The sequence below is a fragment of the Diospyros lotus genome, chromosome 5 (assembly GCF_014633365.1).
Source record: "Diospyros lotus cultivar Yz01 chromosome 5, ASM1463336v1, whole genome shotgun sequence".
Taxonomy (NCBI): Eukaryota; Viridiplantae; Streptophyta; class Magnoliopsida; order Ericales; family Ebenaceae; genus Diospyros; species Diospyros lotus.
The window spans coordinates 23279238-23351326 of NC_068342.1; the positions used below are offsets into that span (position 1 = coordinate 23279238).

Sequence of the window (72089 nt, forward strand, 5' to 3'; positions counted from 1 at the left end):
TGAATCCTTTGACTATTTCCAAATTGAATATATCCCCAAAGAACAAAACGCACGAGTAGATCTGCTCTCAAAACTCGCCAGCACCAAGAAACCGAGAAACAACCAGTCGATCATACAAGAGGCCCTAAACTTATCCACCGTCAATCTTCCCTACATATAAATAGTAGAAGCGGCATCAGAATTCTGGGGAACCCCTATCATTCGATTATTACAAAACAGGACGCTCCCTGTTAACGCCGAAGTAGCCAAGAGGCTCAAAAGAACGGCTTGCTACTTTTCCCTACTAAAGAACCAACTGTACCGAAGAGGTTACTCTATGCCACTTCTCAAATGTGTCGACCCGACCAGTCCACCTACATCATGACCGAGATACACGAAGGGGTATGCGGAGGCCACCTCAGCAGACGATCCCTGGCAAGAAAGGTATTGAGAGCCAGATACTATTGGTCGACGATGAGGAACGACTGTCTGGCCTATGTAAAACGCTGTGACAAGTGACAAAGGTTCGCAAACAGGCATCATTCCCCACCGGAAGATCTCCACAACCTCGATAGCCCTTGGCCAATTTACAAATAGAGGATAGACATCCTCGGACCCTTTCCGACTGTAGTAGGACAACTTAAGTTTATGGTAGTAGCAATCGATTACTTCACGAAATGGATCAAAGTCGAGCCCCTGGCTACAATCACTGCTGAAAGAATCCAAAAATTCATTTAGAAGAATATTGTTTGCCGATACGGCCTCCCTAGGGTGCTAAGCTCGGACAACGGCACTCAATTCACCAACGACAAGCTCCAGGACTTCTACCAAGAGCTCGGTATCCACCAGGTCTTTACCTCAGTCGAGCATCCCCAGACCAACGGCCAAGCTGAGGCCGCTAACAGGGTTATCTTGGTAAGGTAAAAAAAGTGACTCGACGCTGCCAAAGGAGCCTGGCCAAAAGAACTCCCCATGGTGCTATGGTCATACCACACCACCACTCATACTGATATAGAATAGTGTCGTGAACAGTAGCGGCGAACAGTGTGTCGGTGAACAGTAATGATGAATAGTGCATAGGGACATAACAGTAATTATAGCATAATTCTATTTTAAATTATGTCTATTTTAGTCTTTTTTCATGTTAGGGTTTGCTATTATGATTTCTTGTTGGTAGGGTAGTATTTAAAGTCTTTTTCTTTTCTCTTAGTCGCAGTTTTTTATAGAATTCTGGAAATTTCTTTAAACTTTCTGGTGGAATCCAGTTCCCTTTGATTTCTTAGAGATTTGGCTTGAAATCTTTTCTTCTTGCAGCGTCACAGACCTCGACCGAGAAAACACCTTTTCGACTCACTTACGGGTTAAAAGCTATGATCTTGGTTGAGATTGAGGAGCCTAGCCCCAGACGGTACTATTTTTAGAAAGACACCAACAAAGAAGAACAGCGAGTCGATGTCGACCTTGTCCAGGAAATCCGAAACCAAGCCCAAATTCTTGAACAGACCCCCAAGCAAAAGGTGACTCAAAAATACATCAAAAGAGTTTGTCCCAAACAATTCCAAGAAGGGGACTTGGTCCTAAGGAAGAATTGAAGGCCCAAGAAAACAACCCTCCCAAGGAAAACTTGGCGCCAACTAGGAGGGCCCTTATCGAGTTACCAACAACCTCGGCGTAGGAGCCTACCACTTGGTCGAACTCTCAAGAAAACCCTTGACAAGATCATGGAACGCCGCCAACCTATGGAAGTATTATAGCTAAGCGGTTATTTTCTTACATCATTCAGATAAATATACTTCCGTCTATTACTTGTTAAATCCTTATACGGGTCTAGACCCAAAGTTTTTCTTTTTATCACAGATCTCGAGTTACCTCGGTCTGCTGTCTTTGGCCTCGAGTCACCTCGGCCTATCTCTAATAAAGCTTTGTAACAAACAAGCCTCAGCGGACCTCGAGTTACCTGGCTCTGCTTTCATTGGCCTCGAGTTACCTCGGTCTATCTCCAAAAAAGCAATGTAACAAACAAGCCCCAGTGAACCTCGAGTTACCTCAGTCTGTTACCTTTGGCTCGAGTTAACTCGACCTATCTCCAACAAAGCTTTGTAACAAACAAACCCCGGTGGACCTTGAGTTACCTTGGTCACCTGCCTTTGGCCTCAAGTTACCTTGGCCTATCTCCAACAAAGCTTTGTAACAAACAAGCTCCGACGGACCTCGAGTTACCTCGGTTTGTTGCCTTTAGCCTCGAGTCACCTCGGCCTATCTCCAACAAAGCTTTGTAACAAATAAGTCCTGGCGGACCTCGAGCTACCTCGTCCTTTCTCCAACAAAGCTTTGTAACAAACAAGCCCTGGCGGACCTCGAGTTACCTTGGTCTACTGCCTTTGATCTCAAGTTACCTCGGCCTATCTCCAACAAAGCTTTGTAACAAACAAGTCTCGGCGGACCTTGAGTTACCTCGGTCTACTGCCTTTGGCCTCAAGTTATCTCTGCCTATCTCCAACAAAACTTTGTAACAAACAAGCCCCAACAGACCTCGAGCTACCTCAATCTTCTTTGCGAGTCACCTCAGTACTCCCCTTTTATTACTTAAAATAACACGAAGCCTATTCAAATTGATATGCCCTGCAAACTTGGAGAATCACAAGACTTAAAAGAGTCGCGAGACATGGACATAAAGTCCAAAAGCCCAATGGGTTGTAGGAGATCAAAGAAACAAGCTGAAGGAGCAAGAGGTCGAGCCGAGACCAGGTGGGGAGGACCCACTCGGTTCTGTCTATCCTAGGTCTACTTTTCATCCCATAGGAGGTTCATATCCATACTCATTTATGCCGACACCACATGCACATCCTTCGACATCTTTTGCTACACAGAATGTTGACCCCACTCCATCTGAGCCAATTAATACCGACTGAGCTAATCACCGAGTAGAGTTATCCTGCAATTAGAATTGTGAACAGTGAGTATCTTAATTATATTCTTTTTAATTAATTATTTGTGATTCTTTTACATATAAATGCAATTTCTTACATGATAAATATTGATTTTACAATTTTTTCCTCGAGGTTGGCCCACCAGGTGTACAGTCCAAGATTTGGAAGAGACGATACACTGAAGCTTGGCTTCATTTGGATGACGTGCTTGAATTAACACGACGGATGTGGCTAGATGAATTTAGGATAAGTTTAATTGCAATTCTTAATTATAGAAAGTTTCAATTTAAAATTGTATACATATTTATTCATTTTTAATTTCTTGTAGAAGGAGTTTAAGTGATAACTCGATGAGAGTGATCGTATATGGATCACTTGGAATAAATCTATTCGGAGAAGTTTTAGAAATAATTTGAATAAAATTAAAGGAGATACAGATAAGAGGAAATGGATGGATCCGATGGTGTGGCAAGCATTACAGGCCAAATGGGATGAAGATGAATACAAGAAAAGAGTAGAACAAAACAAAGAATCGCGCATCCGAGACTGGTGGGTCCATCCATACAAGTGGATCCATTCCTTTCATAGAGAGTCGAAGAAGGATGGTAATTAGTTTTTTTACTAATTAAATGTAAATTTTATAAATTTATATAATGGTTTATATTATTTTTTATTTATTTCATATATTTTTCATGCAGGTAAGGGAATTAGACCACGAGCCCAATGAATTTGAGATTTTTAGGAGAACCCACACTCGAAAGAATGATTAAGGACAAGAAGTGTGGGTTGATAATAGATCAAAGACTGTCGCGATAATTGCATTTTGTACAATTTAATAAATATTATAATTTAATGATTTTTTTTAATTAGTTAACAACGTCAATATTTTAATTTATATAGGAGGCATTCGAGAGATTAAGTGCAGAGGCATCTTCAGCATCAACCGGTGGTAGTGAGTTGTCCTCTTCACCTACAATCGATAAACGTCAGATTTTTTATCAAGCTATCTCTGGTAGGAACAAGAAGGGTCGTGTCTACAGTCTCGGCTCTCAAGGTAGGCAGTCCTTCCCGGTTGGATCTGATAGCAGTTCCAGTGGTTCATATTGTTTGTCGACGGAATTAGAAAAAATGAGATTAAGGGTCACCTAGCTGAACGAGGAGTTACATTCTGCTCAAACCAAGGTCATCCAAGTGGAAAATCAGCTGCAATTCACTGAGTCTCGGATGAATGCGGAGGTGACAGATGTGAGAAATGAGAATGTGCAGCTACGTCAGTGGCAACAACAGATGATGGCGTGGCAAAAGTAGATGAATAGACAAATGATGGCGTTACAACAACCTGGTCCGTCTTATCAGCAACCTGGATCGTTGATTCAACTAGGACCGAGTAATCAGTTTTTTGATGATGAGGAACAAAATGATGATGATTGTAATAATGATGATTGTAACTGAATATTTATGAATTAATCAGTTTGACTTAAAAATTCAGTTTTGTTATGAATTTTGATTTTTTTAAAAATAATATATTTTTAATTTATAATAATTAATTAAAATAAATTGTTAATTAACATTAATTTCATTTATATATAAATTTTCTTTTAAATAAATATAAAGATAAAAAAATTCGAATAATAATTAAATATGAATTTTTTATAAATATATTCTTATTTATTGTAAATTTTTAAAATTTTATTTTTAATTTATGTTAAAAATTATTTTTTTATTTTATCTATTAAAATTATTATAGAAAATAATTAATTTTTTTTAATGTTTTTAAATTTTTTATTTATATAAATTATTAATAATTTTAATTTATGTTTTAAATAATTTAATTTTTTTTTATTTTAAAAAAGTCGCTGATTAGCGATGGGCAACCACCCCGTCGTTGATCAACGACAGGCCCCATTCCCGTCGTTGAATCCGTCACAAAACTCTTCCGTCGCTAAATTTTAGCGACGCTAACTTTAGCGACGGGTCATTCCCCGTAGTTAAATCTGTCACTAAAAACTTTAGCGACGGATTTTAATGTTTTAACGATGGAAAATTCCATCGCTAAAACTCTGATTTTTTGTAGTGAATGAACACCCTAACGGACTTGTCCCGCCTAGGGCGATGTACCCTTTCGTGCCTACAGGCTACGCCTCACACCCTCGGATAGACGCCTCAAGTCTCAAAACCCATGGAACCCCACGCAATCCAATAAGGCCGCCAAAGCAAAAACCCAAAGTCTAAGCACCGAACCCCTACAATGAACGACAAGTCGACCCCATCCCATGGACCAAAATTACGGGTATGACAAACTAGTCAGGACACGAAAACCGCAAAGACTGATCAAGATACACACAAAGAGAAAGATAGGAACAGAGCATCATGATAGGGAACGCAATTTGTTATTAACCAAGAAACACTTAACAAGATTACAAGATGCACGCCAAAAACCTATGCTACCACACAAAATCACAGCTCGACTCGACTTTCCTCCGACAGGTCTATAAGGCGGTCGTCCTTAACTTCCTTGAGGAAGCCAAAGCCCGAAATATCTAGCTCTCGGAAAAAAGCTCGGACATCAGACATGGCCGCTTCATACCCTTCCTTTCTCGACTCCTCAGCTTCTGTCTTCACCCTTGCCATCTCGGACTGAGTAACAGCCACCTCGACCCTCGCTCTCATCCCCATCGTCGTCACCTCAAATTTGGTTAATGCCACCTCCGCCTCCAGTTTCTTTAGCTCCACGCCGGTAGCATCAAACTGAACTTGGAGAATGCCAACTGTGCGACCGGCCTCATTAACCTGCTTCTTTGCCTCGACGGTAGCTGCCTCCACGACCTTCTTAACTTCTCCATTTATTGACTCCCAAGACCGGCGCAACTCCTCTTCGTAATTCGCCTTCATCTCGGAAGGATGAGTTGCTACGCCCGCCTCGAGTAGGCGGCAAGTTGGAGCGCCTGATGCTCGACCTGATGAAATGTGGACGGCGAGCCGGCACCTGGTAATCCCCCCCAATTCGACACCAGATCTAGATAGGCATCGATGAAGAGATCACGTCGAAACTCTAAGTCTTGAAATGAAACCAAGTTGCCACCACTCCTAACAAGATTCGAACCACTAGGTGATCGAACCTCCCCATCAGGACCCTTCTGATGCTTCTTATGCTGGGCCAGCTCTTTAGAAATGCTAGGCTCCCAAGAGCTAATGCCCGGAGTCGTGGTAGCAGCAACCACAACAGCGGGTTGCGTGGTAAGAACAGCCAGTACTAACGTAGCTAAAGCCCTCCCAACTACCTTATCCGCAGGAACAGAACCCGATGCAACCTTACCTCTTTCCTTGTGAAGCAAGTCCATCTCTTCCCTGATATCTTTCTTGTGATATGCGGAAGCCATTTGCTCAACAAAGCACACAGGCGTAAGAGCAATCGAGTATGCCATCGCTCGCAAAGTCTACCAAAAACCCTCGTGCCTACCTCCTTCGTCCTGTCTTTGAGAAAGTGAGGAAACCCTCACCCAAAAGGGGATCCTTATAAGGATCGTTAAAGAGCGCCTACGACACGTCCCACAGATCTACTATCACAAAGCTGCCACCTATCACACATCGAAAAGAATCAGTAGTTATTAATTACCCAGATAACACCCCTATCTGTTCGGAACCGGGCAACCGTGAAGATATGATTCTGCCTTGATTGATCCGTAGAGCCGCAAACACGAACTCCTCCAAGTCGGTCCACACGATCGGCCGTTTCCACGAACGCCTTGAGTAATGCTAGTAACCCTAGGCGCCTCCAATGAGAGATCCGAATTTTTTTCTTCTTTTTCAGCTTCTTAAGTGGCCTATTTATAGAGTTAAAACCCTAATTATGCCTTTGGAAAAACCCTAAACGATTTAGGTCTGGCCCATAATCATATTGGGCCGTATCTCTCTTTTAATTTGTGGAACGGACTCGACCCAAGTGTGTGACCCCTTAGGTCCACCATTGGGCTAGATGTAGGGTCAATTCTATTGGGCTATATGAAGGCCCAACTCCTTAGAATAATTAAACTCTTTTAATTAAACTTATGGGCTTCATAATTAACTCATCTCATGGGCTTCTTAATTAAACTCTTTAATTAATAGTTTTAGAATTAATCATATTAATTCTAAAACCCTACATATCATGGTTAACATCTAGCAACATGCCATGAACGCCTAGCCAACGATGAAAAAACACGGACCTTTTCGATTGCAATTACCGTACAGTAAAATCCTTTCATCAACTATGTCCCGATTGAATTTAGGGTATGGTTTTATGACGAAACCCTAGTAATAAAATAACTATGTATCCATTCCAGATTTATGACTTGTTCGATGAAATCAAAACACCTTTTGATTTCCATCTCACCTTGGCCAAGGATTTCCTTAGTCATGAAATCATCGGAATACATAGGACATCTTCTCATCTTATCGATAAGTGATGAATCCTATTTTGACATTCACAAGCCTTCATATGTGATAAGGTTACGCCCAGTGATAATTTGTTAATGACTCCATTGGAATCCAAAAAAGAACCAAAGCGTAACCAGTCAAATATAAGACTACCATGATGTCTCAAGTCTAAGGACCAATCTGCACTACTGCAACACAGAAATTCCAATTCGACAATCAACAATTACCATTAGGAATTTTGTAGCGGGTCAGTTCAATGTACTTATTCTTATAATAAGCACCCACATATATGCACTAGTGTCCACACACCAATGTCTATGAAACAAGACATTCTCCTAATTGAGCATGCATCATATATGCTAGTCTATCCGAGTTATTAGTGTCCAATCCTAATAACTCTATGACTAGGAACATTTAAGATCAAGGCTTATAAGGAATATGTTTCATGATCGTCATCTCTATGCACGACCATATTTCATGAGCCTATTTGATCTATGGACTTTGTCAAGAGTGGAAATAATAAAGTCAACCATCAATGACAAATAAAACATAATGCCTTACAATAATAATTGATTGAAGATAAAGAGTCACAATGGAAAAATATGATCAATTACATGTAAATATAATTGGCTTGTGGGGCATAACTCTAACACTATCTCCTAGGTTGAATGCCTCGAATCCCGAAGCCACACACATTATGGGCCATTATTTAAGCAAAGCCGAAGTCAGCTCAGCTGACCGCCTCGGTCACATTTTAAATCCAACTCTCCAAAACTAGCACATGCAATAAAAATTACCAAGGTCCCTCTTTTTTCTAACTCAAAAGCTCGCCACTCAAGCATCCGACCTGAGGGGTTGTGGACCATCCGGGCCCAATCTCAACCCTCTCCTTGGCCCAATCTTGGTCTTCTATCTAGGCCTAAGCTCGGCCCAACGTTAGCCTGCCACGACATCATTGCAACCCACTATGGGTATTGGCATGGCCACCTCAGATCCCATCCACATTAATGAGAGTCTCGTCGCCACCATGCTACTAGCTAGGAACCTCCATAGGTGTCGGATAGTCAGTCCCATCACCTGTAAACGCACAACAGATGCACGTAGGAGGATGTCTCCTCCTCCTATATCAGCCAGCTCTTTTTAGAGCCAAGGTATGTCCTGACCTTTGACCTACTGATACGCTATCGTTTCCTTACTCTCATACTCACTCGAGCGTCGGAGTGCTTGCAGGTGCCAGCCACCCCCTGGAATGACCTAATCGCCTAAGCCCGAGCCCTACCGTTGCGATCCCGCCTTCGATTGTCCTTTTTTGGTCAGGAAGGAACATAAGGCTTAAGGGTTAGTACACCAAAAGTCAAGACATTAAGAGCATACGAACTCTGCTTTGAAATTCAAGCACTCTGCTTGGATCATTTCTAGAAGTCAGCTTGGTTATTTGTTAGAACTCCCAATTCCGTTGAATTCACTAGTCCATTGGAATCTCTTGGGCTGAATCACCTTTATCCCATGCAACGACTTGGATCCAACAACTAGGGAAGAACTGCAACAATTTTCCTGAATTTTCTATGTGACTCTATCCAATTAGAATTAATAGAATCGCCTTAAGTCCTCCTACCTCAATCACGTAACTTCCTTTAAACTCTCTTTCTTGAGTTACCTAGGTCCACTACAGTTGCCGACAATCGGCTATTATGAATACGCTTTCTCATTCGCAACTTCTTGAGATTCGATCGGATGTTGCTTCGCTCTTAGATTGCCGACAATTACAGCATTTATTGTAGAAATTTGCCTGCCTTTACTTTGCTACCGAAATCACCGATCTCTGTTTCATTGGATCAGTTAATAGGATTTGACAAAATCACAGCCCAGAATCATTGGCTCTGATACCAATTTTTCATGTACCTATGGTTTTCCTAAGGTTTTGATAGGAAATTGAGAGAAATTAGAGGAAGAATTAAACAGATAGGGAGGAAAAAGATGATTGTGTTTAACTCTGTACAATTAATTAAACAAGGGCACAAACAAATAAAGAAAAACAAATCAGACATGCAAGCACAGGGCATTTATACTTTCCAGTATACGAGTGTGTGTTGCAACACAAATTTATTTACTAGATGGGAGTCCAACTCAATTCACTGGGAGATCTTTATTAAACGAAAATAAAAGACGTGATATGAATTGGGTTGTTAGACCAATTCGTTTATTTATGTACGAGAAATGAAAGTATAGGAAATTAAAATGGTGAGTGTGTGTGGATCAACTCAGATCAATTAATATTGGAAAATTTACTAAACCGGTACTGAAAACAAAATGTCTTGGGTCAAGACAATTTTAGTGCTAATCCAAATATTTCCAAGACTCACCAAGGATGGTATTATCGGGTTAAATTAATTTTAAGATCGTTGCTTTTGATTACGTTTCGAAATGATGATGGTTCTAATTCTAGTAACCGACATACATGGCATATGAACTCTAACTTAAGCAACCACCATAAATCGAAATGTATATAATGTACATTTAAGCTTGGGGATGAAAATATTTTCGAGTTGGGCAACCCACATACATGGCATGAGGGTTCCGGGTTAGGCATATATCCCAATCCAAACTCAAGTAGTTGGCAAAAATCTAAAAATTAATTTTAGTGCCTCAACTAACAATGAAGTTTGGTTAACTCGAAAAATTTTGACAACGGGCACTGTTCTTGCCTTAGCCCGAGAATTATTAGCCACATATTTTTATTTTCGAATGCAAGAAATTAAAGTGCAGAAAAAATAAAATACAAAAAGGTAAATACTCCATATGTAAATGGAAGAATTTAAAATGCAAAAAATTAAATTGACTGAAAAGTAAATACAGAAATAAAATTACAGAATTTAAGGTGCAATTTATTTACCTGATGGAATTGAAATTGTGAGAATTAAAATACATAATGTAAATTTGTGGTATTGAAATGGATAGAAATTAAATGAACAGAATGGAAAATTGCATAACTGAAATGTAAATGCCAAAAATGAGATTAAAAAAATATAAAAATTTAACAGAAATAAAATAGAAAAACAGTGCTAGAAATTAAAGTACAGAAATTAACAGTGCTGTCTCCTTCCCCAGTGCACTGTGTTCGTATATATATACCATTCACGCCCCTTAGATCCCCAGCGCACTGAGTTTTTCTTCTTCCCCGGCCACTGTTTCCTTCCAGCGCTCACTGTGGCGGATTGGGGGCCTTTTTCTTCCCAACTCTGTTCGCGCATATATATCACGTCATTGAAATTCCAGCCCACTGCTCACTCCCCAAATTGCCCTCAATCTTGATGAAGAATTGCAAGAAGGACCGGTCCGCATTTCTCCGGCCACTGTATGCTCCTTCCACGCTGCTGGGCCTTTAATTTCTTCATGGCCTGCTCAATTTGGCTGGGTTTTAATTGGGCATGTGGCAGCTTCAGTTGGGCTTGCGGCTGGGGCTTTAAATCCAATAAGCGAGCCTTCAAATTGTGGGCTTCAATTGCAATCAGCGGCTGGCAGCATCTTCAATCAGTGGCTGGGCTTTCCAATTGCACTACTTCACGCTGCAACTTCAACTCCAATTGAATTGAATTAATATATTATCTATATAATAAAGCAAAAAAATTTTAAAAATGCCTCAGAAGAGAGACATTTCAATGGTTGAGATCATTTCTAATATATTTGATGGCTGAGATTAAAAATTTTCCCACCCACAACCACCTATAGCGCAACTATCTTCCTTCCAAACACACCCATAGTGTAACGCCTCGCTTTTTCAAATACACAACAACATGAAATACAAGAAGACATCACCTATGGGCGTTATGAAAATCCTTACCAACGGAAGCATTGGATCAAACCTGCAACTTTAACCAAAGCTAAATAAATGGGTTTCCACTAGATTTCCACTAGATTTCATTTACAAGTACAAGGAATGCTCATGACTTCCAATACTCCAAAAATGACTCAACACATCACTAAATGTACAGCTATAGGACACTCACATACACACACCCCTTACAACCTTGAGTACCCTAACTGCTATTACAATACATCATTGTGATTTATAAGGATACATATTAAAATAAAGCCAAAGCTGGCTGTAAAGCCCAAAGCTAGCCTAGCACTACCTCTTTGCCCTTACTCGAACTGGAACCTGGAACACCTGACACTTTTGATATACTTGGAACGTTAAATGTTCCAGGGGTATAAAACACCCGAAGTTAGATAATAACATCTAAGTGAGTGGTAAGAAAGAAAGAAAACAGTGCATGCAAGAGTAAAAATGCAACATATCAAGAAGTCTTCCCGAGTCACCATCATTTCGATCGGCCCTCATGTGAAACGCTTCAGCCCCACCTGTCACGTGATCGAAGTCCAACCCTTTAGCCCCACCTGTAGGCATGGCCCTACCTATAGGCACGGGATTGCCCTCCTCGATCATCGTGACGATTCATTAACAAGTGACCAATCATCATATACAAATTCTCGATCCACCAATAGCCACTGTCACCAAATAACATGTTAAAGACAAAGCAGAAAGAATATGTACAAATTAAGGAATATCAAGTAGGCACAACCCCACCTGTAGGCAATGTGCACAAACCAAGAAAAATATGATGTGCAAACCACAAACCACGCGCGAGAGTAATCATGTTTAACCCCATCAACGAACCACAAAAACAAACTCCATGATGCAGGCAAAATAGGAAAGAAATTCTCGAAAGCAAGGAAACATGAGATGTAAGCCACTAACCCCACACAAATGAGACAAAGGATATTCAAGAAGAAGTAAGAAGAATGCGAAAACCACTCACCTTGACTATTTACCCAAGAAAGCACTGTTTACAACGAGCATGAATGGTTTTCTTGTGGTTTTCTGATTGATTGGCATGAACTTCGAGAAAGACCCAAAATTTCTGTCAAAGCTTATTCTCTCTCGACTTTCTCCCTTCTTTTCGACAGCGTTTCCTCTCTCAAACTCCCTTCATTTTCCTCCTTGCTTGGTGCCCAAAATAAATAACCCCCAAGCCCTTATTTATAGGAAACTTCGACGAACCAAATCGCGCTATGTGTCACGTCATCATTCCATCCATGTGCATCCAACCAAAATGTGCCACGTGTCCCTGATATTTTGAACCTCCACATGTTTAATTAGATTTTCCAATATTTCCATCATTACATCCCACATGGTTAATTGAATTTTTCACATTTCCCATCATAACACTTCAAATCCTATCTCCAAGTGGCCAATGAATGCTTGCCACGTGTCCTTAAGGATAAGCTTTGGAGATTAAGTAAGCTTTTCTTGGCCAGTCACGCAATGCCACCTCAGGGGGTCATTATGAGCCATCATGTGACCTTATCTTATCTTCCAAGTGACTAATGGTTGATTGCCATGTGTCCTTGGAGATAAGGTTTGAAGACTTTTGGAAGCTAAGTCTTGAATTTCAAAATGATCCAACGATGGATTAAATATTATTTGAGATCCGCAATCATGACTTAACTATATTGGAATAAGTTTGGAATCTGCCATCATCACTCCCAAATGGTTTAGTTGGTCCAGTTCATTATTCCAATGATCTAGCTACAAGTTTCAAGAACTGCACCTTGGCCCAAACTTTTCGGGTAATTTAGACTTAGGCCCTTGCAATTTGGTCCTCGGACCATTTTTAATTGCACTTTTTTGGTCCCCAAAAAATGAATAAATTTCGCTAATACCCCAAGATTTTTAGGTAAATTACACCTTTACCTGAAGTTCAGTATTTACGATTTTGCCATTGGCTCAGAACTGAACATTTGTCTCAAGACTTCTATAATCCCTTGAAAGGACCTATTTCCTCAAGTATTAGAACCTAACAATATCAGGTATTACCTCATTTTGATTTTGAAAATTTGGGGTATTACACATAGTGTAGCCATCTTTCATATACACACAGCCATCTTCCATATACAGACACATATATCCATCTTCTCTTTCATATACACGCAGTCACATATCTATATATCTATATACACACTGATTAGCCATGGCTATGTGACGAACCAGCGGCAAGGGAGGCCGTGCAACAATGGTGGCCGATTATGGAGGATAGTCGGGGTCTTAGCAGCGATGGAAGGCGGGTGCGACGAAGTGTCCAAGAGCATCAGTGGTCGGCGATGGTTGAAGCAGCAACGACGGTCGATGGCTAAAGGCGCAGGGGACCAGCTGTAAGTGGCTCATGTCCAGCGGAGGCCCAGGCGGCGCTGATCGGCGGCAGCTCTGTGTGTAGGCAGGCTGTGCGCATAAAGAAGAAGATGAAGGAAGAAAAAAGAAAAAAAATGAAAAAATAGCCAAAAATTTTGGAAAAAATTGGAGAAAATTTTGAAAATTAATTTGGGGCTCGAGGAGTATGTCAGAGGCTTGAAAATGGAATCTAGGCGCATGGTGGCAGCCAAGAAGGATTTGAGCTAGTAAGAGTGCGTGCAAATCGAGAATTGGTCGTTTCAAGGCAAGTTCCTAACCCTATTATTGTGTTCTTCAATCCTTATGCAAGTCTTTGTTGGTTAAAAATAAATACGCGTGGTAACTATCTATATAATAAGGGATAACTGTTTTTGAAAATGTATAAAATGTATCAGAGATACATTTTGATCCTATGGCTGAGATATAATACCCCATATTTTTGTGAAGATGCCACGTATTTTAAGTGAGTTTAAACTACCAAAAATATGTTTGAATTGGCAACAAATAACCGAATCAATCGTACGGAGTACCCTAGAGCTTAGATACCTAAGGTTAAAGGTATATTTTTGATGAGCGTCTCGAGGCGAGATTTATGACGCTGAAAGAAATCAAATCAGAAATGGTATTCGGTTAAGCTAAGTTGTAGCCTAAAAAGATTGAATGATGGTAAGGGGCTTCCAAAAAATCGTATATATTGAGTAATTTTGAGTTATTAATTTTGGAATTTTAAGTATCTCGATAAATTTGATGTTTGAGGGTGTAATTATAATTAGAAAATTATCCAAACGAAATAAGGATAAAATTAAGAGCTTATGTGGTAAAATATTGAAGTTGAGGACTTAAAATAAGGGCCAAAGTGTTATTTGAAAGAAGCTTGGGGTTTTAGCTTGGATTTCAAAAGTTAAATTCATTCTAGCTTTGGATTTCAAAAGCCATTCAATTATAGGTTTGAGTCTTTGGAGTCCATGGCTAAAATTGTGACAAGTGGCATAATGTGATTGGTTGAAGAAATCTATAAAAAGGCACCATGGGTTGTTCTCAAATCATTCCAAGCAAGTTTGAGGAGTGAATCACTCTAAGAGGAGGAGCTTTCTCTAGAGAGAGAGAAGGGAGTTCGACAAGAAGGTGGGAAGAAACCAGCGAAGAAGTGGTGGAGAATGAGCCTCGTCGGAGTTGTGGGTCTTCACCGGAGTTTTCCAAAATCAGTCAGCAAAAAAGCGAGGTAAGTCCAATTTTTGTTGATAATCCTGTAGAGGGGGAAGAGAGGGTCACGTAGGTTCAAACGGGGGTCGAATCGGAGTTAAAATGAGGAAGTTATGGCTGAAATACCAACCCGAGGCGAAGTAGTCCGAGACTACTGTGCAGCGCGTGAGATACACGCGCCGGATAATAGTTGCGCGTGAGGGTGCGTGGCTAGCCTTCTTGGGGCACGTGAGGGGTCCTTTTTCCATGAAAATTTTCAATTATGCCCCTACTTTAATGCCCTTCAATTCTATATAAAAATATTTGGGTTTAGATTTACCGAAACGTGTATTTTCTGCAGAAACCTAGGCCGTTTGTTGTGAAATTATACCATCAAAGAGATAAACCAACAAGGTGAGACTCCTATACTCCAAATCCTATTTTTTATTCTCTTATGAGAGACTTCTATTGCATGAGACGTGTGAAGTTCTTACACATAAACGCTTGTTATTCTCTTACGTGAAATCATGATGCATATATGAAATGAATTTTTTTGAAAATTATATGTTATTGGCTTTTTAACTTTTGCATTTATAAAATTCGTGTGGCCATACTGTCATACCTATTTGTTGTTGGCTGAGGGCAAAAGTCAGATATCCCTCGAGAGGCGCTATGCGTGCGCCATCGAGAAAGCTCTCATGGGGAAGACCAAGAGTCTAAGGAACAACGGATGTGGTGCTTGCATGAGTTCTATGAGGTCGGGGCGAAGTGACATGGTTAGGGACCTCCTGAGAAGCGCTATGCGTGCGCCATTTAGAAAACTCTCGTTGGAGGAGGCTGACATGTTCACGAAGCACTTCGGAGTAGTTCTCATTGTCTTCTCATACATTTTATACCTGATCATGCATCGATATAAACTGTTTTTGGAGTTTCTCACTAGAAGATTCATCTTCTAATTGGACTATGTCCCTGGAATATTCAAACGTTCTAGGTTCGACGAGCGGCTCTAAGGGAAATAAGGTAGCTGAAGAATAAGTTTAATTTGTTGTCTATAGCATGTTTAGAATATCTTCATTTATATGCGAACCTATGTAATTTTGGATATGTTTAAGATGTTCAGTTATCATTTGCAAGAGATGATGTAATACATTTTGTAGACGTCTTGAACAATTTTATGATAAAGCATTATAGTTGTAAACCATATCAGGTTTGATCTAGCTTCCGCATTTGAAATTTTAACACTTGCCTTTGCTATTCGATTATTGGGTTTGTTAAGCTGAGAAGGTAAAAATTAGGGTTTTTGGATGTTGTGTGATGTATGATAGTGATTGTGATATGAAAAATTTTTATATTCCCGAAATCCTAAGTTATAACACGCTTAAGAAATTTTGGGGTGTTACATGAGATACATTTCATTTCTACTTCAATGGCTAAGATTAACTTTCACATTTCAATTTCCCGATTCCCTATCTACCCTCTCTTTCTCTTTCTCACAGACCCACTCATTCACTGGCTCTCTCTCTCCCTCTCTCTTTCTCTCTCTCTCATAGACCCACCCACCCATGCCATCGTCTCCCTTTCCTCCGGCATTCGCTACTACAGTTAGATCTCAGAGGTATGTGATGTTTGTTCTGCATATGTATGTGTGTTGTGTATGCATGTGTTTGTGATGTTTGTTGTGTATATGTATGTGTTTGTTGTGTGTATGTGTTTATATACTAACTCTGTGTGTATCTATGTATATATTATGTATATGCGTGTGTATATATCTATATGCGGTTTGTGTCAGCCATGCTCGCTGATGTGGGGGGTGCGACGGTCGGTGCAGTGCTCTTTGCAGTTGCGGGGATGAGGGGGTGTGAGCAATAGAGGGAGAGGCAACGATGTTCGATGCTGCCGGGAGGGAACGATGGTCGCTAGTGCTCGCGACTGGGAGGGGCGACAACCGATGATGCTCACGGCGATGGGGGCATCGGGGGGAGAGACAACTGATGGACCTCTTTAGGCGGTGGGTTTTAGACAAAGATTGTGGGAGATAGTGAAAGAGGGAGAGAGATTGGGGAGAGAGAGAGAATGGGCGGGCAACTTGACTAAAATTTCTAAAAATAAATTTAATAAATTCGATAAGCCTTTAAAGGCTTCTCTACAAGTAGCTTATGAGAGAGGGGGATAGAGGAATCATATGATTTCTTCACCAATCAATCACTTGTAATGTTGATTGACAACACATTCCCGTATAATGACCTAAATACCCACCACCATCTTCATTATTTTCCTTATCCTAGATATAGACATATATATATATATATGTATATATACGTATGTATCATGGAAACAAGAGAAGTCTGACACTGCAAGTTTTAAAAAAAATTATGAACTACAACATTTGAAATTTTTTAAATAAAAAAATACTAACCGTGTAAGTTTTAATTTTTTTAAATATGTATAATTTAATAATTTGACATTTAGAATTGTATTTTTTTTAAATCATAAATGATTTAATTCCAAAATAAATAAAAATCTCTTTCTTTAATGATGATCAGAGGCAATTTTTAGGTGTTGAATCTTTGATACTTAAAAAAATTTAAAATTGGTTAATCTATCTTATTGAGGCTCTGTTTGGCAATGCGGTTTGACTGCTTATAACCTATTAGTATAGCGTTTAAGCTAGGAGGCTTATTTTCTTACCTGTTTGGATTTACCAATAGCTTCAAAGCTGTATAGCTTAAATGCTAATGTATTAGCGTTTAAGGAAAGTTCTGGGGCAGTAACTTTTGAAAAAAAGCTTCTGAGAGCTTTTAGAGTTGACCAATGTGATGATGCGGTGGTCGATCACCTTTCTCTTCCTCAGACCAGGTACCTGCAATAGAGTCGGGGACTTGCTCCCCCGGGATCACTCCGACGTTCAAGTTAGTTCACTAGATTACTGTCAACTCAAAGTACGCAATGTCGAACTTAGAGAAAGAACAAGTTGGAATCCCCTTACCCGTCACTAGTCCCTTCTTTTTTATCCTCCTTCTAGGGTAAGGATTCTCCTCCAAATCGCAGGGGATCCCCTCCCTGCTCTTCACGAAGCTGCGATCTTACCGATATGGATACCATAATTGTTTCCGAGGGGTTCAGGGTAGTCCCTATCGCCATGATTCTCGATGCGATGGTTGATCTCGAGGAATTCAGAGAATCTTTTCCAAGTAACGAGTTAGTCGGTGTGTTGAGGTGTATCTGCCACATGTCCCCTCCAGGCTTAAGCAAGATGACGTAAGTGGAGTGGCTCTCTAGAGGGCACGTGTCACCTCTACCATTGGCCGACATTGGAGTGATTATGAACCTGAGGGTATTTTCCCTTATCACTTGCCCCCCCCCACTCCTCGAGCCCCCTAGCTTTGAATGGCTTAAGGAGTGGCAAAGTCTCCAAATGTTCGCGCTTTCTTTTACCCTGAGGGTCGAGATCTATCGGGTCCGAGGAGCTAGGGAGTTTCTTCTTGATGTTGATATTCGTTCCCCAGACACTATCCAAACCTTTCACCTTCTCAAGCCCCGCAATCTCTGGGCAATTAATGCTCATCATCACTTGCCCCTTGGTTCTCCACTGTCAAGGCTTTAATAGGCGACTCTGATCCCTCTGTTTGCTTCTTCTTTTGACCCTTTTCCTGCCAAGCCTACTACTGTGTTAACGAGCCTTCCCTTCTCTTTTTGCACTTTCCTTGCTCTCTCTCTCAAATGGTGATTACTGGATCAAAAAGGCTTAACTCAGTCATCTCAGAGCTTGTTAAGTAGGAGAACCACCCTGCCTCCTCCATTCCTTGCCAATGGATGAGTGACTCAGAATGCCAGCAGTTTCGGGAGAAATACAAGATTCTCGAAGAATAAGAGGTTGAGTTCAACACAAATCTACTAGCATGTCACCCTGTTGTCGGCCGTCTCTGCATCTACAAGTGTGCCTTTGACAGGGGCTTTCGCCTACCCCCCTCGAGGGAGGGTCATGTCGTTTCTCCAACATCTCACCATCATTCTAGCCTAACTGTCTCCCTTCAAATGGAGGTACTTGATGGGCTTGATCATTATATGTAGTTTTGGTAACATAGAGCCTTTGGGGGAACTCTTCGACTACTTTTTTACCACCAACCACGATCCAAGAGGCTGGATTTCCATCTCACCCAGAATTGTGAAGGATGGATGTCTCCTCGTGTCCAAGGAGCATCCTAAACTTGAAATCAAGGCCTTGACACTCATGCTCTCCAGTGGGTCTAAAGACTCAGATGAATGGAAGGAACGTTTCATCTTCGTCCACCCCAGACTATCCAGTTCCTCATAATAAATTTGGTCCGTGTGCAATGGGTGGACCTTGGATACCAAACACAAACGTCTGAACGTCGAGGATATCAAAGAATCAGCCTGTAGGATCGTGGGTATCAACCGAAACTGGGAAAATGGATGGCTCTCCAATCCGATACTTAGCCAGGCAGGCCTAGACGGTGAGACTTGTAAGTGTTAGCCCTTTACCTTCTTCTTCATCTCCTCATTCTTACCGGATATTAATCTTCATTATTTTTCATGTGTAGTCAAAAATCTCTGGGAGATAACCCATTCTCCTATCACCGAGGAGATGATCTTGGATTTCCCCGAGAGCAAAGTACCTTCCGCCCCCGCCAAAACCAAGAAGGCATCTGAGAAGGCTCTCAAGCCTTCTCAAAGAAAAGGGCTCTTAGTGCCTCTCGAGAAAACTCTAAAGAACACTAGGAATAAAGGACCATCTACCTTTTCCAAATCAAGAAAAATAACAGAGGAGGATCTACGGACCTTCCAAGTGGCCCCCAAGAACGGTGCTGAGGCTTGCTCAAAGAGTCCTACCACGGGATCCCAAGCCCTGAAGAACAAGAGGGACTCCCAACCTTCTTAGCAATTGGCTGGAGTAGCACCCGCCCCCTCGCAAGACCCATCCAAAGGTGATGATGAGACCATCGCCTAGGCACTTGAGGTGGCTAGGGCGGAGGCTCAGGGAGGTCGGCCGCCTACAAGTATGGAGCTAACCATAATGCCTCTAGCATTCCTATCCCTTCTATTTTTAAGCTGATATTAACATCTCTGGCACCAGAGGGGCGCCTAGGATTAACAATAGAAACTTCATTAGAGGAGGCTTTCGTTTCGTCCATGAAGGAGATATTGGCCCAAAGGACGAAGTGGTGAAGGATAGAAACTGCCCCCTCTTCGTCTTCGGCCGAAGCAACCCCCATTCTCGAAGCAGTCGAGGCCTCTATTAGACCTTGGCTATTTCTAGCGCTTTGCCAGCTACGTTAAACCAGATTAATGCACCAAGATTCTAAGGGTAACCTTTACTACTTGTCTTTCCCCTCTAGTCCTTTTCACACGAGTAGGCCTTGACTCTTACTTTGTTACTATTTTCTAGAGCCTTTTGGGTTTTCAAGATTCGATCGGCCTACGAGAATCGAAGTTGAGAGACTTCGAGGAGTTGAGGCCTTCTCTTCTAAGTTGGTAGATCTCGAGCACAGTGTGCATATTCTCACCAAGTCCATTGAGCTGGCACAGGAGGAAGCAAAACTTGCCAATGAAGCTGAAGTTCAAGCTCGCGATGATCTGGAGCTGGCTCAGAAGAATATGCTGGAGGCTAATCAGGCCAATTCCAGGCTCGTGGAGAAGCCGGATGCCACGAAGGGCGCAAATGACCTACTCCGAGCAAATGTAAAGAAACTCACCTTAGAGTTGAAGGAGGCCAAAAATGGGCAGGTAGAGGCAATGGAGTCCTATTCTCGGTGTAAGGAAGACCTTCACACAACCCATACCCAGCTTCAATCTGCCCTCAATGATGCTCACGTGGCCTTCCAGAATGGTCGCGAGGATTTTCAAAGCTCTGAGGCTTACGCTGCGGAGTTAGAAGGAGTTATTCGGGGTGGATTCAAGCATATGAAGAAACTCACAAAGGAGTGCTTCCTGAACCTAAACGTGGACTCCATCCCCTTCGATGTCTCGACAGCTTTATCTTCCTTAGAATAGATTCCTTTGTATTTGAATTTGATATTTCAATAAAATTTGTTTGCTCGTTTGTTGTACCATCTTCATTTAAACGTTACTTGCATTAGTTAATTACCCCTTAAAAAAGATCGTAATTCTAAAACTAGGGGGAGGGGGGGTTGCATCTAACCCCTTTTACACTTTAGAGGATATCCCTCGCTCTTTATTAGGGACAAAAATCTCATGGGGATCAGATCTGATCCTTTCTTTTCTTCTTTTTGGAGTTTTTTTTCTTGTTGAAGGTTTCGATTTCGGGGCCCCCCAAGGATCACATTTGATCCCTTCTTTTTTGATCGAGGGTTCAAAGCCCCCCGAGGATCACATCTGATCCTTTCTTTTTTGATCGAGGGTTCTAGGTTCCCCGAGGATCACATCTGATCCTTTCTTTTTTGATCGAGGGTTCGAGGTCCCTTGAGGATCACATCTAATCCTTTCTTTTTTGATTGAGGGTTTGAGGCCCCTCGAGGATCACATCTGGTCCTTTCTTTTTTGATCGAGGGTTTGAGGTCCCCCGAGGATCACATCTGATACTTTCTTTTTATTGAGGTTTTGATCCCCCGAGGTTAGCCTTATCTTTGGTCAGGGGTGGTCCCCTAGGGTCTTTCACTATGAGGAGCTTTAACTGTTGGGAGAGAAAAATAGATTTATTTCAGAAATCATAGTCAATAAAGAACATTTATGATGAAATTTCCTCAAATTTTGCACATTCCATGTGTTTTTAACGGGTACACCCTCGGCGGTCTGGAGTTTATAAGCGTCAGGGCTGAGGGCTTCCACTACTTTGAAGGGACCTTCCTAGTTAGGTGTTAAGTTGTTTGCTTCTCGGGCACCTCGAACATCCGCTAGCCTTAATACCAAATCTCCAGGAAGGAAACTCCGAGTTTTCACCCTTCGATTGTAATACCTTTCAATACGCTGATTGTACGCTGCCTGTCGAATCTTCTTTTGATCACGAAGTTCATCAAGGAGATCTAAGTTGTCTCTTAGATTTTGCTAAACAAGCAAAATTATTACTTTTTGCTACGTAAAATTATGACTCATTTAGTTTAAAACTATGGATCTTGTTAGCTAAACAAGTAAGATTGGGGTTTTCGAGATTTCATCTACATGTGAAGATTGTTCTTGGATTCACCGCGAGTGCCAGCTTATGTGTGCATGTGAGATTGGTAGTTGGATTGTCATGTAAAAATCATGTGAAGATTGTTCTTGATGCACCACGCATGATAATCATGGGAAAAAAAAAGATCCCTGGGAAATCCCTTATAGTAACGCGCCTGGGTGAGGCAGGGTGTTACATACGTGCCCGTTCCTCAGCATGTAATTGACTTTCAGACTCTTGAACTTGGGAAATATGTGTCCTATGAAGAGATGCCTATCAGTATTTTGGAACGAAAGGAAAAGATTTTGAGGAATCGATCAATTCCTCTTGTTACGGTGCAATGACAACGACACTCGTCCGAAAAGGCAACATGGGAATTAAAAGAAGAAATAGGGCGTCTTTACCCCTCTCTATTCGAGTAACCAGGTATGAATTTGGGGGACCAAATTCTTTTAAGGAGGGAGAAATTGCAATGACCTATTAGAGGGCCTAGAATTTATTTAGAAATTATTTAATTGCTTATTTAATTTTTGGCTTAAGAGAATTTGCAAATTAAATATTTAATGTGGCAGTTTAGGAATTTTTAAATGAGAAAATAGCATTTAATTGCATTTAGATTATGTGGAAAATAAATGCAAGGGCGTGATGGTAATTTAGGGATCTAAATAATAATTTCATCTTATTAGAAATTATTTAATTAGTGGTATTATGTATTTAAGGGAGAATCCATGCCTGAGAAGGAAGTGGGAAGTCTCCAAGTTAATTAAGAATAAGAACTCCAAGAGAAGTAAGGAGTTGTGGTGTTTAGGGCTTCTTTTATATATATAGCTCATAAGAATAACTTTCTTCACGTCGCGTTGAAGAATAGAGAGTTCAAGAGTGATAACAGTGTCTTGCATAGGAGATCTTTTATTGTAAGTGTTGAAGTCGATCAAGAAGATCATAAGACAAGTATCTTCCCTATAATCCCTTCCATTATAGATTCATGTTAGTTCGTTCTCAGTTTATTCAAGAACTCTCGTTTGAGTTTTTAAATTTATATTAGTAAGTAGATATATATATATATATATGCATGCATAGTGAGTCTTGGCAAGTCATGCATGATTTCTTTATAGTGATTTAATCAAATATAATTTTTGAACCATCCTTGATATTATTTCATGTCGATTGGGATTTGTTTCCCTAAGATTTATTCAGAATACAGTCATTGTGAGTGTTCATGTTTGTCAAAAATATGTGTAGATATCCGGATGAGATCCCTCATTTCTGGATGTATTTATTAAAGTTTGTGAGTAACATCCGGATGGACAAGATGGCCTATGTGGTATCCAGATGGCCTATGTGCATATCCATATGTGTCTAGTGATTTTGTGGGTAATATCCGGATGCTTCAAGTCGTATCCGAATGTGTCTATTATTCTTTGTGAGTGATATTCGGATATCTTGATTCATATTCAGATGAGTCTTAAGCCTTTTGCGTATGATATCTGGATGGCTTCTTCATGTATCCGGATAGGTCCAACACATCCGGATGCCTTGTTTTATATCCAGATGCCCTTTCAAAATGTTGAAACTCATTCGAATGAACCCTCCTATAGCATTTGAATGCTTATGTTTTAATAGCCTCATATCTGAATACATCTCAGCATATCCAAATAGTTTGTGTTTTATTAGCTAGTGTATCTGAATGGCCAACCTCATATATGGATGTCTTCCCTTCTATTCGGATGGCTCTTCTGCTATCCAGATGTGTTTCCCAGTGAACCCCAGTTCCAGTTTTTATTTAAATAAAAGATTAAATACTTCCGAACCATGGAGTCTTTATGCTAAATATGATAAATCTAACATGCCCATACCCTAAATCATAACTCGTAAAATCATTGTATTTCAATATGTTGATTCTATAACACATGTTCAACATTATTAAGTGACATGTATGATATTATGTGCATACATTCTGGTATGAGCATGGACATGGCTTTATATAGAACACTTCATTTCGTGTGCTGGCATGTATATGAGCATTGCATTATGCTCGTCAGGTGGCTAGTCTACAGGGATCCCATCAGTTTCAGTTATAGTTCAGTTATGTGTTGCTCGCCTGGTGACGACCAAGGGGCAAAGGGCCTATTGGCCACAGTATGTGCTTACAGCTTTTATGTTTGTAGGATTCAGAACAGGCAAGTATGTATTACAGATTATGTGGGCCTATGAGCCAAAGTTGCATTACCTCCATTTATTTTACAGATTATGTGCATTGACATCTTGTAAATATAACCTTTTAGTGAATATTATTCTCTCAGTACAAGGACATCTAGTATTTTATGAGTATCAATATTCTTCGATTCAGCTACAGTTTCTTTTATGATTATTACTTGTTGAGCTTTGTAACTCACATTATACTCTACACCATTCTAGGTCCACTACAAGAAATTTGGTCATTAGTGGCGACACAAAATCGTCACGTATGATTAGAATTTCGTCACAAAATGGTATTGGTGACGATTTTATGGTGTCATAGCCATTGTCACATTAGGTTCGTAGGGAAAAGTAATTAGTGACGTTTTTATATTTCGTCACAAATGCATAAAAGAAAGGTGACAAAATTTTTGTCGTCAGTGAAAGAATTTCTTTTAGTGATGCGTAATTTTTCCACGAAAACCAATAAAAATACGTCATTTTAGAGTTCAAATCGTCACAAAACTGTTGTGACAGGATTTCTTATAGTGACAAAATTTATATTATCACTATAATTTTTTTATATTTCCTCACTATTAGATTAAATCGTCACTGAATAGTTTGATTTGGTGACGCAAACTAAAATGTCACAAAATATATGTAATAATTGGTGACAAAAAATCGTTGCGAAATGCAACTACCTTTGATCACAAATATTAATTTTGTCATTAATAAATTAGGTCGATATGTTAATTAGTGATGCATAAATATTGTCACCTATTAAATATATTTTTTTACGACAAAAAATAATTTTTTTTGAGTCATATATAGACCTTTTCGTCACTATAGGCATAACTTTTGTAACGTTAGTAAAATTTTTAAAAAATAGAATAATCAATTGATGACAATTTAAAAACGTCTTAAATTTATATAATTATATATTATCTTTAGTGACAACAAAACAAATTGTCACTCAAAATTATATGTATAAATAAGTGACCAAAATTTTATTTTCATAAATTCATAAATTAAACTTGTTAATTTGGTGACCAAAACAACTCATCACCCAAAATTGCACAATCTAATAAGTGACAATTATTTTTGTAGCAAATTGTATAAACTTGTAATTTTTTTCTTTGACAAATATTATACTCACTATCAATTGATCTAAAATTTGAAATTAAAAAAACTAAAATCATATTACACACACAAAATGAATTGATATTGATGAACAAATCTATCACAAAAAATAAATTCCAATATGACACATCTAAAAATATAAAAGTAATTAATATCTAATTAATATTTCAATAAAAGTTCTAAATTAAAAAAGTAAATTTTATAAAACTTGATCAAATGTAACTATGCAAGTACCACCACAAATATACTTCAACCTCTTCACTCCAACCCTTTAGTTAATTGTGCGTGCGATTCATTTGAACTTGAAATGATAATTGTATTGTAGTCATAGACTCATAGTGGTAATTGTGTTGAATGGATAGAAACATACAATGTAAGATAGAAATTTTATTAAATTGGACACATGTAAAGTTTCAATCTACCTAGACTTGTCAACTCTCCCTCTCTCCCACATGGGGGAGGGCAGTTCAAATCATTGAAAAATGACAGAAAAATAGTCAACAACCTGTATTAAGAAAGAATCAGACTCACCAACTTGTACTGCTAACAATAAGTGTTGGCCTATTTTGTTTCAAGATGATGTCATTGCTAACCTGTGTGTAAACATAGTTTCATTTAGATCAAGGTTCCCCACAGCTATTATTCCTACAAGACACAAGTATGTTATCTCAAATGAAGACTAACGTAGACTGAACCTCAATTGAAACTAAAGGTAAAAGATCTTTGAAGTAATTTGCATTACCATTGCTGATGTAATCTTGTGAACCGTACAACTGATTAAGGTGGTTGTGTATCCTATAAAACAACTACCACACAGTTTATTTTCAATTCTCATCTCAATGCAGCAATTAACTTTTCCCTTAATGGGGAATTTTATTAAAAAACTCAGTTTACCTCATGTTTCTCCTCAAGGAAAGCAGGGCAAAAAAAACTCTAGAGGCTGATCGTAGAGAACTGTTGCTCTAAAAATTAAAGAAAAGGAAGACACCAAAGCAGTTAACAATGAATGTGAACAGAAAAATGTTGGATATTACAAACTTTGAGCTGACCATCTTACTTGATTCCCCAGTTTTGGTGCAATTCATGTTGCATTTCCCTTGTCACACATAAGGAACCATTTGCCATTTTTCCATAGTGCTTTTCAAACCTAATTATGCACCAAAAACTCACATTTCATATATACAGACAAGAAAACCCCTCAAAATTCCAAAGAAATGTTAACAAGGCATTGAAATATACCAACGGTACAGTGCCACAAAAAGACTACTTCCAAGAGACAATGCAAGTAAAGTATATCCAAAATTATGCCAATCAATGATAAATACAGCATGCCTAAGCCAACTTGCCCATTTTACAGCCACTAAAGTTGGAATAGATGGTGGATTCTACAGGAAGCAGAAACAAAGTACTTTAGATCAAGATATCATTCCAAGCATGTAAAACTCAAAAATAAATCTGACAAGAATTGTGGTAAATAAAATGTAGACATGCAAGATTAAAGGCTAGAGGCCACCTGAAAGACAACATGATAAGCTACTGTTTTAGTGAGTATGTAGAACATGATAAAAGAAAAATAAAAGACTTCTGTAAATGAAAGAAAGAAACTAGAAACTAGCAACTTTCTTTCCAGAGCTTCAATAACCCAATACACAATGCAATAATATTAAAAAAAATAATGCAAAAAGATACAAGTATTTCAGAAAAGCAATCGCAAACTTTGACCAACATTTCTCAAACATCACAAGTGTTATTGGTTAAAGAGTTAGCCAAGGAAATGAACTTCCAATCTAATTCTTCAGATATAGCGGAAAAAACAGGGCATAAAAAAAGCTAATAAAATAAATTGACTTCAAAATATTAAATAAATATCAGTGTTTCACCCATATAAATCCTTCAAAGCTCACTTGCACTATAAAAACATCAGGAGTTTCAGATTTAGAAAAGAAAAATGATAAAAAAGAATAAATAAGTACAATGAGTTTCAGAATGTTGAAATAAAAAACAACAAAAAACTAACACTCCCTCACAACCAGTACCATACCATACTACCCAATGCTCATCACATATAATAATAATAATAATCACAATGCATTGATTTTAGAAGCATCAAGTGAAGATGATGTAGAAAACAGAGATGTCCGCTTGCATCATCAACTTCCGTCTCCTCCAGTTCTTTTAATAATCAACCGCCTCTATTCTTCAATTTCTCCTCCAAAAATCCCCTTTCTCTCTCTCTCTCTCCCTCTATGTGTGTGTGTGTGTGTGAAACCTTAAAGAAAACCAAATCATATATATATATATATATATATGAATGTTCATGTATTTCTTCATGACAGATGTTTGATAAAAAGTCTATATATGATTTTTTTGCAAATTTACTTGTTTTGATAGAAACATGATAATTATTAACTGAAGAACAACAATACAAAACCAGAAATGTAATAGTTTTCAAACAAGAATAACACCATACACACATTCAAGTTTCAAAACAGAAATAACTTAAGATAAACGAGATGCTTGAACCTGATGAAGCAAAAGAGGAAGGAATAGCTGTAGTGCTGGTGCAACAACAGTGGTGATTCAAAAACAAACTTTAGAAATAAAAAAGTCAAAACAAATACCTAAAAAGTTTCTCCCCAGCTACTGACCGAGAGGCAAGGGCGAGTTGCGAGCGAGCAAGCGATAGCGAGAGAACAAGCAAGCCAGGGGTGAGGCAGCCAGCCAGAGCGAGAGAGCGAGCAAGGAAGGGGCGAGGGCTAGCCGCAAAAGGCAAGAGCGAGGGCGAGGGCGAGCTGTGAAAGGCGAGAGCAAGGGCAAGGTCGAGGCAGTGAGCGAGGGCAGCAACGAGCCCGAGCAAGGGCGACGACGAGGTAGCAAGAGTAAGGGGAAGGGCAAGATAGCAAAAGAGAGCTAGAGAGGGAAAAGAGTTTGTAGAATAGAGGAAGTCACGAATTAGGGGGGATTTGGGGATTTTTGGCAGGGAAGAGGATTTTGGCCCTGGCAAAAAGGCGAGGAGATTCCCGCCTTTTTCTTTTTTTTTATTTAATAATAATTAAATAAAGATATATATAATTTATAAAAATAATATTAATAATTATTTAATTTATAAAAATAATATAATTTAAAATTATGATAGTTGACAAAATAATTTAAATTATGATAATTATTAAATATTTTAAATAATAATTTAATCATCTAAAATGTGATAATAAAATAATTTAAATTATTACATTTCAAATTAATATTTATTTAAAAATTTAATTATATTATAAATCAAATAAATATAATAAATTAGTTTGATAAATTGGATTATTTATTATTAGTTTATTACCTTAAATAATTAATTTTTTTCTATAAATAATAATTACATTAAACAAAGACCGTAGAACATCTACAGATTATCAAGGTAGATCAATAGTCTCACAAAAAAATAATGAGGCAAAACTAGTAAACAACGAAGGTAAACTAAACACTGAAAAGAGAATAAATTTCTAAAACTAACGATATAGGATTGTCATATAAAGAGGTCAAACGATGATCATCAACAAAACAACAAAGAGCCTGATGCATGAAGACGAGCATTTAGAGAGTTTAAAAATAGTTTTGATAATACTTACATAAAAATAAGGGGACATTTCGTGAATTTATTTTAAAAATAATTTTTTTCTAATAAAATTTGAATGTTCAAGTTAAGTTTTAAGAACTATTATTATATACTGAATTTACACAATTATTGTTAATATATAATAATGATTTTTTTTATATGAAAGAATATCTTGATCAAGATACAAGAGAGTGTCTCTTGGTGTTTCTGAGAGGTTTGGCAAAAGAAAAATAAGTTTCGAGCACGAATGAGATCACCTACAAACTTTTTGATGCATAAGTCAATTTTGTATATTAAGTGAAATTATAATTTCACTAAGATTGTGAGCATATCTTAACTTAACGAAAAGTTCTTCTATTTATAAAGAAAAAAATACTGACAAGATAGGCCCTAAATTCCTTTTTATATAATACAATCTCTCGATATTGTTTCATTTTTTTGATTTTAAAATTTTTTATTTATTTTTAAATGTAGTATTTGTTTATATTTTGTACACATTTAATAAAGCCAAGTGTGCTTATTAGTAAAAATTTATATATATATATATAATTCAAATAATAAATAATAATAAATTAATCTTATTTTTAAATAAGATACATTTATTACATATTATTTTTAACATTCGAATAATTCTATTAGTTAAGTAAATAATTCAAATCATAATATATTTATCATTAACCAATAAAATTATCTCAATTTTAAAAATAAGATATAATAAATGCATATAATCTAACCAAAAAAATATATTTATCGATACTTAAACCTTACCCTACTCATTCAAGTTAAAATTTATTTTCTAAAATAAAATTATATTATTATTAATACGTCATTGTTTATTTGTCTCACTTATTTATATCTTAGACAAAAGATAAGAACTTCAACATGAATACTAATAAATTTAAAAGATATTAAGATTCCATAATATTATAAATAATATAAATGCTATTTAGAATAAATTTTAATATTTTGTTTAAAATTTAGTATTAATATTCAAAGAATTATTAATAATTATTTATTAACAAGTAATTAATTACTCATTATCTGACAAATAACCATATGTGACGCATTTTTTCGTCACCCAATATGATACGTAATAGTAACAATTAATTTTTTTTTAACTTGTGCACACAACACAAAAATTATCAATAACTATTGGTGACAAAACTCAACATCACTCAATGATACTTGATAGCATGCATATTTATGCTATATTTTGGTATTTCACGTTATATTTTGGCATTTCACCTCAGTCTTATTACGCCATTTGAAGTAATTTTTGCTGATCTTTCATGGTTTCTATTTTATTATACTTTAAATCGTCCTTACACTATTTTCTATCTTACTTCTATGGATCCAAGCTTGCTTAGCTTTAGGGAATATTGGATGGGCTAGAGAAGCAGCTGGAAAAGACTTGAAGTGGCTCATTTCGGACTTCATGAGGGTAGGCTGGCCTTGGACAATTGTGGGACTCATCTAAAGGAGCTTGGGCTCACTTTCAAGGAGCAGATTTGGGCTGCTCGATTTTGCTGCTTTGGGCTCACTTATCTCTTTTCTATTTCTTCTCTTTTTTGTTGGACTAGGCCCAACCCTAGCCTTCCTAGCTCTTCCTTTCTTAGCCATGTATTTAAGGCCTCTTAGCACTTATTTCCAGGGAAGAGGAGAAAGGAGAGGAAATTCTGGCCGTTTTTCTTGTTGTTAGCATTTTTCTATTTTCTTCATTTTGTCTCCATTTTGTCTTCCTTGCTGTAATGAAAGGCTAGAGCTATTGTAACTGGTTGTGTATCTTGAACCCGTGTGGAATCTGAGTCCCGGATGAGCTGCAAAAACCTGGTTTGTTTGTTTTAATCTTATTCATTTCCATTTGATTTAGTTTGAGTAGATTTTCGAATGCATGAAGTTCATGGCAGGTTTGTGTGAATTTGCATGGATTCATTTTTTGTTAAATGCTTAAGAGAATAGAGTGTTGTAGCCGGTTGGTATAACATCTCGGAAATGAATATAATGTGCTTGAATGGTTGTTCTTGCATAGCTCCGGATGGGTTGAATAGAGAGTGAATGGTTGCATTTTGTTTATAAGAGATTTCTGTATTCATTTTGTTGTTCCAATCATTCTAATCCTTGGACGGTTGTTGAGGATGCTTTAAGTTTGATATCCGGAGATTAAAACATCTAACAAGCCAAGATTTATAGGTTGGACGAGGAAGATTTCACAGAGGGGACAAACACACAGCTGGTTGCATTTCATTTACTGATTTTCATCTATCATTGTCTTTTGGTTTTGTTACTTAGTTTTTTGTCAAAACCCCTCCTAAACAAACTGTTGTTTATATTGGTTCTCCTTGTTGGTAGAAGAAAGTGAGGCTCCTTGTGAGAGACGACCTAGGGTGCACTTTGCTGCAAACTAGAGAAGAGATACATAGATATCTAATCTGGGGTGGTTCGACAGCCGCCGGCCAATACTCACAAATGTGACTATTTGTAATGTGTCACAAATAGGTATTTTTTCATATATGATGCAAATAAATCATCACCCAATGTCTTCACCTCATGTGTCAACCTAAAAAATTACTAACAATGGGTGATGAAACTCACCGTCACCTAATACTATTCATGAATATGACGATATGTAATGTGTCACAAATAAGTATTTTTGAATATGTGACGCAATAGATCATCACCGAATGTAATATTGATTAGTGACATTTCTCATATCGTCACCATATGCATCAAATTAAAATATTATTAAGAAGGGGGTGACAAAATGTAATGTCACCTAATACCATTCACAAATGTGACGATATGTAATGCGTCACAAATAGGTATTCTTGTATACATGACAAAAAGAAAATTGTCATCGATTGTAATACTCATTATTGACATTTCAAAAGTCATCACCTTATGCATCAAACTACAATATACTAACAATGGGTGTCGAAACTCAACGTCACCTAATATTATTCACAAATGTGACAATATGTAATGTATCACAAATAGGTTATTTTTATATTCGTGACACAAATAATATCGTCCCCAAATGTAACACTGATTAGTGACATTCCTAAAGTCGTCATCTTATACAACAAACTAAAATATTACTATCAATGGGTGACCAAAGTTAACGTCACTAATACTATTTACAATTGTGATAATGTGCAATGCGTCACAGATGGTCATTTATTCATTTGTGATACAAATGTATCATCACCCAATATAATATTAACATGATGACATTTTATTTTTCGTCACCTATATATACGAAGCGTCGTGAAATCATTTTTCGCAATTGAGTGTTGGCGCTAAAAATTGGTGCCAACTTATGCGTGATGATTTTTTGTAACAAAATCTTAAAATCATCACCAACAAATAACAGTTCACGAATTTTGGTGACGAAATGCTTATATTGTCACCAAAAGAATAGTTTTTGTGACGAAAATTCATAGCGCCACTAAAAATTGTCACTAATAGCAAAATTTGTTGTAGTGGTCCTAGTGGGGGAGTACCATATGTGGGGTCTAGCAGTAGCATTGGTCAATAGTGTGTGTACATGAAGTCGCTCGAGAACAAAAGATGTTTGGGAGTTGGAGTTATTTTCGAGTCTTGTCAATGTAGGAGTACTTTATATATTCATTGAGGGATTTTCCTTAGATAGTGTCTATAGTTTTTAGTTTATGTTGATCCTCTCATAGATCAGAGTTTTGATACGGTTTGATTGAGATTTTTCAGTTATGATTGATTAGTTGAGCTGTTGATGTTTCCAATTAAGTTTTATGGTGAGTTTTATTTTATTTTATCTATTTACCCCATAACACCTCCTCCTCGGTGGTTCTAGGAAAGGGGGTGTTACAGTATTGGTATCAGAGCTGACCCCCGAGCCTCTGAGCACAGTGGTGGAGCAAATCTCAGCGAGGACGCTGAGTTCCTAAGAGAGGGTGTGTGTAAGCACCTTAGGCAAATCCCACATCGACCATGCAAAGGGGGGGAATTGGGCATATAAGTATGGAGAGTGTTCTACATAGTGACGCACGTTTTGGGATTAAATCCTAGAGCGATAAAATAGGGGATTGGTTGCGACCTGAACCAGACAATACATTGCTATGTGGACCCTGACCGTTACATTGTCTTCTTCATAATGACTCCCCTATCTTTGTTTCTATTCTTCCTTCTAACTTTCAGTCCAAGCAAAGAGTGGGGAACTATTATTGTATAATAACCCCCTAGGAGATTCATTCCAAAGTAGTCCATGCACATTTGTTATCCCAGAGGAAACAATTATTTCGGTGAAATACCTTCTCAGGGTTTGAGCCTATCTCCTATGGGAAAGCCCTTGATCGCTCATCACTCACTTGGGACTAGTTTCCTGAATTTGCATAATTTCCCCCTGGTCGAGCTTTGCTCCTAGGAGGAATCTAAGGAGATTTGATCTTTGTTTAAATTACCCCATATTACCCTGAGGTAATGTGGCTCGCCTCATCCAAGCCCACTTCCTTCTAGGGGTCTTTACTTGCTGAGGGGAGGGCTCGAAGGCCTTTTCATGCTTAACATCGAGACAACATCGTAAATGGGAAAGATGCATCTCCCATTCTTAGGAAAGAGCATTCCACCCTCGCATGCACGTGTCGCATGTCCCTGTACTTATGCTGCCTATAAATGTGCACAAACTCTTCAATTTTAGGGACAAGCCAAGACGAAACAAAACGAGTCCAGATAGGCAAAGCACACCCATAAAACCACCTTGGGGCAACACTCTTCTCATTTTTCCCCGCACAACATATTTTTCATCTTGTGTTGTATAATGACCTCATCTGACTTAAGCATCAAAGGGATCGCGTGGGAGGAATCTTCGTGTGCCCTTGACTACTTTTTGTTTTATAGACCCTTTCGAAAGACGAAATACCTTCTACAATTTCCCAACAACCTCAATTCCTTTGACTTTGCAGCTCTACCTACCAGTAGATCAAGCCTCTTCTAGGCTAGTGGATCGGGTCCATCATAGACGACTATCTCTTTCTTTGGGTCTTGTGGCTAGGGTGAGAAGCCTAAGGAGTGCCTGGCATTCTTCTGGCTGCTCGCTAAGTTTTCTCATAATAAATAAATTTTAATTGTTAAATTCTATCAATAACAATAAGGAGGGGCAATTTTGAAAGAAATTTTCGAACATCATATCCCAAGTGTCAATTTTGAAAACTTTAGGGGTACCAATTAAGTCAAAGCATGATATTATTACACAAAAACAGGAAAGGAAGATTGCCGTTGAGTTACTTATAAGCTATGATTTTAGTCAAGGATAAGTTGAGGTCTTACTCTTGATTTTTAAAAATACATGTTAATTATTTATATTTTTAAAAATAACACTTTCTCTTATTTTTCATTGTTAAAATTTTTAATAATACTTTAATATTTTCTATCTTGACGATAACCTCACCTATAGCAACCGAAACCTAGGTATCCTCTTTGATTTTTTTTTTTTAACATAGAAAACATGAAGGGCCTTCAATTAATGCACAGTTTTTGTCGTGCACAGTTTTCGCCCAAAACTATATTACCCTCCTGAAAATTTATGGCATGCTTCGTCTCAGTTTGAGCAATTAAAATAAGTAAATCACAAGTCAAAATTCAAGACTTACCTCTCGAATAGACGCAGATTGCCAATAGCTACACCAACACATAGTCGAATATATGATTTTATGCTAACTCAAGTTCTTTAATTTTATGATCGTCATCATCAATCCTTTCCCCTCTTCTCTCTTTATTTATTGCAAATAAGATAAATTTTATTAACCCTGATTGCGTTGAGAGGCTGGGGCCAGCAAAAAAATAAAATGATCCTTTTATTTTTATTTTTTTATAAAAGTTCTTCATTATTTTAAAAAACTTATGGCCGACACTGTTTGGCCAAGTCTCAGTGCCACGTGGAATTTACAGTTTAAAAAATATCTGTGGTGGGATAAGATGCGTCCTCGTTCAATCCTGCGCCGCTGTTTCCTCTGGCCCTTTAGCGCTGTAGAACAGGAATCAAAAGATTATCGTTCCCGTGGGGACAAATCCTAAACTGGACACTAGAAAAAGAAAACACAAGTGATAAAAGCAAATAAAGTGGAATCAACGTAATATTTGAGAATTGAGACTACAATATAAAACAAGTGAAATAGGGCGAAAATCATGGAAAAGTAAAAGAACAGATGGGGCCATTCATTGCTGGATTTCAACTTGAAGCTGCTGAAGGCGCTTCTCGAGTTCATCCAAACGAGAAGCCCAGTCGCTCTTAATGGATATGGCTCGAACACTGCTATAGTAATCGCAACTTTCTTCTTCTTCTTCTTCGTTTCGAGGTTCGCTCTGGCTGCGACCTCTGTTTTCCCTTTCCCTTCTTCGCTTCTTCTTGATTTTGTGAGCAGTGGCTCTTTGTAATGCCAATAACACATCCGACGCACTCAGCTCCCTCTCTTGTTCCTGTTGTTTTTGTTTCGCATTAATTGGTTTACTATGTGGATTGGATTTGAGTTTGAGGGCGATGCGGGCGGGGCGACCTGAGCCCCGGACCTCTTGGTCGGGGTCGTCGGTGTTGCGGTCGGGATCGCGGGCTTTTAGCGTCGGTGCTGTGTGTCGAAACTTGCCTGAGACGAGAAGCGGCCGGAAACTTCCACCGGTCGGTCTGGGCGCAAAAGTCGTCGTGATGGGTGATGCTATGGACGGCATCGGGGACGATGAGGCCCATCTGGCGCTTGTGGCCGTGAGGTCCATCCGTGTTGTTTTTGTGGGGGGGGCAAGAGCTTATATAGTCCGAGCCTACAAATTTGACGCATGGGCCTAATACGATTCACAAAATTTTTAGATCAACTTATACATAAGCCGACTCAAACATTTGAAGGCTAAAATTCGATTTCATAATTTTCCAATACCATTACGGCCACGAGCAGTTAGCAGCGCCGTGGCACAATAATCCCCAAACATTTCAAGTATTTCCATTAAAGGGGGATTGTCACACAAAGAATTAAAAAGGTCAACCAAAGATAAATTGGAATGCAGTGGCATGGGCATTCTTTTTGTAATAATTGTAACTCAAAATTTAAATTTACTTGAGAATAACATTTTTAATTTGATTGTAATTATAATTTTAAATTTAACTATGATTTTGTCGACGTTCAATTTCAGTCGACCCTGATTCGTCTTAGGTTGCAGTGAGTAAGTCCAAAGTGCCAAGAAGAAGAAAACAAAGATCTCGGACGTGAATTGACACCAGAATTTTTTACGTGGTTCGGCCAGAACGATGCCTACTCCACGATCGCACTCTGATTATTCCTTTAGAATGACGGTATCTAATTATTCTCTCTGTCCTTGCCTCTCATGATATTTATGATTCTTATTTATGCCGAGGGGCTTTTACAATTTAGATAACATATAGAAATACAATGATTACATAATGGGGGACAAACAGCCCTTATCGTTTACACAAAATCGGGAGTGGGATCCTCATTACGAGGGGCATGGGCTGTTGCAGATAAAGTGAATAGTCCCTACCTCTGACTTCTCAGCTGCTTTACCACTTATGTGAGTTGATGGTTTTAGGCCAGTGACCTGGGTAGTCCAACGAACTGAGGGTTTTATAGCAAGTCCGTTAGTTGATCGTTGAGAGCTCACTAGGGGGTTTTACCATGAGCTCGTAAGATGCTTGCTTTACGGGCTTCGGTGGTGTACGAATTTCTTTTGATGAGGTCGCTGGGATTTTTCGAGCTCTGGGTGATTGGGCCGACCCATTGGACTGAGCTTGGCCTATAAGGGGTGATGTGGGAATAGAGTATAACATAAGCCCCCCAGCTCGCGGTGTGATCTTCGTACTGTAGGCTGACGTGTGCCAGCTGTTAACCCTCCGACTTCTGCCCAATTGTTTTAAATCTCGTCGTTCCACGCATCACGCCTTGTCGGCAGCGTATTTAATGCGCACGTTTCCCCATTATTGCGCATGAGATTACGCAGCACGCCTTATCATAACAGGATACTAATTTCTAACCCTTTTCCTTTTTCCTTCACTGATTTTCTTCTAATATTACTAACTTTCATTTTTTTTCTTTTTCTAGTTTCTTTTTAGGTGATCAGTTGTGCGACACAATATAGAAGGTTTGCAAAACCAAAATTTGCCTTCAAGAGGAAACTTCCAAAATCAACCTACTCACCTAAGGAAAATTGGTTCTTTCTTTCACTTTTCTTTTCTTTTTATTTTTTATTTTTGTGTGTTTCCTTTTTATTTTCCTTGCCTTTTGAGTGGTTTTTGCATCAAAATAGTGGCATTTCCTAATTCGTTTGCACACTACCAGCACCCAAAGTGACTATCTCGGAATGCCCTGATTTTTGGCCAAATTCCAACGTTTAGACCACTTTTTGGGCCATTTTGTGTTTTTCAGTGGCTAATTTTGTGTGGTTTTTAGTGTTTTTAGGTCCCTCAATGTTTTTGTGTTGAAATTTTGTGAAAAAAAAAACTGCATAAAAAAAAATCATCTAAGGGATTCTTGATTGTTACGTTTTGTGTTTTTGAGTTTTTAGTGTGCACAGGCCATTTTGTGTGCTGTTTTTGTGCTGATCTTTAGTGCATGACCAGGTCCTCTAAGGAGAAATTACTTGATTTGGATCTTGAATTAGAGAACACTCTTAGAAGGCAAGCTAGAGAGCTTAAGTCTCGGGATAGGATTGACCTTAGCAGTGTTTCTAATACTTCATCCGAACCTATTCCAGAATTCATCAATATAGCTGATTATGGTAATGGAAATAATGGGAATGGAAACAATGGAAACAATGGAAATGGAAATCATGGTCATTTGGATGAGAGAACAATTAGAGAGCTGGCCGCACCTGATGTGCATTACCAGCCTTTGTGCATCCAATACCCCTAGCTAGATGCAAATTTTGAATTGAAATCTGGACTGATCCATTTGTTGCCCAAGTTTCATGGTCTTGCAGGAGAGGATCCGCACAAGTATCTGAAAGAGTTTCATGTTATTTGCTCAACCATGCGACCACAAGGAGTAGATGGAGAGCAAATCAAGCTGAGAGCTTGATAGAGCGCATATTTTCATATTATTTAGCCCTCATATTTAGTTTTTTTGCACGTTAGTTGTATCATTTTATTCATCTTGATTTTGTTTTATTTTATTTTATAGGAATTGGGCTTCACACTATTTTATCTTATTTTGGATAGATTAGGGCTTCCTGGGTCATGAGAAATTTTGATGGCAAGAAGGGAAACAAGGAGATTGGAGACAAAGAAGCAACCAATGTGCTGATAGATTTGACCTTCTATGCTTCTTTCAAGTTTTTGGCCAAGTTACAATCCCATAACATGAATGATGTCTTCAGAGATATTGTAGAGGACTTCTTGGGATTTCTTGAATGGTATGTTTTGTCCAAATCCAAGTTCGTTTGGGCCTCCAAACAGCGCTTCAAAGTCGGGACCAGAAAGTTGGGTCAAATTAGGAAAGCTACACAGATGCTGAATCTTTAAAAGGCCATAACTTGGGCGTCCGATACCCAAATCAAGTGATTTAAAAGTCCAAATTCATATAATCTTCATGATCTACAATTTTTATGAAGGGGTCAAAGCCCAAAACGCACGTTATCATATTCGAAATCGGCTGTGAAGTTGCGGTAACTTAGGGTTTCCTCCCTAAGCTCTATTTAAGCACATTAAGTGGCCGATTTTTGGGGTGGCCGATTTTGGGAGAATTCTCACAATTTCAACCAAGAAGATGGAAGGCTAATTCGCTTGTGATTCGTTACATTCTCGTACCTCTTGCTTGAAGGATCATTTACGAGGAAACGTAGCATGCAACGGAAGCGGTTTAAAATCAAAACCGTTCCTCGAATTGATTAGAATCTAAGAGACTTACTTTTACGGCGGATTACCGGTCGGAATGGGGCGATCGGAGCAGGATGAGCGGGAGCTTCTTCGCGTAGTGGAGACGACGGCTGTCCTGCTATCCTTCGGCTCCTTCGCATCAGAACTTGGAGGCTCTCTTTCGTTCTTCCGAAATATGACTCGAACTCGTGGCCTCCCTTCGGTGAAGAAGAGCAAAAACGACCTTGGATAGAAAAACAACCAAAGAGAGATATATATAGGGAGAACCCTAGGGTTAAAACCCTAGTGGGCCAAACCCTAATGGGCCAAGTCCATTTAATTAATTCTCTAATTGGGTTAGCCCAATTAATTAATTAAACTAATGAACTATTATTTTATTCTAGCCCAATTAATTATGAACCATCCTGAATAAAATAATTCTCTCTCAATGTAATTCACCCAACAAGCCAAATGTATTAAAAAATACATGAGTTACATCGAGTTACCCCGGGGACCAAAAGACAAATTATTCACGGCTACTAAAATGACCAAAATATCCCTGCTACCTAGTAGCTATATTTTGTCATTCTAAGTGTTCCAACTATCACCATATGGTAACACTGACCCCACGAATAATTTTGCATATGCCATGTCTTTGACCTACTAGTGTAATGACGAAAATACCCCTCTGCGTAACACCTATCATTTAGAAAGGAATAATGTACTAACACCTCTCTAAATGATTTCTACCATCCTTAGATCACTAGTCCAATAATCCGTGACTACTCGAATGTACTTGCTTATCACTAGGAGCTACCCAGAAGCACACACTCTTAAGTCACGTTCCCAGGGCCCTGGATTATTTGATTATTCTTGGACAATCACAAGGGGGTGAATCACAGAAACTATCTTGTATTAGTCTGTCTTAGCTAATTAGAAACCATACTCCCAACTCAAAAGGATATTGATCTTTGATAGACCTCACCTATAATGAATCTAAGAATATAGCTCTAGGTTCACTAGACCACCAACTAATACTCAAGTATTAGAGTACTCGTCCACGTAGTAGCAATGATAGACTAGCTCCATTGTAATACCCGAAGTTTTCCTAGGCATTGTTGTTTAAGAAATAAAACATTTCCTTGGAAATCGAAGGATACATGTGAAGTTCCGAGGTAATCGCCGAGGAACGAATGAAGGGTTTTCCGAAAAATCACGGAAACTATCGCAAGGGGACATCATCTAAGGTATTTTGGAGAAGTTTAAGGAGTTATAGGGGCTCAAGGGATATAAGTGAAAATAAGTATTTGGGTTAAAGAGTTATTTGTAAGAAGTTAAAATATCTTGTAACTAGTTAGTTAAAGGAACCAAGTAAGCTAACTTAGTTAGGAGACATAATCATGAGGAATCTTGAAAAATCAAATTAACATGTGGTGGCACATGTTTAAAAGGACACATGTCACAAGGGGGAGAAATGGTTCAAATCTCAAGAGACACTTGGCACAATCCTACGAAAGTGATGATTACAACCTTATCTAAGTGACACATGGCAAGTGACACATGGCACTCTTGGATTGGCCATAAATGCTTATAAATACCAAGGCCATGGAAGGGAAATTCTCACCATTAATCAAGAGAAAAAGGGGAGGTGAGTTGAGAGGAGAAGCTTTGCCCAAAAATAGAGTGGTAAAACACTTCGTCGGAAAAGTTGGACCGCCACCGTAAAAGGCATTAAACAGCGACAAAACAGCAAGGTAATTCTAATTTCTTTCTGTAGTTCGATAGATAATTGAATAAGGGTCGTGTAGTTTCAAACGGAAGTCAAATCGGAGTTCGGATGAGGGAGAACGGGCCAAAAAATCTCAAGACGGCAAAGCTGGAGGGGCGGCGCGTGCAGTTCACGCGCCACCTGACTGCCGCGAGTGGAGCGCGTGGGGCTCCTTCCCAAAGCGCGTGAGGGCGCATGAGATGTCCTCTTGGGCCCAAATTTTGTACAGTTGGTCCTTAAATGTTTCCCTAGGACCTCATATAAAAATAGTTTAGGTTTGAGTTTCGAAGTTATGTTATTTTTGCAGAAAAACTTTCCCGAACCCTGTGAATAGTACTTTAGAGCTTCCGAATCAGCAAGGTGAGTGCTTCTTGCATCTTTATATTACATACCGAACATTTTGTCTTCACACGGGTAAGGGTGATTACTTGCATAAGCATGACTTTCCTTTAAATCAAGCATTTTCTCTTTCTTTGTCATGCATCACTTGGTGTGTGTGGCTAGCTGAAGTCAGGATCTCATGTTAGATTGGTGAAATGTCTTGGAGATGTGAGAACATGATTGATCAGCGGGGGTGATTGCAATACCTCGGCGTCACTACCACACAGGCGGTTTCATATCATTCTACATATCTCATCACATGCATGTTATCTCTTCTTGTTGCACTCACTTAGGTATAACTATCTAACTTGGGTGTCTCATACCCCTGGAACATTCAACGTTCCAGGTGGGTTAGTCATGACAGGTGCCCCGGAATCAAGTCAGAGGAAAGGAAAGGAAGTGGTTCTTGGATAGTTAGCTCCTTTACGTTTTAATTGCAAAGCGTTGTACTATTACTTTAGTGTGAGTTTTACTTGTTGTAAAAGGGAGCCTAAATGATCCCTAGATTTTCAAGTTGTATTATGGCTTTTCAGATGGTATTTGTGTTAAAAGCATATAGTGGAAGCCTTAAATATCTAGCTTATGGTTTTATAAAGCTTTCAGGTTCGATCCTTGCTTCTGTTGGCAAAGGCTTCCATAAACGCCCTTTGATTACCATACGGTTGCTAGCGTCATCATGCATCTTTGTATGTGTACCTTGGAAAAAGAAAAGTGGGGCATTACATCCATGATAATTAGTACTTTGTCATTAGCTTCTATCACAGGTCCACTCTACGCATTCCAAATGCGCTTGTACAATTAGAGTAAACGGACTGTTTACTGGCTAAGGCAAGCCATCCTCCATTAGGATCTATTGCACAATGATCTTATCATGATAGAATGGCCAGTTCTATCAAAAGATCAAGAGTAATATTTTTCTTGCTTATTAGGTACCCATGATTCATGCCTAACTGTGAAGAACGACCCATCACATGAATCACTTACTTAATAGCATGGACACTTTTCCAACAATTAAATGCAAATAATATATGTGCCATGAACTGAATAAAAGAGACATCATTACCATAAATTAAACAAAACATGTCTTTAGGGCATACATTTCCAACATTGCCCAGTTTGAGTCTCGGTCATATTGTTGAATCCGATTTGGAACTCAATTTTCATGTTTTAATTGATGATTCTGTTTCTTTTCCTTCTCTAAGTTTATGTATGTTTCTTTTATGCGATTGTGTGAATGCATGCATGATCTTTGGATGGTTTTAATTGACGTACTCGGTTGAGGCTTTGATTAGAAAGAAACGGTATATTTGTATGAGCGATTGCTCGATTGGATTTAATCTTTTACGGTTGTAGAAGAGTTTTTCAAATCAAAAGAAAATCAAACCAAAACAGTTTGTTTTCATAAATGAGACAAGGATTACCGTGGTAAGGAGGTAGGGTTTGTAGCGGGTTACGTTTTACTTCATCGTTGTTTCATTCCTGAACGTTTATATTTCAGTTTTCATCACAACCCCCCTCGTTTAATCTTGTTTTAACAGATCCGTTTGAGGTTCGTTGGGAGACGACTTTGGGTTGCACCCTTATTGCAAATCCGAATCATTATTCATCTAATCTATCAGTGTTCGACAGCACCGATCAGATTTTGGCGCCGTTGCCGGGGAACCGTTAAACTGTTCTGCCATAACAAGATTTGTTTTCTGTCTTTCTTTTTCTTTTTAGTTGTCTTTCATTCTTTGTTGCTTCTTAGTATCTTGCTCTTTGGTTTCTCTTTTCTTTTATTTCCTTGTTGATTCTTTGTGTTCTCTTTGTTCATTCTTTGTGTTTTTCTTTTCGGTTTGCTTGTTTTCTGTTTTTTTTTGCCATAAACAGCACTGTTCATTGTCGACGACTATCTTGGAATTCCCTGATTTTTGGTGTCCAAAGGAATGGGGGTGTGGGGAGAAATAATCACTGCTATGCAGTGTGGAGGGCGTATTTTGGCCAAAATCCAACGTTTAGACCATTTTGTGTTTTCTTGGTGTGTTTATGTGATTTTTCCTTGTGTGTTTTGTTTTGTTTTTGTTCTTGTTGATATTTAATGCATGACTAGATCATCTAAGGGTGACCTAATTGATTTAGATCCAGAAATTGATAGAACCCTTAAGCGACAAGCAAGAGAACTTAGATCTCAAGATATGGCAGTGACTAATAGTGTCTTTCCCATTGTTTCTGATACTGTGTTTGAGTTTCAACCTAACCTGATCAATATGGCCGCCAATGAAAACAATGGCAATGAGAATAGGAATAATGGGAATAATGCTAACAGAAGTATTAGAGAATTGGCTGCCCTTGATGTGCATTATCAACCTTTGTGTATTCAGTATCCTCAATTGGAGGCAAACTTTGAACTGAAATCTGGATTGATACATTTGCTTCCTAAGTTTCATGGTCTTGCAGGTGAAGATCCACACAAGCATCTGAAGGAGTTTCATGTGGTATGCTCCACCATGAGCCCGCAAGGGGTTGATGAAGAACAAATAAAGCTAAGGGCATTCCCTTTCTCTCTTGATGGAGCTGCCAAAGACTGGCTGTACTACTTGCCACCTGCTGCCATTACCAATTGGGATGGCCTGAGGAGAATATTTCTGGAGAAGTTCTTCCCTGCTTCCAGAACAGAAGCCATCCGGAAGGACATTTGTGGCATCCGACAGATAGATGGAGAAAGCTTGCATGAGTCTTGGGAGAGATTCAAGAAGCTGTGTGCTAGTTGTCCTCATCATCAGATAAGTGACCAGCTCCTCATTCAATATTTTTATGAAGGCTTGCTCCCCATGGACAGGTACTTAGTGGATGCTGCTTCTGGAGGAGCCTTAGTGGAAAAGACACCAGCTGCAGCCCGGGACTTAATCTCAAAGATGGCTCAAAACGCACAACAATTTGGTACCAGGTTGAACACTCCCATGAAGACTGTCAATGAGGATGGTTTTGCTGCACCTATGGACTAGAGGAGAATAGAAAATAGGCTGGAGGAACTCACTTCAATGGTTTTCCAGTTAGCCCTTGATCGAAACCAACCCCAGCAGGTATGATAACACAGAATCATGCAATGGAATCTTCCCTGGAAGACTGTTTCAGCACCAGCCACAACAGAGTAGGTATGATCCCTATGCTCCCACCTACAATCCGGGCTGGAGAGACCATCCCAACTTCAGATATGGGGGTGCCTCAACTCAACCATTCCAACAGAGGTTCAATGCACCAGGTCAAAGTAATGCCACACCAATGAAGCAACAAGCACAGACATTACCCAAGACAGAATCGAGCTTGAATGACATAGTGCAGCAATTGGCTGCCAATACTCTCAAATTCCAACAACGGACTGACACCACCATACAGAATTTGGAGACACAGATTGGGCAGTTAGCAACTAACATAAATGAGCTAAGGAGTCAAGGTTCGGGTCAGCTACCTTCACAGCCAATATCCAATCAAAAGGGAAATGTGAGTGCGATCATGCTGCATAGTGGTAAAGAAGTGAATGCTCCAGAGAAGGCACAAGAAGAAACTGGTAGAAAAGAAGAGTCGCAGCCCCTCTCAATTCAAAGGGCCAAGCAGCACATCAACAATGATCAGGACAAAGGAGAACACACTTACAACAATCCATTGCCTTTTCCCCATAAAGCCACTCAAAACAAGAAGAGGGCAGAAGCTGAGTTGGATAAGGAGATCATGGAGACTTTCCAGAAGGTCGAAGTCAATATACCACTCTTGGAGGCCATCAGACAGATTCCCAAGTATGCCAAGTTTCTCAAAGACTTGTGCACCCACAAGAGGAAACTGAAGGGAAATGAGCAGGTCAACCTTGGAAGGAATGTCTCAGCCCTAATCCAGCTCGCCATGCCTTTGAAATGCAAAGATCCAGGGACGTTTACCATTCCTTGCACTATAGGAAAGCTGCAATTCACAAATGCTTTGCTAGATTTAGGTGCTTCCATTAATGTAATGCCTAAGTCTGTTTATGCATCCTTGCAGGTTAGCCCATTGAAATCCACAGGAGTGGTAGTCCAGCTAGCTAACAGGAGCACGGTCTATCCCACGGGAGTCTTGGAGGACGTGCTGGTTAAGGTTAAGGATCTTATCTTCCCAGCTGACTTTTATGTTTTAAATATGGAAGATGATAACAAAATTGGACATGCACCATTAATACTAGGCAGACCTTTCTTGAAAACTGCTAGGACAATAATTAATGTGCATGAGGGTACCTTGTCTATGGAATTTGCTGGTAATACTATCCATTTCAACATTCTCGATTCCATGAAGTATCCTTCAGAAGATCATTCCTCCTAGCATGTTAATTTTATTGACTTGATGGTTGATGTTGCATGTGCTGATATTCCTGACTTTGTTTCTGAGTTCCCCACCATCCATGACTTTCTTGATAGTGTCCATTGCCCTGATTATCATGATGGATTCAGTAAGTGTGCCGCTTGTTCTGAGATAGATGAGTTTTTAAATCTTTCTGAATCTGACATGAGTTTTCAGCATGCCTTACACAACTCTCATGAGCCTTCCATGGCGAATGTTTCCCTTGCTGAGAATGTCATGCAAGCAGATGGTTCTCTTGACTTAAACATAAACAGGTTGCTGCCTTCAATCCAACAGCCACCTGCCTTGGAGTGCAAACCCTTACCTGACAACCTCAAGTATGCTTACTTGGAGGAGGGAGATAAATTGCCAGTGCTCATAGCTAACAACCTCCGCCCTGACCAAGAGAAGAGATTGCTGGACCTACTCAGGAGAAACAAACGAGCAATAGGCTGGACCTTGGCGGACATACCAGGTATTAGTCCTTCTTTGTGCATGCATAGGATTCATTTAGAGGAAGGAGCCCGACCAATGAGGCAGCCACAGAGGAGACTCAATCCCACCATCCTAGATGTGGTCAAGAAAGAGGTAAGTAAGTTACTTTCGGCTGGTATCATTTATCCTATATCTGATAGCAAGTGGGTGAGTCCAGTGCAGGTTGTCCCCAAGAAGACAGGTTTCACAGTGGTGGCTAATGAAAGAAATGAGCTAGTACCCATGAGAGTGCAGAACAGTTGGAGGGTCTGCATCGACTATAGGAAGCTCAACCAAGCAACCAGAAAAGATCACTTTCCCCTTCCATTCATCAACCAAATATTGGAAAGGTTAGCAGGTAAATCGCATTATTGTTTTCTTGATGGCTTTTCTGGTTATTTTTAGATATGCATAGCACCAGAGGATCAGGAGAAGACCACCTTCACTTGTCCTTTTGGCACTTTTGCCTACCAAAGGATGCCATTTGGCTTATGTAATGCTCCAGCCCTGAAGTTCCTTCTGAAGAAGCCCGATGCAAAACCTAGGCTTTTCCGGTGGATGCTGCTACTCCAGGAATTTGATATTGAGATCAAAGACAAAAGTGGAGCTGAAAACATAGTCGCCGACCACCTAAGCCGGATACCTGCTTCTCCTGACTCATCTGACATGGATCATCCCCCTATCAGAGATAATTTTCTAGATGAGTTACTTTATCACTTACATGGTACTAAACCTTGGTATGCTGACATGGTAAACTTTCTAGTTGCTTCTGAATTACCTGCACATTTTAAGAAAGCACAATTAAATAAATTTAAGAGCGAAGCTAAGTACTATGTATGGGATGATCCATATTTGTGGCGCTTGTGTAGTGACCAAGTCCTTAGGAGGTGTGTCCCTGATCATGAATTTGCATCTGTCCTACATTTCTGTCACACTCTTGCATGTGGTGGTCATTTTGGTCTGCAACGTACTGCTAGAAAGGTCTTAGATGCCGGGTTATATTGGCCATCCCTTTTCAGAGATGCATATGGATTCTGTAAGAACTGTACACGTTGCCAACACACAGGTTCAATCTCACGCAGAAATGAAATGCCTCAGAAACCTTTATTATTTTGTGAGATATTTGATGTATGGGGCATTGATTTCATGGGTCCTTTTCCTGTCTCTTTTGGTTTTGTGTACATTCTTTTGGCTGTGGATTATGTTTTGAAATGGGTGGAAGCTAAAGCCACTCAGACTGATGATTCTTCTGTGGTTGCAGATTTTGTTAGATCTCGTATTTTCTGCAGGTTTGGCATTCCCAAGGCCATCATCAGTGATCAAGGATCCCACTTCTGCAACATAAAGATGCAATCCATGCTCCGAAAGTATGGAGTTTTACATAAAGTGGTGACGCCCTACCATCCACAGACCAATGGGCAGGCTGAGGTTTCAAACAGAGAGATCAAGCACATTCTAGAGAAGACAGTCCAGCCCAACAAGAAAGACTGGAGCCAAAGATTGGAAGATGCACTTTGGGCCTACCGCACAGCCTACAAGACCCCGATCGACATGTCCCCATATTGACTGGTCTTTGGAAAAGCATGTCATCTGCCGGTAGAGATCGAGCATAAGGCCTATTGGGCGGTGAAGCAATGCAACATGGACATGAAAGAAGCTGGTTCCCAGCGGAAGCTTCAATTGCAAGAACTTGAGGAATTGAGGTTAGAGGCATATGAGAACTCTAGGATCTACAAGGAAAAGACCAAAGCTGCACACGACAAATTGATTGCCAAGAAGGAGTTCAACGTTGGCAATAAAGTCCTCCTCTACAATTCACGCCTAAAGCTGATGCCTGGTAAGTTGCGTTCTAGATGGGTTGGTCCTTTTGTGGTTACTCATGTTTCTCCCTATGGTACAGTTGAGATCATGGACGGGTCAACTATGAAGAAATTCACAGTTAATGGGCAGAGGCTTAAACATTTCTACGAGGGCTTTACAGAACACACAGTGGAGGAGCTATCTCTCTTGGACCTTCCTCCGACTTGATACTACCAGGCTGTTTCTCTCTCTTTACTTTTCTTACTTGTCCTATACCTCATTCTTGCTGCATTCTTACATTGAGAACAATGTAATGTTTGAGTGTGGGGGGGAGTTTTAGAATAAAAGTTTCTTTTCAAAAAAAAAAAAAAAAAAGATTTTTAGCAAAATGAGGCAAATTGAGTTTGAAAGAATTTGGCATGATTAGAAAGTCGATCTTATCTTTTTGGGCTCTCAAGTAAATTAGCAATGAGTTTGGGTTGGTGGGTTGATTGAGGTAGTCTTTGTGAGGATATTTGTCCATGTTCTTTCTTATGCTATGCGTGCATTCACTAATCATGGGTATCACTCTAGAGCTTGTTTTGAATTGATATTGAAGCTATCAGTGCTCATGCATGTGAAAAGATGATTAAGGCATTCTTTCATTTTACTCACCTTACCCAAAAATTGAAAAAAAAAAAAAAAAGAGAGAGAGATCATTTCCCTTCTTTAGGTTGAAGAACATTCATTGCATCCCTTGATTATGGAAAAAAAAAAAAAAATTTAAGCAAGTCCTTTGGAATCAAAAGAAAATAGATAGAAAGGCCGAAGGCCAAGGTGAGATGGAGTGTAAAACGCACTCACCAAGGTTGGGATGGAGCGTAAAACGCACCCACCATTCAAAAAAAAAAAAAAAAAAAGTTCTATTTTCTGCTTGCTTGATAGTTCTTCATTGATCTTGGGTTGTCTTGAATGTTTTCTTTCTTCCTAAAGTTTACTTTTCATTGTTATCTTCCTATCCCTTTCACCTTGCCATGTTGGAGCCATGAATAAAAGTCCTTTTGATTTGCATGCATAAAGCATTGAGAGTGGAGATTTAGAAGATGAGCATATCTGGTAGTGAAATTGTGATTGAGTGGTGTGAGGCATAACATTTGAGGAACTTGAGAGCATATTCTTATTCTATGAGGGTCTGCTTATTTTGACTCGTCTTCCCCAAGTAAAATTGCCATGCTACTTGTTTGTCTGGGAAGCATAAGAAAGATGATCTTTGAGTGTTGAATTCCTATAAAACTTGCCGTGCCTCTCATTTTTCATTCTTCACATCTCTTTTGTTATTGAGTGTTAGTGTCTAGTGTTTTTCCCAGGAGTGCAAAAGTTTAAGTGTGGGGGAATTTGATAGAGTGCATATTTTCATATTATTTAGCCCTTATATTTAGTCTTTTTGCACGTTAGTTGTGTCATTTTATTCATCTTGATTTTGTTTTATTTTATTTTATAGGAATTGGTCTTCACACTATTTTATATTATTTTGGATAGATTAGGGCTTCCTGGGTCATGAGGAATTTTGATGGCAAGAAGGGAAACAAGGAGATTGGAGGCAAAGAAGCAAAAGTGTGCTCACAGATTTGACCTTCTGTGCTTCTTTCAAGTTTTTGGCCAAGTTACAATCCCATAACGTGAATGATGTCTTCAGAGATATTGTAGAGAACTTCTTGGGATTTCCTGAATGGTATAGTTTGTCCAAATTCAAGTTCGTTTGGGCCTCCAAACATCGCTTCAAAGTCGGGACTAGAAAGTTTGGTCAAATTAGGAAAGCTGCACAGATGCTGAATCTTTAAAAGGCCATAACTTGGGCGTCTGATATCCAAATCAAGTGATTTAAAATCCCAAATTCATCTACTCTTCCTCATCTACAATTTGGATGAAGGGGAAGAAGCCCAAAACGCACGTTATCATATTCGAAATCGGCTGTGAAGTTGCGGTAACTTAGGGTTTCCTCCCTAAGCTCTATTTAAGCACATTAAGTGGCCGATTTTGGGAGAATTCTCATGATTTCAACCAAGAAGATGGAAGGCTAATTCGCTTGTGATTCCCTACATTCTCGTACCTCTTGCCCGGTTTGAGTCTCAGTAATATTGTTGAATCCGATTTGGAACTCGATTTTCATGTTTTAATTGATGATTTTGTTTCTTTTCCTTCTCTAAGTTTATGTATGTTTCTTTTATGCGATTGTGTGAATGCATGCATGATCTTTGGATGGTTTTAATTGATGTACTCGATTGAGGTTTTGATTAGAAAGAAACGGTATATTTGTATGAGCGATTGCTCGATTGGATTTAATCTTTTACGGTTGTAGAAGAGTTTTTCAAATCAAAAGAAAATCAAACCAAAACAGATTGTTTTCATAAATGAGACAAGGATTACCGTGGTAAGGAGGTAGGGTTTGTAGCGGGTTACGTTTTACTTCATCGTTGTTTCATTCCTGAACGTTTATATTTCGGTTTTCATCACAACCCCCCTCGTTTAATCTTGTTTTAACAGATCCGTTTGAGGTTTGTTGGGAGACGACTTTGGGTTGCACCCTTATTGCAAATCCGAATCATTATTCATCTAATCTATCGGTGTTCGACAGCACCAATCAGAGCCTTCCCATTCTCACTAAATGGATCAGCCAAGGACTGGTTGTATTACCTGCCACCAGCTGCCATTACCAGCTGGGATGGATTGAAACGGATCTTCCTGGAAAAATTCTTCCCAGCCTCCAGAACAGCATCAATAAGGAAGCAAATTTGTGGTATAAGGAAGATGAGTGGTGAGACTCTACATGAGTACTGGGAGAGATTCAAGAAGCTCTGCTTAAGCTATCCACACCACTAGATAAGTGACTAACTCCTTGTTCAATATCTTTATGAAGGCTTACTCCCAATGGACAGGTACTTGGTAGATGCTGCAAGTGGAGGAGCCTTGGTAGAAAAGACTCCAGCTGCTGCCAAAGAGCTCATATCAAAGATGGCCCAAAATGCGCAACAGTTTGGCACTCGGATGAACACCCCTGAAAAGACCACCAATGAAATTAGTGTAGCTGCCACTATGGACCAGCAGAGGATAGAAAACAAGTTGGAGGAGTTGGCTTCCATGGTTAGACAATTGGCATTGGAGAGGAAACAGCCACAGCAGCAGTTGTGTGGAATATGTTCCCTACCCTCTCACCCCACAGACCAATGTCCCCAATTACAAGAGAACACTAAATCTGTTGCTGACATCTTCCCTGGTAGACCATTATAGCAGCACAATCAACCATTCCAGCAGCACAATCAACCTTTCCAGCAGCAGCAACAACACAAGTATGATCCCTACTCAGCCAGATATAATCCTGGATGGAGGGATCACCCAAATTTCAGATATGGAGGGTCTTCAAATCAACCATTCCAGCAGCATAATCCATACCAGACTCACGACTTGCAGCAGCAACAATTTCAGCAGCCACAAAGATTCAATCATCCTCAAGGTCCAAGTTCCAACAACCATGCCCCACCCAGGCCAAATCAAACTATGCAGCTCGCACAACCACCACCCAAATCGGAACCTAGCTTGGATGATCTTGTCAAGCAACTAGCAGCCAACACACTCCAATTCCAACAGAGAACAGAGACTACCATTCAGAATTTGGAGACACAAATTGGGCAGCTAGCTTCCAACATAAATGAGCTAAGGAGTCAAGGTTCGGGGCAGCTTCCTTCACAACCAGTTGCTAATCCGAGGGGTAATGTTAGTGCCATCATGCTTCGAAGTGGGAAAGAAGTGATCACCGAGATGCAACCAGTTGCAACCTTTCCTCCCTACTCGGGTATCATCATCCACCATATAAAGAACCTATTTATCTTTAATCCCCAGATCTAAAGAAAATGCTTGATAATCGCCGAAGACTAAATCGAAACAAATATAAAAATCACAGAAGATCTTCTTAATCAATATACAAGTTTCAATTTTTTTTAGCACACAGATTTGAAACCGACATGAACAATCGCCCACTAAGTTTATGTTGTTTCTTGCAAACCTAGATAAAGAGATTCTGGAGACATTCCAGAAAGTGGAAGTCAATATACCCCTCCTTGAAGCCATCAGACAGATCCCTAAGTATGCAAAATTTCTCAAAGATTTGTGTACGCACAAGAGGAGATTAAGAGGGAACAAACAAGTCAACCTTGGGAGGAATGTTTCAACTCTCATACAGCCTGCCATGCCAAGGAAGTGCAAAGATCCAGGGACGTTTTCTATTCCTTGTACTATAGGAGACATGCAATTTAACAATGCTTTACTGGATTTAGGTGCATCCATTAATGTTATGCCTAACTCTATCTATGCTTCTTTGCAGTATGGTCCTTTGAAGCCAACAGGAGTGGTTGTCCAGCTAGCTAATAGAAGCATAGCCTACCCCTCTGGAGTCTTGGAGGATGTCTTGGTTAAGGTTAAGGATTGCATATTTCTTGCTGATTTTTATGTTTTAAATATGGAAGATGACAATTTGCATAAGCATGCACCTCTCATCCTAGGTAGACAATTTTTAAAAACTGCAAGGACTATCATCAATGTGCATGAGGGTACACTTTCCATGGAATTTGCTGGTAGCACCATTCATTTTAACATACTTGATGCCATGAAATGTCCCCCTGAAGATCATTCCACTTTGCAAGTTAGCTTGATTCAATTGTTGGTTGATGAAGCATGCACTAAGTCTTGTGATTTGATTGATGCATTCCCCACTATTCATGACCTTACAGATTCCTTCATCTATCCTGATTGTAGTAATGAGAGTGATCCATGTGATGCATGTTCTGAGATTGCTGTATTTCTAGATAATCATGATTCTGAGGTTGAAAATGAGCATGCACATTCTGATCTTCATGGCTCCCCCATAGAGGATATTGTTTCTACTAACCTTGCTGCCATTGAGTTAGAGCCAAACAGGTTAGTCCCTTCATTACAGCAGCCACCTACACTTGAGCGCAAGCCCCTACCTGAGCATCTCAAGTATGCCTACTTGGAGGATGGCGAGAAGTTGCCGGTCATCATTGCAAATAATTTGCAGCCTCACCAAGAACAGAAGTTATTGGCTCCTTTGAAACAACATAAGAGAGCCATCGGTTGGACATTGACAGACATACCTGGGATTAGCCCTTCCATATGCATGCATAGGATTCATCTAGAGGAAGGAGCTAAACCTGTGAGACAGCCCCAGAGGAGACTCAACCCCACCATCCTGGATGTGGTAAAGAAAGAGGTAAGTAAACTACTCTCAGTTGGTATCATTTATCCTATCTCTGATAGCCAGTGGGTGAGTCCAGTGCAGGTAGTTCCCAAGAAGACGGGCATCACAGTGGTGCCTAATGAGAGGAATGAGCTTGTTCCGATGCGAGTACAAAATAGTTGGAGAGTGTGCATTGATTACAGGAGACTCAACCTCGCCACGAAGAAGGATCACTTCCCTCTCCCATTTATTGACCAAATGTTGGAGCGGCTGGCAGGTAAGTCACACTATTGTTTTCTTGATGGCTTCTCTGGATATTTTCAGATTTGCATAGCACCAGAGGATCAGGAAAAGACCACCTTCACCTACCCCTTCGGCACATTTGCCTATAGGAGGATGCCATTTGGTCTTTGCAACGCTCCAGGTACATTTCAGAGGTGCATGGTAAGTATCTTCTCCGACCTTCTTGAGCATTGCATGGAGGTGTTCATGGACGATTTCTCTGTGTATGGGACCTCCTTTGATGACTGCCTAGTTAGTTTGGGTCGAGTGTTGGAGAGGTTCATTGAAAAGAATCTTGTGCTGAATTATGAAAAATGTCACTTCATGGTAGAGTAGGGGATTGTCTTGGGGCATGTAGTGTCCAAGAGGGGTATAGAGGTTGATAAGTCTAAGGTCGATATCATTTCTTCTCTGCCTTACCCCACCTCTATGCGGGAGATTCGTTCTTTTCTTGGACATGCAGGATTCTACAGGAGGTTTATCCAGGATTTCAGCAAGATTGCCCGTCCCTTGTCCAACCTACTCCAAAAGGATGTGGATTTCCAGTTCGACGAACATTGCAAGCAGGAATTTGATGAGTTGAAGAGACGCCTGACTTCCCCACCTATGATACAGCCACCCAATTGGGACTTGCCATTCGAGCTCATGTGTGATGCTTCCAATTATGCAGTTGGTGCCGTTCTTTCACAACGAGTGGAGAAGAAGTCACATGTCATTGCCTATGCCTCGCGCACCTTGGATGCTGCTCAAGCAAACTACACCACGACAGAGAAGGAGCTTTTAGCTATTGTGTTTGCTTTAGATAAATTTCGCTCCTATCTTCTGGGTTCTAATGTTATCGTGTTTTCTGACCATGCAGCCTTGAAATACCTATTGAAGAAGCCCGATGCTAAGACCAGGTTGATACGGTGGATGCTCCTACTTCAGGAGTTCAATGTTGAGATAAAAGATAAGAGTGGGGTCGAGAACCTAGTAGCTGATCATTTGAGCAGGGTCCCTCCTTCTTCAGATTCCACAGTCATGGGCTCACAGCCTATCCGAGATGATTTTCCAAATGAGTTCCTCTACCACATTCATGGTATTGAGCCCTGGTACGCAGATTTGGTAAATTATTTAGTCGCTTCTGAATTACCTGCATATCTTAAGAAAGAGCAACTAAATAAATTTAAGAGTCAGGCTAGGTACTATGTGTGGGATGATCCCTATTTGTGGCGCATGTGTAGTGACCAGGTCATCAGGAGATGTGTCCCTGACCATGAGTTTGCATCTGTCCTTAATTTTTGTCACACACTTGCATGTGGTGGTCACTTTGGTCCCCAACGTACAGCTAGGAAAGTCCTAGATTCTGGATTATATTGGCCTTCACTCTTTAAGGATTCATATGAGTTTTGTAAGAATTGTACACGTTGCCAACACACAGGCACTATATCATGTAGGAATGAAATGCCTCAACAACCCTTATTGTTTTGTGAAATCTTTGATGTTTGGGGCATTGACTTCATGGATCCATTTCCTGTGTCATTTGGTTATGTGTACATTCTATTAGCTGTGGATTATGTTTCTAAGTGGGTGGAAGCTAAAGCAACCAGGACTGATGATTCTTCTGTGGTTGCAGAGTTTGTTCGTTCTCTTATCTTTTGCAGGTTTGGCATACCCAGGGCCATCATCAGCGATCAAGGATCCCACTTTTACATAGAAAGATGGACACCCTACTTCGCAAGTATGGGGTAATACACAAAGTGGCGACTCCTTATCATCCACAGACTAATGGGCAAGCTGAAGTGTCAAATAGGGAGATCAAGCAGATTTTGGAGAAGATTGTCCAGCCCCATAGGAAAGATTGGAGCAAGAGATTAGAAGATGCGCTATGGGCCTACCGCTTACAAAACCCCCATCGGCATGTCCCCCCACAGGTTGGTTTTTGGAAAAGCGTGTCACTTGCCGATGGAAGTGGAGCATAAGGCATATTTGTAACACCCCTTCTCCTAGAACTGCCCAAGAAGAGGTGCTACTGGAGATAATAAAATAAACTGACTGATAAACTGAAATCTGATACCAAAATGAACATCTCAATCAACTGAAATAAAACTCTGAGTCAATAACTGAAAACCATAAATTACATCTAAGGGAAAATCCCTAAACTGGAATATAAAATAAATCTAAACTGATCAAGCACTAACTAATAAACTAACAACTCCCATACATCTTTGGTCTTGAGCGGCTCCATGTACACACACTACTGGACACTGCTGCTAGGCCCCACATCTGGTACTCCCCCACTAGGACCTGGAATGGTGAAGAGTACAAGGTGAGCTACAAAGCTCAGCAAGTAATAAACTAGAAAGAATAACTGAAGCTGAATCGAAGAATATCAATACTGATAAAAGTATTTACTGAACTTGTACTGAGAGATATAATAATCACTGGATAGCATCTATAAGATGTAATGCACATAAGCTGTAAACTAAATGCAGGTATGCAACTTTGGCTCATAGGCCCACATGACTGTAACACATACCTGACTGATCTGAGTCCTGCAAACATAAAAACTGTAAGCACATACTTTGGGCAATATGCCCCTAGCTCCCTGGTCGACATCAGGCGAGCAACTCATAACTGAGATATAATTGAACTGATACTAGTGGGATCCCTGCGGACAAGCCGCCTGGCGCGCATAATGCAATGCTCATATAAATGCTGGCACACGATATATAGTGCTCCACATAAAGTCATGCTCAATGCTCATACAAATATGTATGCACATAATCTCACAAAATAATGCTGATTATGTCATAATTAACTGCTAAACATGGTATATGATTTTTATCAACTATATTGAGATTCAAATATTCTGAAATTTCTGAGTATAGGCATGGCATATTGGATTTTATCATATCTTGGCATAAAAATTCAATATTTGAATAATTGAATATTTATATTAAATTTAGGACTTGAATCAAGAATTTATTGAAAGCCATTCGGATGCCATTTGATACTATTTGGATGATTGAGGAAGCAAAGGGAAGCAATTTGAATGAAAAAGCAGCCCATTCGAATGAAAAAACGGATTTCAGCAAGCTCATTCGAATGGCAGAAAACTCATTCGAATGACAGAGACTCATTCGAATGACACAAGGTTCATTCGAATGATAGATGATATATAACAAGGCTATTCGGATCTGATCAGGGACTCATTCGAATGACTCACAAATTCATTCGAATGAATTTTGAAAATTTCCAACTTTTGAACTGGCAAAAAGTGACTCATTCGAATGCAACAGTAACTTTATTCGAATCAATTTATGGATTATTCGAATGACAAGAAAGCTCATTCGAATGCTAGACTATACAAAGCAATAGCTTACTCGCATCTTCAAGGACTCATTCGAATGACAAGGAAACTCATTCGAATGACAAACCAAAAACACATACGAATGATATGATATCACATGACTCATTCGAATGACCAAAAAACTCATTCGAATTACTGGAATATTATAAGAGAAAGGCTTACGACAACACTGAGAATTCATTCGGATGTCTCAAAACTTATTCGAATGACACAACACTCATTCGAATGACTGGAGTCTCAACAGAAACAAACTTACGATAACATAGACGATACTTTGATTTAAAAACTTAACATTACTACACCATTCCGAAAGAAAACTTGAGAAAACAAATCCCAACTGATTCCAAACAAACTTGAGAATGATTCAACAACAATATTGATGAGAATCGCTGAAGGAAATTATGCATGCCTGCTATGAACTCACTGTACGCATGTAAATATATATATATAACATGCACTGAACTGATATAACTCACTGTAACGCACATATATATATATACATGCACTGGAACTGATTCAATTCTAAAAATTTGATATCAAACTCAATCAAGACCTGTAAGAAAGGATTACAGTGGAAGGATACTTGCCTTATGATCTTCTTGATTGACTCAATAATCTCCTGAGAGCCTCTTATGCAAACCTTGAACTCACTACTCGTGCATATATATATATATATACACTGACTGTAACATAAATCTAAAACTTAAACAAAGAGCTGCTGAAACTGATGATCGAATGCTAATATATGATCATGTAAGAAAGGTTTACAGGGAGAATAACTTGCCTTACGATCTCCTTAATCGACTCAATGATCTCCCGAGAGCCTTCTATGCAAATCATTGAACTCACTGATTGCTTCTTGGCTCTCTGTTCTTGGGGCGTGAAGAACATATGGCTTATGAAACTATATATACACTGATCTAAGAAGCCCTAACGCCATAACTCATTCTCCTATTATAATTAGGAGTCTTCTAACCCAATCGTCTCACGGATGGATTGTTCAATCCCTTAATCACAATAATTCTATTTACTAATTAAATACTAACATCAAATCCTCAAATGACCCTCAAGTCCTTGCATTTAATTTCTCATAAATAAAAAGAATTAATGCTATTTAAAAGCTATTTTCTCGATTAAAATCTCTAGATTGCCATATTAACAATTAATTGGCAAAAATCCTCCAAACAATACTAATTAAGAAATTCAAAAATTTCTAAATAAAATCTAAACCCTCTAATGGGTCGTTACAATATTGGTGTTAGTGTAGGTGCTCTAGACCCAATCAAATTGGGCATGTTGTACATTGACAATTGTAATCATGTTATTATTTGAATAAAGAGTTATTCAAATTCACAAGAAGTCATTCTATTAGTTTCTTGTTATTATTGTAATAACCGAATGAAACTAGATAGAAGTCCATATGATGTATACTGTGAATAATCTATAAAGATGTGAGATAATGCATCACAGTTTCTAGACATCATTAAACGTCCCAAGTCATAGCAATGTCAAGAATGGACATTGACAATTGCGGTAAGACTTGTATGTGCTATGTTTTTGCTATGTGATAGCAATGGGGGTCTCACACCCATAGGCATGGGGATGCCTAGACAAGTACATAGGTGACCAATGTTGTAGAATGTAGAATGTGTCACTAGATATGACTCGCCATGAGAATCCATTTTGGTTATATGTTGATGGAATTCTTATTCGAGATGGGTGTAACTAATCCTTGGACCTGAGGTTGTCACGGTCATCTCATAAGAAAATCGATATGTTTTGACATCATTTCGATGGGCCTAGATAAAAGCTGCACGTGGGCGATCATTGGGCATATCGTGAGGCTTATGGAGATGGGTGCATAACCAAGATGGGACTCGTCTATCCCTTGATAGAGGATGATGTATCTAAGGCGCCTTCGATGGATATTCACTTTAAATCCATGGCCATGGTAAAAGAGATCAATAAGGAGTTATTGATTTACTTTCTATTAAGTGAAGATATCCAGAAGACCGAAGAAAACTCATGTGATCGTTATCAAGCAACACATCGCCATACTTGAGATCACATAAGATACATTGACGAGAGGATTGAATTACACGGTAACCATGCTCATGAAAGGTTATTTGCGGATTATGAATCCTTCTGAATAATTGGGTTGGCATGATGCCTTGCTAGAGGCCAATCTTGTCTTATGTGTTTGTACCGACACATTGCCAACATATTCGGAAGCCTAATGAGTCATACCCAATAGGCATGGTCCCTGGCTTAAACCAAGAGAGTGGACGTGTGGTTAAGTGGGACACTTCGGCAAGAAGTTTTGCCGTCGTAGGTTCTCACAGAAAAAGAACAAATAGACGTAATGACGTCGATATGACGAGGAGTTGTCATAATGGAAAGAGTTTCCTAAAAATGGAAATTAATTAAATTAGGAAGGAGTTTCTAATTTAATAATATTCTATTTGTTGGAGTGGCAAATAGGAAATAAAATATATTTGGGCTTAAGTTAATATTTGGACTAAATTAGATTTTGGCCAAATATTAAATTAAATATTATATTTGGACTAAATTAGATTTAGGCCAAATATTAAAATAAATATTATATTTGGACTAAATTAGATTTGGGCCAAATATTAAATATTATATTTGGACCAAATTAGATTTGGGCCAAATATTAAATAAAATATATTTGGGCTTGAATTAGATTTGGGCCATAATATTTTATTTAACCTATAAAAGGATTGGGCCATTTAATTATATTTCTAGTTGGACGAGAATAAGCCCACTTAAGATTCTAATTAAATTAGAATTAATGGGCTAGCCCAATCCATTAGGGTTTTAGAAACCCTAAGATATTTCACTATAAATATCCCTTTATGGGTTGCCCAAAATAGTAGTGTTTTCTGGTGTCATTTTTCAAGAGTTGAAAAACGTATTGTCGTTCACTCTTCCTGTTTCTTTTGGCATGGATTGGAAACGTGGGTGTTCTTTTACCGTCCATACACAAGCCATGCAAAGGAGAAGGAGCTAGCACTCCTATTCTGCTCTCCTTGCCAACGGACGCGTGCCGCGTATCACGAGTTAGAGGCCGGAGGCTTGGACGGCTCGAATCCGCGAACGACTCGATTATCTAAAGGTTAGATTTATTTATTTGTTTTTGAATGATTTAATTTCGACGTTGATCCAATCGTCGGGATCAGGGTAAGTTCAAAATTTTAAACTACGCTGTTTACCCCGTAGCGATCTTGCTTTACTTTCAGTGGTATCAGAGCCATCGTCGAAATATTTCAATTCCTTACATGCGGATTCAGTTATGTTGTTATTTATGAAATAATTAAATAATTGATGCGTTTGTATTTTTAGATTGGAAAACGTTTTTGGGTGAAGGGCAAAAGATTGTGTATGACACGAAAAGCGAAAATCAGGGTTCGGGGTGCATACGGATGCACCAGAGGGTCGAACGGCGAGGCCACGCGGGGCCCGCATGCTCTGGGTACGGCCAGGGGCGGCCTAGCGCATGCAAGGCGCTGGCATGGGGCGGCCTTGCGCGGCCGTGGTCGCGCGCGCTGGCATGCGTGGCCGCACGCGCGCAGGGAAAGGCCGGGCGCGGGCGCGACCCGCCAACCACGTGCGGCCCGTGGGTGTGACCCGTAACCCGCGTGCACCCTGCTTACCCCCCAGCAGCCCTCGCGGCAGCTGCCAGCGCGCCTGGCGCGGCCCCAGCGCGCCCAGGCGCGGCCATGGGCCTTGTGGCCTGGCAGGATGTTCGACATGCTGCCCAGCCACCTCCCGGCCCCACCCACTCCCTCGGGCTTCAGTTTGACCCTTCCCGGGGGTCCCCGTGAAGCACCCGAGCTGACCCTTCAATGGCCCAGTGCGTTCCGTTCCCTTAGGTGGGGCCCGGCTAAATTGTTTGGCTATTTTTTATTATTTTTATCCGATCCATGAGTGTATGACACTTATGGGCCGTGATTAAAATTGGGTCAGGGCTATTAATTGGGTTATTTATTAATTATTAGGCTGCTAGTGTATGTTTGACATGCATTGGTTGATTCAAGGCCTGTTGAGCCATGTTAGTTAGACTAATGGATAGAGACCAAGCCCAACACAATTAAAACAAGTTTGTTTTTCCAAAATTATACAAATTTTCAATTTATTGAGAGCGTTTCATTAAGATTGAAATAGATGCGATAATTAATTAACATAATCTAAATGAATCAATTAGATTGATTGCATGGGTGTATGGTATGGATCAAGTCGACCATTTATTTTATGTTGGGAATGAATGCTTGTAAATTTGGTTTTTGAAATAGGGCCTGCGTGTCCTGCCTCTATTATACTCTGATGTACATTCTCTTCTCATCTCACTCGCCCTGAATGTAACTCGGGGTTTCTGATTCTATGTAATATATGTAGAATAGAATAGAGTAATGATAGTTGTAGTTCTAGTTTGTATGAAGAGCAAGAGATGGAGCCAAATTGAAGACAAGATTCGAAGACCAACGAAGGCTTGAAGAATGTTCTTGTGAAGTAAGATGTGATTCTTCACCTAGCTTTGACCCGCTAGCTTTCCTTCTATGGCTCGAGGGAGCTAGCTGTAGTTATCCATACCATACACCGGTTTGAGTCGTTTATTATGCATTATTAATTTGATTAATTGCATGTGATGAGACCTAAATAAATAAATAATAAATCCTTCATTAATATTAAGCCAACTTGCCTTCCATCATTATGAAGCATTAGGTTTCTAGCTGGCACTTGATTTGTTGAGTCACTTAAGGTCATGTGTCACCTATGATTCTTATGCTTCATGGGCCATGAGATGTCCCTGAATGATGGGTCCGACTTAACTAGAAGGGTGGGGTTTGTTGAGTCACTCAAGGCCTTACTGAGTATAGAGGCAAAGATTGGGAGTCACATATGATGTGCTTGACAAGGAGTTGTCAACCCAATGAATCTAGGAGTTGCATGGAGATGCAATTGGTAACAAGTACCTACCTAATCGATCCTAGCACAATTTGTTGAGTCACTCAAGGTTGTGCGAGGGGAGATGGGATCCTAGCCTACTAGGAAATCTTCCAACGGGATTTCCCGAGTTATGTCTTGAGGGTGGCAAACTCGTAGAAAATAGTGGGAGCAATCATAAAATGTTACTTCTTGCAATTTATGATTTCGTAATTCAATATGATTATAATAATATCTTTATTCAGTTGTTGATCCAGAATGTCTGGAAACATGTCGATAAGATCGATACTCGAGGGCAATAATACCTTCAACAGACTAATTTCTATAACTGGGAGATCATCTTGAGGATAGTCCTCACATATGATAAGATTTTCTATGCGATAGAGAGCTATCTTCTTACGAAACCACCAGTTAAAGAAATAGTAGCACATTAGGCCTAGACGATGCACGAGGGTGATATGATCATCGTTTGGTGTATCATCTTGGCTGCCATGACCCCGAAACATAGGTCGCCACATAAGAGTTATGATGCCTATGAGATCATGGCTAGGCTCAAGGATCATCTATTGAGAAGCATGTAATGGAGATGATACGTTTTATCAATAGATTGCTAGAGCTCAACTTGGGTATGGATGCCAAAACTTACCCTACATTTGGTGCTACAGTCCCTTCCTAACGGCTATGGAAAAGACTCTTGGAGAGTGGTTGTCCATACTTAGGGAGACCAAGCCTAAAATTGATTATAGGCTAAGGGAAGTGTTCTCTTAGTTGAAGGGCCCAAGGCGCACAGGGGTAAGCCCAAGAGTAAGAAAGCCAAAAAGGAAGAAGAGTTCTTCCATAGCGCAATCTGGAAGAGTCCAGAAGACAAAAATCTGAAAGGGCAAGGAGGATGCGATCTATCTCCACTGTGATAAACCGGGAAGTGTAGAGTAAGAAAAGTTCTACTCAGGACACTTCAGGTATTGATGTTATTGGAATTAATCTATCTACTTCTGATCAGTCCACATGAGTATTAGATACTGGATCTAATGCTCATATTTGCACTTTTGTGTATGGGCTTAGGAGTACGAGCAGATTAATAATAGGAGAAGTGTATCTACACGTGATAAATGAATCAAAAGTTGTTTCATTAATTGTAGGGATCTATTTATTGACATTATCCACAGGGCTTGTATTGGAGTTACATAATTGTTACTATAATCCTAGTTTGACTAGGAATATAATTTATAATTCTTGTTTGACATGGATGGATATTCATTTTTATTCAAGGACAATAGTTGTTCATTTGATAAAAATGAGTTGTTTTATGGTAAAACAACAGTACGTAACAGTTTGTATGTCCTTGAGGTTGATACTCCTATCAATAACATAAATATTAAGCGACTTAAATCAGGTGATTTAAATAGAACTTATTTATGGCATTGTCGTATTAGCCATATAAATGAGACTTGCATATCTAACTTTCATAAATATGGATAAATTAGCATATTTGATTATGAATCATATGGTGCTTGCAAATCTTGTTTACTTGGCAAGATGACTAAGTCTCTTTTTAAAGTAAAGAGAGGCTACATAAGTGCTAGGGTTTGTGCACATTGATGTATGTAGACCCATGTCCACCCAAGCTAGAGGTGGATATGTCTACTTCATAACCTTTGCTGATGATAGATCATGTTTTGGTTATGTGTATCTTATGAGACACAAATCTGAGGCTTTTGAAAAGTTCAAATAATTCAGATTTGAAGTAGAGAAACAAACTGAGAAAAGTATCAAAGTATTTCGATCAGATCGAGGTGGTGAATACTTGAACAGTGAGTTTCTAGATCATTTGAAGCAGAATGTGATTCTCTCACAATGGACTCCATCTGGAACATCAGAGATGAATGGTGTGTCTAAAGGAGGAATAGGACCTTGTTGGACATGGTCTGGTCCATAATGAGTCGCACTGAACTCCCTATTTCATTTTGGGAATATGCACTCCTCACCACGATCTTTGTTTTGAACAGGGTTCCAAGTAAGTCAGTTACTCAGACTCCATATGAGATATGGAAAGGAAAGAAGCCAAATCTGTCTTTCCTTAAGATTTGGGGTTGTTAAGCTTATGTCAAGCGTGTTGACAATAATAAGCTAAAACCCAAATCGATGAGATGTTTGTTTATGGGATATCCAAATGGATATTACTTTTACTACCCATATGAACAAAAGGTGTTTTGTTGCCAAGCATGTGGTGTTCCTTGAGAAGGAATTCTTAGATGCTGTGGCTAGTGGGAGGAATGTTAAGCTCGAAGAGATTCGAGGCGAACCACAAACAAATATTTCCCTCCAAGAACCTGAGAAAGATCAAACACAAGATGTTGTGTCAACTCCCCAACTTTCTACACAAGAACCTCATAGGTCGATGAGGGTTCGTCGCGAGCAAGAGAGATATGGATTTCTCATCTCGACACATGGAGATGTGCTTCTGGTTGTGAACGATGACCCTACTATCTATGATGAGGCAATGTCTGACATTAACTCTGGGTTATGGCGATGACAAAACAGCTTTCCTTGAAGGAAACCTGGTCGAGGATGTGTATATGACACAGCCTAACAGTTTTGTTACTCATAAACATGCAAATAAGATTTGCAACTTGCAAAGGTCCATTTGTGGACTAAGGCAAGCATCCCGGAGTTAGAATCAATGTTTTGATGAAAAGATCAAAAAGTTTGATTTTTCACAAAAGGAAAGTTGATCCTTGTGCTTACAAGAAGGTTAGTGGGAGCGTGGTGGTCCTTTTAGTCCTATATGTGGACAATATATTGCTCATAGGGAATGGTGTTCCCATGATGCAATTAGATAAAATATGGCTTTCAAAATATTTTCTCCATGAAGGATTTGGGAGAAGCAGCCTATATTCTGGGAATAAAGATCTATAGAGATAGATGCAGGAGGTTGCTAGCACTCTCCCATAGCACGTACATTGACAGGGTGCTAAAGAAGTTTAGCATGGAAGATTCTAGGAGGAGAAGTCTTCCCATGTCACATGGAATACATCTCTCCAAGGCTATGTGTTCGAAGACACAAGATGAGAGAGATAGGATGAGTCGAGCACCATATGCCTTGGCTATTGGCTCGATCATGTATGCCATGTTATGTATGAGGCCTGATATCGCATATACTTTGAGCATATGTAGTAGATATCAAGCTAATCCAGGTTAGAAACACTGGATTGCTATGAAAACCATTCTTAAGTACTTGTGAAGCACTAAAGAGATATTTTTTTCCATATGGAGAATGAGAGCATACCATGAAGGGGTTCATGGATGCTAGTTTCCAATTCGACCATGATGATTTTAAATAACGTGCAGTCGAAATTCATATTCTGCCTATATGGCTGGGTTATGAGTTGGAAGAGTTCCAACAAGAGATAGTGGCAGATTCAAAAACTGAAGTCGAATACATAACAACCTTCGAAGCAGCTAAGGAGGTTATATGGATCCGTAAGTTCATTGATGAACTTAAAGTGGTGTCCAACATTGTTGATCCAATAACAGTTATTGGGACAACAATGGAGCCATCGCGTAAGTGAAGGAACCACGGTCTCATCAATGGACCAAACTTGTATTGCAGCATCACCATATGATAATGGAGATTATCAGCTGAGGTGACATATGTAGAGAAAGTATCGACGGATGACAATGTCGTAAATCCCTTGACTAAAGCTCTGTCCCAGGAGAAACATGAAAGTCATGTTCGATCATCAGGTATAAGATACATGAATGATTGGCTCTAGTGCAAGTGGGAGATTGTTAGTGTAGGTGCTCTAGACCCAATCAAATTGGGCATGTTGTACACTGACAATTGTAATCATGTTATTATTTGAATAAAGAGTTATTCAAATTCACAAGAAGTCATTCTATTAGTTTCTTGTTATTATTGTAATAACCGAATGAAACTAGATAAAAGTCCATATGATGTATACTGTGAATAATCTATAAAGATGTGAGATGATGCATCACAGTTTCTAGACATCATTAAACGTCCCAAGTCATAGCAATGTCAAGAATGAACATTGACAATTGCGGTAAGACTTGTATGTGCTATGTTTTTGCTATGTGATAGCAATGGGGGTCTCACACCCATAGGCATGGGGATGTTGGAGAATGTGTCACTGGACATGACTCGCCATGAGAATCCATTTTGGTTATATGTTGATGGAATTCTTATACGAGATGGGTGTAACTAATCCTTGGACCTGAGGTTGTCACGGTCATCTCATAAGAAGATTGATATACTTTGACATCGTTTCGATGGGCCTAGATAAAGGCTGCACGTGGGCGATCGTTGGGCATATCGTGAGGCTTATGGAGATGGGTGCATAACCAAGATGGGACTCGTCTATCGCTTGATAGAGGATGATGTATCTAAGGCGCCTTCGATGGATATTCACTTTAAATCCATGGCCATGGTAAAAGAGATCAATAAGGAGTTATTGATTTACTTTCTATTAAGTGAAGATATCCAGAAGACCGAAGAAAACTCATGTGATCGTTATCAAGCAACACATCGCCATACTTTAGATCACATAAGATACATTGACGAGAGGATCAAATTACACGGTAACCATGCTCGTGAAAGGTTATTTGCGGATTATGAATTCTTCTGAATAATTGGGTAGGCATGATGCCTTACTAGAGGCCAATCTTGTCTTATGTGTTTGTACCGACACATTGCCAACATATTCGGAAGCCTAATGAGTCATACCCAATAGGCAAGGTCCCTGGCTTAAACCAGGAGAATGGACGTATGGTTAAGTGGGACACTTCGGCAAGAAGTTTTGCCATCGTAGGTTCTCACGGAAAAAGAACAAATAGACGTAATGACGTCGATATGACGAGGAGTCATCATAATGGAAAGAGTTTCCTAAAAATGACAATTAATTAAATTAGGAAGGAGTTTTTAATTTAATAATTTTCTATTTGTTGGAGTGGCAAATAGGAAATAAAATATATTTGGGTTTAAGTTAATATTTGGACTAAATTAGATTTGGGCCAAATATTAAATTAAATATTATATTTGGACTAAATTGGATTTAAGCCAAATATTAAAATAAATATTATATTTGGACTAAATTAGATTTGGGCCAAATATTAAATATTATATTTGGACCAAATTAGATTTGGGCCAAATATTAAATAAAATATATTTGGGCTTGAATTAGATTTGGGCCATAATATTTTATTTAACCTATAAAAGGATTGGGCCATTTAATTATATTTCTAGTTGGACTAGAATAGGCCCACTTAAGATTCTAATTAAATTAGAATTAATGGGCTAGCCCAATCCATTAGGGTTTTAGAAACCCTATGATATTTCACTATAAATATCCCTTTATGGGTTGCCCAAAATAGTAGTGTTTTCTGGTGTCATTTTTCAAGAGTTGAAAAATGTATTGCCATTCACTCTTCCCGTTTCTTTTGGCATCGATTGGAAACGTGGGTGTTCTTTTACCGTCCATACACAAGCCGCGCAAAGGAGAAGGAGCTAGCACTCCTATTCCGCTCTCCTTGCCAACGGACGCGTGCCGCGTATCACGAGTTAGAGGCCGGGCGCTTGGACTTCTTGAATCCGCGAACAACTCGATTATCTAAAGGTTAGATTTATTTATTTGTTTGTGAATGATTTAATTTCGACGTTGATCCAATCGCCGGGATCGGGGTAAGTTCAAAATTTTGAACTACGCTGTTTACCCCGTAGCGATCTTGCTTTACTTTCAATTGGGCAGTGAAGCAATGCAATATGGACATCAGTCAAGCGGGGTCCCAAAGGAAGCTCCAACTCCAGGAACTTGAAGAGATTCGACTGGAAGCATATGAGAACTCAAGGATCTACAAGGCGAAAACAAAGGTTGCACATGACAAGCTGATCATGAGGAAGGAGTTTCAAGTCGGTCAGAAAGTCCTACTATACAATTCCCGCCTTAAGTTGATGCCAGGTAAATTACGTTCCCGTTGGACGGGTCCTTTCCTGGTTACTCATGTTTTTCCTTATGGTGCAGTTGAAATCAAGGATGAGTCCAATGCGAAGCAATTCACAGTGAATGGGCATCGACTTAAGCCATTCCATGAGGACTTTCAGGAGCACATTATGGAGGAGCTGCATCTCCTCAACGCCACCTCCATTTGATACACCAGGCTATTTCTCTCTCCTTACTTTTCTTACTTGTCCTATACATGATTCTTGATGCATGCTTACATTGAGGACAGTGTAATGTTTGAGTGTGGGGGGGGGGGGGGAGTTTTAGAATAGAAAAAAAAAATGCAAAATGAGGCAAATTGAGTTTGAAAGAATTTAGCATGTTTAGAAAGTCGATCTTATTTTTTTTTGGGCTTTCAAGTAAATTGGAAATGAGTTTGGCTTGGTGGGTTGATTGAGGTAGTCTTTGTGAGGATATTTGTGCTCGTGCATGTTCTTTCTTATGATATGCGTGCATTCGCTAATTATGGGTATCACTCCAGAGCTTGTTTTGAATCTTTATTGAAGCTATCAGTGCTCATGCATGTGAAAAGATGATTAAGGCATTTTTCATTTTACTCGCAATTTTTCAAAAAAAAAAAAAACAAAAAAAAAAGGATCTTTCCCCTTCTTTAGGTTGAAGAACATTCATTGCATCCCTTGATCATGGCAACATATTAAGCAAGTCCTTTGGAATCAAAATAAAAATAGATAGAAAGGCCAAAGGTCAAGGTGAGATGGAGCGTAAAACGCACTCGCAAAGGTTGGGATGGAGCGTAAAACGCACCCACCATTCAAAAAAAAAAAAAAAAGTTCTATTTTTTGCTTGCTTAATAGTTGTTCATTGATCTTGGATTGTCTTGAAAGTTTTCTTCCTAAGGTTTACTTTACTTTTCATTGTTATCTTCCTATCTTTTTAGAGCCATGAATAAAAGTCCTTTTGATTTGCATGCAAAAAGCATTGAGAGTGGAGATTTAGAAGATGAGCATATCTGGTAGTGGAATTGTGATTGAGTGGAGTGAGGCATAGCATTTGAGGAACTTGAGAGCATATTCTTATTCTATGAGGGTCTGCTTATTTTGACTCGTCTTGCCAAGTAAAATTGCCATGCTACTTGTTTGTCTGGGAAATGTAAGAAAGATGATCTTTGCGTGTTGAATTCCTATAAAACTTGACGTGCCTCTCATTTTGCATTCTTCACATCCCTTTTGTTATTGAGTGTTAGTGTCTACTGTTTTACCCAGGAGTGCAAAAGTCTAAGTGTGGGGGAATTTGATAGAGCGCATATTTTCATATTATTTAGCCCTCATATTTAGTCTTTTTGCACGTTAGTTGTGTCATTTTATTCATCTTGATTTTGTTTTATTTTATTTTATAGGAATTGGGCTTCACACTATTTTATTTTATTTTTGCCATAAGGAATTTTGATGGCAAGAAGGGAAACAAGGAGATTGGAGACAAAGAAGCAAAAAGTGTGCTGATAGATTTGACCTTCTGTGACTCTTTCAAATGTTTGGCCAAGTTATAATCCCAGAACGTGAATGATGTCTTCAGAGATATTGTAGAGGACTTCATCTTTAATCTTATGGTTTTGTTTCTTTGCTTCTTCTCAAGTGTGTATGTATTATATGCGATCGTATGAATGCATGCATGTTGCTTGGGCAGATTTGACTAATAGGCTCGATTGGGGTATTGGTTTGCAAGAAACAACATAAACTTAGTGGGCGATTGTTCATGTCGGTTTCAGATCTGTGTGCTAAGAAAAATTGAAACTTGTATATTGATTAAGAAGATCTTCTGTGATTTTTATATTTGTTTCGATTTAGTCTTCGGCGATTGTCAAGCATTTTCTTTAGATCTGGGGATTAAAGATAAATAGGTTCTTTATATGGTGGATGATGATACCCGGGTAGGGAGGAAAGGTTGTAACTGGTTGCATCTCGGTTTACTGTGTTCTTGTTTATTTTATTTTTTGTTTTTCATCAACCCCCCCCGTTTAATCTTGTTTTGACAGATCCGTTTGAGGTTCGTTGGGAGACGACTTTGGGTTGCACCTTTATTGTAAATCCGAATCATTATTCATCTAATCTATCGGTGTTCGACAGCCCGACCAGTCATCTCATAAGAAGATCGGTATGCTTTGACATCGTTTTGATGGGCCTAGACAAAGGCTGCATGTGGGCGATCGTTGGGTATATCGTGAGGCTTATAGAGATGGGTGTATAACCAAGATGGGACTCGTCTATCCCTTAATAGAGGATGATGTATCTAAGGCGCCTTCGATGGATATTCACTTTAAATCCATGGCCATGGTGAAAGAGATCAATAAGGAGTTATTGATTTACTTTCTAATTAAGTGAAGATATCCGGAAGACCGAAGAAAACTCATGTGATCGTTATCAAGAAACACATCACCATACTTGAGATCACATAAGATACATTGACGAGAGGATCGTATTACACAGTAACCATGCTCGTGAAAGGTTATTTGCGGATTATGAATCCTTCTGAATAATTGGGTAGGCATGACGCCTTGTTAGAGGCCAATCTTGTCTTATGTGTTTGTACCTGTAATACCCCGAGAGCCCAGAGAAGTTAGTATATATCAAGGATAGTGTAAGAAAGGAAACAACACCAGCTGGATACCTTTTGGGCTGAATGTTGGCAAAGAACTCCCAAGTTAAGCGTGCTTAACCTGGGGTAATCCAGAGATGGGTGACCCCCTGGGAAGTTCGTGTAGGCCCATTAGGATAAGTTATTCTGGATCTTCCTATCGCTCGAGCGGATGTTACAAGTGGTATCAGAGCCAACCCTTGGTGAAGGCGGTCCAATGAGGGCGGGGAGTGGCGCCGGGGCTTGAGGGCCTGTACAAGGAGCGGCTTCTGGCAGGCTTCTAGGATGGCAGCCCCCAAGGGGAGAAGGTCTGGGACCGGTTGTAAGGTCGCATGACGGGGACGTCATGTGCTCAAGGGGGGGAGAATGTAATACCCCGAGAGCCCAGAGAAGTTAGTATATATCGAGGATAGTGTAAGAAAGGAAACAACACCAGCTGGATACCTTTTGGGCTGAATGTTGGCAAAGAATTCCCAAATTAAGCGTGCTTAACCTGGGGTAATCCAGGGATGGGTGACCCCCTGGGAAGTTCGTGTAGGCCCATTAGGATAAGTTATTCTGAATCTTCCTATCGGTCGAGCGGGATGTTACAGTACCAACACATTGCCAACATATTCGGAAGCCTAATGAGTCATAAGTAATAGGCACGATCCCTGGCTTAAACTAGGAGAGTGGACGTATGGTTAAGTGGGACACTTCGGCAAGAAGTTGTGCCGTCGTAGGTTCTCACGGAAAAAGAACAAATAGACGTAATGACGTCGATATGACGAGGAGTCGTCATAATGGAAAGAGTTTCCTAAAATGACAATTGATTAAATTAGGAAGGAGTTTCTAATTTAATAATTTTCTATTTGTTGGAGTGGCAAATAGGAAATAAAATATATTTGGGCTTAAGTTAATATTTGGACTAAATTGGATTTGGGCCAAATATTAAAATAAATATTATATTTGGACTAAATTAGATTTGGGCCAAATATTAAATATTAAATATTATATTTGGACCAAATATTAAATATTATGTTTGGGCTTAAATTAGATTTGGGCTAAAATATTTTATTTAAACTTATAAAAGAATTCGGCCATTTAATTATATTCCTAGTTGGACTAGAATAAACCCATTTAATTAAGTTCCTAATTGGACTAAATTAAATGGGCCGGCCCATGTCCATTAGGGTTCAAGAAACCCTAGAGCTCCTTATAAATGCCTATTTATGGGTTGCCCAAATTAAGTGATTTTTGGTGTCGTTTTTCAACAGTTGAAAAACATATTGCCGTTCACTCTTCCCCGTTTCTTTTCGCATCGATTTGAAACGTGGGCATTCTTTTACCGTCCATACACAAGCCGCACAAAGTAGAAGGAGCTAGCACTCATATTCCGCTCTCCTTGCCAACGGACGCGTCCCGTGTATCACGAGTTAGAGGCCGGACGCTTGGACGACTCGAATCCGTGAACGACTCGATAATCTAAATGTTAGATTTACTTATTTTTATGTGAATGATTTGATTTCGACGTTAATCCAATCGCCGGGATCGGGGTAAGTTCAAATTTTTTGAACTACGCTGTTTGCCCCGTAGTGATCATTGTTTACTTTCAGCGGGAACCGGCTGTTCGTCCGACCTTGCCAGCAAGACATGGTTAGATTCTCGTACTTATTTGTCACGGGATTTGTGGGAGGATCCCGCAAGGTGAGGTCCACCATGAATCGCGTAGATAGTTTGCACAGCCGGTGAGCGCTCATCATCGGAGGGGGCGGCTGCTGTGCCGGTGGCTGGCTTGGTTGATTGGTCGGTCATACCACTTAATCTTTCAAGCGACCTCTTCTTATCAGTTCTTCAATGGCGTCCCTTAGGGCCCAACATTTGGAGGTGTTGTGACCCGCCTCATTGTGGTATGCGCAAAATTTTTCTTTATTTCAAAATTTGTTGGGAGTTCTCAACGGGTTGGGCTTCCCGAACTCCTCTTTGTTCCTTTCCATGGCGAAGATCCTTTCTTGGGGGTCAGACAGGGCATAGTAGCTGTCAAAGCGCTGTGACCTCCTAGGTCGCTCATATCCTTCCACCTTGTGAGCTCGCTTGGAGACTTCATTGTTTGAGCGCTCCCCTCGTGCTTCCCTTCCGTTATGCCTTCTCTTGTTCTTGTTGGAGCCCCCATCTTATTTGCTCGACCCGACGGGTTTCTTTGTCTCGGAGGCATCTTCCCATCGGATCTCCTCGGAAGCTCGTTCATTGAATTCCCCCAGGTCTTTAACCGGGGTCCTGTAGATGCTCTCA

General features: G+C 39.4%; 4 protein-coding genes and 1 non-coding gene across 5 annotated transcripts; 3 read left to right on the forward strand and 2 right to left on the reverse strand.

Annotated features, from left to right (window-relative positions):
• Nucleotides 1-34866: 34866 nt before the first annotated feature.
• Nucleotides 34867-35596, reverse strand: LOC127801658 (uncharacterized). The gene has a single exon (XM_052336962.1). It carries the CDS (start codon nt 35526-35528, stop codon nt 34977-34979), a length of 552 nt encoding a protein of 183 aa, XP_052192922.1. The 5' UTR covers nt 35529-35596; the 3' UTR covers nt 34867-34976.
• A 7340-nt stretch (nt 35597-42936) lies between these two features.
• On the forward strand, nt 42937-45088 carry LOC127802154 (uncharacterized). The gene is made up of 3 exons (XM_052337855.1): nt 42937-43499; nt 43581-43688; nt 43825-45088. The coding sequence occupies exons 1-3, from the start codon at nt 42937-42939 to the stop codon at nt 45086-45088; spliced, it is 1935 nt and encodes a 644-aa protein (XP_052193815.1).
• Nucleotides 43423-43526, reverse strand: LOC127802907 (small nucleolar RNA R71). The gene has a single exon (XR_008023365.1). It is a non-coding gene; the product is annotated as a small nucleolar RNA R71 (small nucleolar RNA).
• Nucleotides 45089-47221: 2133 nt separating the features above from the next.
• LOC127802155 (uncharacterized) lies at nt 47222-47608 on the forward strand. The gene has a single exon (XM_052337856.1). The coding sequence runs from the start codon at nt 47222-47224 to the stop codon at nt 47606-47608; it is 387 nt and encodes a 128-aa protein (XP_052193816.1).
• A 19380-nt stretch (nt 47609-66988) lies between these two features.
• On the forward strand, nt 66989-67375 carry LOC127802156 (uncharacterized). The gene is made up of 2 exons (XM_052337857.1): nt 66989-67184; nt 67248-67375. The coding sequence occupies exons 1-2, from the start codon at nt 66989-66991 to the stop codon at nt 67373-67375; spliced, it is 324 nt and encodes a 107-aa protein (XP_052193817.1).
• The last annotated feature ends 4714 nt before the right edge of the window (nt 67376-72089 follow it).

Excerpts from the sequence above, each read along its gene's own strand:
- LOC127801658 (XM_052336962.1), bottom strand. The coding sequence starts at position 35,528 with ATGGACCTCACGGCCACAAGCGCCAGATGGGCCTCATCGTCCCCGATG.
- LOC127802154 (XM_052337855.1), top strand. The coding sequence starts at position 42,937 with ATGGCAGTGACTAATAGTGTCTTTCCCATTGTTTCTGATACTGTGTTT. Across the intron at positions 43,500-43,580 it reads TGGGAGAGATTCAAGAAGCT|GTACTTAGTGGATGCTGCTT; the intron begins GTGTGCTAGTTG and ends CCCCATGGACAG. Across the intron at positions 43,689-43,824 it reads GCACAACAATTTGGTACCAG|GTATGATAACACAGAATCAT; the intron begins GTTGAACACTCC and ends CAACCCCAGCAG.
- LOC127802155 (XM_052337856.1), top strand. The coding sequence starts at position 47,222 with ATGGACATGAAAGAAGCTGGTTCCCAGCGGAAGCTTCAATTGCAAGAA.
- LOC127802156 (XM_052337857.1), top strand. The coding sequence starts at position 66,989 with ATGGACATCAGTCAAGCGGGGTCCCAAAGGAAGCTCCAACTCCAGGAA. Across the intron at positions 67,185-67,247 it reads CCGCCTTAAGTTGATGCCAG|TTGAAATCAAGGATGAGTCC; the intron begins GTAAATTACGTT and ends CTTATGGTGCAG.